We start from the raw sequence: 72,089 nt of genomic DNA on the forward strand, positions 1-72,089 counted from the left end.
TCGTATACGATTTGTATCATTGAAATTTGCCCAGTATAATGCACTTCGTAATTTGACTGGTGTGCCCCTGAGCTGATAAATAGAATATTGGTCTGATCAATGGCTGATATTCAGTCTATTAGTCTCTTGATAAGAGATGTCTCCCTAGAACTTAACCCCATATATATATATATATATATATAGAGAGAGAGAGAGAGTTGGGCTCTATGGGGACAATTATATTTAGAGTCATTAGAGACTTGGGTCTCTACCGTTGGATGATAGACTAATCTAAAGGCCAAGATTAAAAATTTATATATTAATTAAAATCTTTAAAAATAAAACAGCAAGCGGAGGGAATATATCGTATACGAGATTGGCGAGCGTATCTACAGCAGTTAGGGTTTTCAAATTAACCTCTGCAAGATAATCGCGATTCTTGCTGATTTTCACATTCACATACCTTGTTGATTTTCAGAGAGAATGCCGGACAATAACGCAGCTAGGCAGAGAGCAAGTGCAAGCATGAGTCAAGGCATAGAACTCTCACCTTTCTTTAATCAGTTGCATGCTGATATTTGTTATGTGATTGGTATTTGTTATGTGCAAGACAACCCTTTTTAATAAGGCATAGAAAGGTTGATGCTATGTTATGATTTGTCTAGTTTTATGGTGTGCTCACCCACCATCTGTTTGTCAAAAGTCTTCAAAGAAATATATTAAAATCTCTTATTTTTGGGCTTGCAATGTGTTCTCGCAGTCATTTTATCTTCTTCTAATTTTTCTAGTTTGTTTCTTTACTCCTGATAGATTACCTGTTGATTATCCTTCACATTCTCTATAAAGGATTTATTGTTCATACATTGAAAGTTTATTAATACAAAGCTGCTTGACTGGTAGGAATTAGAGGAAGCTCAATGGCACTTGGAATAGTTATAGCATCTTATAATAAAAAAAGACCAGATTTCGAGTCTAAAACACTGCATAGCTTTTGTCTTCGATTTTGCAAACTTTTTAATTAAAGCGCAAGACAAGCTGTAGTATTTTTTTTGTCCTGCATTTAAAGTGCAAGACAAGCTGTAGTATTTTTTTGTATTGAACTTTTTAATCTTGCAAAACCTCCCCTGTTTCTACTAGATTTCATAGGATTGTGTGCGATGATCGTTGCAGGACAAACGTGATTTACGAAGCTTTTAGGGTTCTTCATCCTTGTAATTGGGCCTTTTCAAGAGACAAATGGAAGTTCTAAAAATGAGTGAAGGTGAGAACAATTTCTCTGTACTGCATTGAATTCATTGTAATTTGGTTGTCCACTGTTTTTAAAATTCGTTAATTGTTCTCCCGGTAAATTTCGTACAATATTGCAGTTGAATGTAAGAGAAGCAGAACAACCAATTTGGATTGTTTATTCTGAAGATCGGTGTCATTGCTAAACTATAGAGATTTTGTAGCGCTTTCGGTGGGATTCAATATATCTTAATAGTTGGTGTTGGAGGACGAAATTCAACTATGGTTCTACAGTTGATTTGGAATTGAATTGCAACTGCAGAATAAAAGGGATCCATGAGTTTTAATATGATTACAGATCTCGAAAAATATTTAATCTTAAATATTTGAGATTTGTTCAGGGTGGAGCAAGCAAGGATTGTGTCTCCAAAAATGGTAGGATGAAGAACGAAGTTTGTTAGAAAAAAAATGAATTTGTGTTTGGCAAAGCAAGGATATTGAGGTAGACATGATTGTTCTATGTTGGAACAGAGCAAGGATATTGAGGTAGACATGATTGTTCTATGTTGGTGTTCCTTTTATTATTGTTTGGGGGTAAAATATATATTTGCAAGACAATGCTCTATAATATGGTGGACAATGTCTTGCGTGTTGAGCCATGAGGTGCATTGGTATAGTATGTGATATTTGTTTTAAATAAGTAAACTTTGGTGTCATGCTGTAATGTAAAGTTACTGGTCTTTATATATTATGCTTGAATGAATGCAGGACAACAAGGTAGACATGATTGTTCTATGTTGGTGTTTCCTTTGTTATAGTTTGAAATAAAATATCTAATTGCAAGACAATGCTCTATAATGTGGTTTTGAGATTTTGCAACATTTTTAACTTGGATTTTTTCACAACTCAATAGATTGGCTCACTCTTTCTTATCTTTTGTCTTTTTCCATCTTGCTATTGAACACCAATTTAATTTTAAATTTAATAATACCCTATTGATTTGCTTAAATTTAAAAAAATTCACAATATCGCTTGTAATAATGTTGTGACTCTCAATAACACAGTAGTGTAGAAATCTGAACACTGGATCGAATATTAGTAAAGGACAAGATGAATAATCGATTATTGAAAAAATGAAAGTCATGTAACTGCTGCTAACGCTTTTCTGAAAAAAATTAAAATGATTTAAACAAGAAAACAAAAAATACTAATAACTTATGAAAAAAAATGAGAGATACAAAGATGGGACGAAATGCAGGATAATTGGTCTATCTACATTCCTAAAAAACGGGAAGGAACATCTGCTTGTTAAAGAAAGCACGTGACCTGTTTTAAAAAAAAGATATAAACTGATAAAAAATGATGAGAAGTTGGATTTAAAGTAAATGAATGGTTGTGATCTAGTCTTTTTGGTCTCCAAATAATATGGTCTCCATAGAACTTTCCTCTATATGTATATGTGTGTATATATATATATATATATATATATATATTAATATTATATATTCGGGTTTTTTTTTGATTTCGGGTTTGTATCGAATTCGGATCGGTATACCCAATATATCAAATATCCAAATTTAAATCCAAAAATTTTTCGGGTTTAAAAATTAAATCCATATCCGAATCCAAATCCAAAAAATCGGGTTTGATAAATCCAAAATTTCGGATTTCGGATAAGATTATTTTGTCAATTAAATTGTCAAATTACGTGGCATGGATTCCTTTAGGGGTCTTACCGCCTTAGTTTATTCCCGGCTGTTTCCCTCTTCCCGATGAGTCTTATCTCATCGTCTCATTAGTTGACTTTGACCTTATTGTGAGGTCATATTTAGTATTCAAATTTTGACTCGATTTGGCATTCACCCTGGTCGTTTTACAAAAGCTTATTTAATGCGTGTACACCAACTCCATTTCACAAGGAGGAGACAGATAAAACACAATGGCCAAGCCGCTAAGCATGATCGAATTATTTGTGCGTTTGTCTTTCATTTTCTTGCTCGTACCATGTTTATCTTGTCCTGCTCATCACAAACAATCCCTTCTCCACTTCAAATCCTCCTTGCTCAACAGCTACGAAACCTCAAACTCGACATCCTTTGGTTTGGAGTCTTGGGACTCCATTTTTGACTGTTGTAAGTGGTCTAGAGTTGTTTGCAGTTCTCATTCTCGTGACATAACAGCTCTGCACCTTGGCGATCTACATATGCATGATGAATCCAGACCGGTGGATATACGAATCTTGGACCCCATTTATGGCATTAGATCCTTAAGGTTTCTTAATATCTCCCACACTGGGATACAGGGTGAAATTTCTGGTGAAGGGTTGGCAAATCTCACAAAACTAACTTACCTCGACATGAGTCAGAATAGTCTTAATGGCTCAATCCCAGCACAACTCTTCCAGTTGCGGTTTCTGCAGTCTCTTGATTTGAGTGATAACTCATTAAAGGATGGTTTAAGTAGAGAAATTGGCAAGCTTGGAAATCTAAGGTCATTGAAGTTGGATCGGAATTCTATTGATGGAAATATCCCTGTCCGGATAGGAAACCTCACCAGATTGCAGCAATTTTCTGTCAGCCGGAACAAACTTTTGGGTCCGATTCCAGATTCCATTCTCAATTTGAAAGGATTGGAAAAATTGGACGTGAGTAATAATTATTTGGAGATGCATATTCCGAATGGGATTGGAACCTTGTTTCACATTTCCATTTTGGAATTGAGTGGGAACAGTTTCACTGGATTAATTCCACCATCAATACGGAACTTGAGCAAATTGGAAACCCTTCAGCTGGAAGATAACATGCTTTCAGGAGAAATCCCATCCTGGTTATTTGACATTGAGAGTTTGAAGAATTTGTATCTTGGACGAAACAAATTCATTTGGAATAACAACCTCAAAATAGTTCCCAAGTGTATGCTTTCCCAACTCTCTCTCAAATCATGTAAAATATCTGCAGAGATTCCGGAATGGATTTCCACTCAAAAGCATCTTAATTTACTCGAACTAAGTGACAATCAGCTCACAGGAAACTTCCCACTTTGGATTGCAGAGATGGAAATTGAAAATCTGTTAGGAATCAATAATTTTTGATGATAACATAAACATTTTGTAACATGTCTTACTTAGAATCTTTATCAAATTTCAGTTGTAATTGTTACATTACTTGTCTTTGGGAATTATCAACGGATGGGTAGAATAGGATGGCTAATTGTAAATATCCAATGCCATGTAATTTTATCTAAGTGAAGGATATTCAACTGATGGGATGTAACTGTTCAACTGATAAAGACTGAATGATGTTTCAACTGATGAAAATCAAGCATTCAACTGAAGACAAAGTGTTCAACTGATGATGCTGAGGAATTCAACTGATGAGACTGGAACAGCATTCAACTGATGAAGTCTGTAATTCATTCAACTGATGAACCAAGCTTTCAACTGATGAAGCAAAGAGCAGTTGAAAGTGACTAGAGCTTAAGTCTGACAAATCACATGGATCGAATTACACTAAAATAGACATGGAAGCCTATTTAGGAAAATAAAGAAGAAGCAGAAACATACTTATCTCATGCAGTGCAATCTGGATCAAATCAAGGTGATGGTCAAAGATGAAGACATCTCAGAAAGCATGCATAAGACAAAGTTGTGCAGCATTGTTTTTAGATTAGAGTGCATTTTGTAATCTAGCTAAAAGCTTTGTAAAACTTGGAGTATATAACCAAGTTAGTAGCATCAGTTGAACTTGTTCAATTACTTGAGAGAAAAATCTGAGAGTTAGAACTTGTTGAGTGATGAACCAGCAGCTGTGCGAATTGTAAAACAATCCACAGATTCTTCTATATAAAATCTCACGGGTGGATCATTCAATCCACCCGTATTTTTAATACTTGGTGTTTTTCTGTTTACTGTGTTTTAGTGTATCATTCTTGAATCTTTTAAATTTGTAAAAGATTGTATTCAACCCCCCCCTTCTACAATCTTTCTCATAGTTGGTGTAAAATAACAATTGGTATCAGAGCCAGGTTCCCAACAAACAGGGAAAAAGATCAACACTGCTAGAGAAAGATGGGAAAGAAGGATGCTGGAGTGAAGATTCCTGTTCTTGACAAAGACAACTATTTTCACTGGAAAGTGAGAATGCATCTGCATCTGCTGTCCATTGATGAAAGCTATGTGAACTGCATTGAAAAGGGACCTCATGTTCCCATGAAGGTCTGCACAAGTATGGGAGCTGATGGTGAAGATATGGTAGGTAAGATGATTCCAAAACCTATCCATGAATATTCTCAAGAAGATACTGAAGAAGTGCACAAGGACAAGAAAACCATGAACCTTCTGTTCAATGGTTTGGATCAAGAGATGATTGATAGTGTTATTAGCTGCACAAGTGCCAAAGAAGTTTGGGACACCATCAGGACCATCTGTGAAGGGAATGAGCAAGTGAGAGAGAACAAAATGCAGCTTCTGATTCAACAATATGAGTCATTCCATTTCAAGGCTGGTGAAAGTTTGAGTGATACATTTAACAGATTTCAAAAACTGTTAAATGGTCTAAAGCTCTTTGGAAGAGTATATCAAGTTAAGGATTCAAACTTGAAATTCTTAAGAGCTCTTCCCAAAGAATGGAAACCCATGACAGTCTCTCTCAGAAATACACAAGAGTTTAAAGACTATACTCTAGAGAGACTGTATGGAACCTTAAAGACTTATGAGCTTGAAATGGAGCAAGATGAAGAGATTGAGAAAAGCCAAAAGAAAGGGCATTCATCTGTGGCTCTAGTTGCATCTCTGGAGGATACTGTCAAGGACAAGGGAAAGTCTCAAGTTGAAGAAACTGAGAAGTTGGTCAAAGAGGAGAGCTCAGAGTCAAGCAAAGGAAGAAGAAAGGAGAAAGAAGTAGCTGATTCTGGTGAAGAAAGTGATGGAATTGATGAGCATCTAGCCTTCCTGTCAAGAAGATTCTCCAAACTGAAATTCAAAAAGAATTTCAATTCTGCAAAATCTTTTAAAGGCAATCCCAAGTCTGATAGAAGCATGGTAGACAGATCAAAATTCAAGTGCTTCAACTGTGGGAATGCAGGTCACTTTGCAAATGAGTGCAGAAAGCCTAAAGTTGAGAAGAAGTCAAGTGAAAACATTGACTACAAAAAGAAATATTATGAACTTCTCAAACAAAAGGAAAGAGCATTCATCACAAAGGATGATTGGGCAGCTGGAGATGATTCTGATGAAGAGGAGGAGTTTGTCAATCTAGCTCTAATGGCCAACTCCACAGATCAAGAAGAAAACACTGGAAGCAGTAGTCAGGTATTCACTACAAACCTAGTTGAGTTAACTAAAGATGAATGCAATGCTACTATTAATGAAATGTCTACAGAATTGTATCATTTGCATGTTTCTTTAAAATCTCTCACTAAGGAAAATAGTAGGATTAAGGAAGCTAACACCTTTCTTAGTGATAGAAACAGTGTCTTAGAAGCTCAATTTATTGAGTTTGAGAAGCTGAAAATTGAGTGTCAGACAGCCAAGGATGATCTCTTGGTTGTTCTGAAAAGAGAAGAGATCATAAGAAAGCAGCTTGATAAGGAACAAGAGATTATTGCCAAATGGAAATCAGGTAGGGATGTTTCCACCAATATCATCAACATGCAAGGTAGAGAGACCTTTGTAGAGAATGAGTGGAAGAGGAATAAGAAAGTGCTTGAGATATCTGAGAACAGTTCAAGTGATGAGAATACTGATGATGATCATCAGTTGAAGAGCAAAGTCTCAACTGATGAGAGTCATCAGTTGAACAAAAACTCATCAGTTGACAAGAGTGTTCTCAAGAAGCTTAACAAGAAATATGGTCCTGTTAGAAAGAATTTTGTTAAAGGTGAGAATAGTTCTTCTGAGACCAGTAATAGTGTTAATAACACTCTTAATTCCAGTAACAAGAACAAGAAGAAGTTGGATACTAGTGAGCATAAATCTGAGGAGACTAAAAAGAAGAAAGGAAATAGAAATGGCAAAATAGGAGTTAACAAGCACACCAATTACACTCCCAATGCTAGTGCTCTTAGGAAAACCTGCAGTAAGTGTGGTAGTGTAAATCATTTATCTGCTAATTGTAAAACTGTGATTGCTCCTAATTTGTCTTTGCCTATTCCTATGACATCTGTTCCTCACATGAATTTATCTGCTATGAATATGATGCCTGGTTTATTGCCTCACAATCCTTATTCTCAGCCTAACATGCCATATATGTTCAATCCTTATTTCAATGCCTTTAACATGCCTCAATTTCATTCAAATTTGCATGGAATGAACAATGTATGCATGCCTCAAAGGCCTGTGTTTGAAAACAAAGTTGATATTCCAGTTTCTCAACCAAAACCAAAGATTGAACCTATTCAATCCAAGGAAAAGGTTGAGAAGGTGGAAAAGGCTGCTAAGACTAACAAATCTGGACCCAAAGCAATTTGGGTACCAAAATCAACTTGATCTGTTTGTGAAATGTGTGCAGGGAAACCACAAGAAGAATTTGTGGTACTTGGATAGTGGATGCTCCAGGCACATGACTGGTGATTCCTCCCTGCTCACAAAGTTTGTGGAGAAAGCTGGCCCTAGCATTACCTTTGGAGATGACAGCAAAGGATATACTATGGGATATGGCTTGATTGCAAAAGAGAATGTCATCATTGATGAAGTTGCATTGGTGTCTGGTCTTAAGCACAACTTGCTTAGCATCAGTCAGCTCTGTGACAAAGGTTACAAAGTCAATTTCACTTCTGCAGCCTGTGTTGTCACCAAAGGAGATGACAACAATGTGGTTCTGATTGGACAAAGAAAAGGAAATGTGTATGTAGCTGACTTCAATTCTGTCAAGTCTGAATCTATCACTTGCCTTCTCAGCAAAGCAAGCTCAGATGACAGTTGGCTATGGCATAAGAAATTGTCTCATCTAAATTTCAAAACCTTGAATGAGCTAGTAAAGAAGGACTTGGTAAGAGGTCTACCAAAGCTGGAATTCTCAAAAGATGGACTTTGTGGAGCCTGTCAGCTAGGAAAGCAAAAGAGAAGCTCTTTCAAAAGCAAGACTCTTTCATCAATTGTGAAGCCCCTTCAGCTCTTGCATATGGACTTGTTTGGACCAGTCAACATCATGTCTATTTCAAAGAAGAAATATTGCCTAGTGATTGTTGATGATTTTTCAAAATTCACTTGGACTTTCTTCCTGCATTCTAAGGATGAAGCTGGGAAAATCATCATCAATCATATCAAGGCATTAAATAACAATCCAGATGTCAAAGTTGGAAGGATAAGAAGTGACAATGGGACAGAATTCAAAAATTCTGTGATGAAAGAATTTTGTGAAGGAGAAGGAATTATTCATGAGTTCTCTGCACCAAGAACTCCACAACAAAATGGTGTTGTTGAGAGGAAGAATAGAACTCTTATTGAGGCTGCTAGAACCATGATTAATGAAGCTAAACTTCCAACCTATTTTTGGGCTGAAGCTGTGAACACTGCTTGCTTCACTCAAAACATTTCACTAATTACCAAACCTCATAATCTAACTCCCTTTCAACTCTTCAAAGGAAAGAAGCCAACAATTAGCTTTCTTCATGTGTTTGGATGCAAGTGTTATGTTCTAAGAAATCAAGGTGAAAATCTTGGAAAATTTGAGGCCAAGGCAGATGAGGCTATTTTTGTTGGATACTCTGATGGAAAATCATTTAGAGTATATAATCTGAGAACCAACATTGTTATGGAATCAATCCATGTGGTTTTTGATGATAAGAAAATTCAAGGATTCTCAGATGAAGGATTTCATGATAATCTCAGATTTGAAAATGAAGGTGAAGGTGATCTGTATGACAGTGATGATGATGATGACATTATTCAAAATATTGGAATTAATCCTAGAATTAATATTCCAACTGATGACTCTCTAGTGCAAGAAACAACTGCAAATGGAAATTCAACTGAAGCATCAGTTGAAACTACATTGGAGGGATCAGTTGAAACACCTCTAGGATCATCAGTTGAAAGAATGTCTCAAAGTTTCAATCAGTCTAGAAATAATGAGATGTCAAACTTAGGGGGAGCTTTCCAACATGGAATCCTGAACTTCAACAATGAAGCCACATCATCAAGACAATCACTTCCACCACAAAGAAAATGGACAAGGGATCACCCTTTTGAGCTAATTATTGGAGATGCAAATGCATCTGTACAAACAAGAAGAGCAACTCAAGATGAGTGTTTGTACAGTGCATTCCTTTCACAGGATGAACCAAAAGTCATAGAAGATGCTCTCAAAGATGCCGATTGGGTTCTTGCTATGCAAGAAGAATTAAATCAATTTGAGAGAAACAATGTTTGGAAGCTGGTACCTAAGCCTAAAAATAAAACAATTGTAGGAGTAAGGTGGGTATTCAGAAACAAGGTGGATGAGAATGGAGTTGTCACCAGGAACAAGGCCAGACTTGTTGCTAAAGGATACTCTCAATCTGAAGGAATTGATTTTGATGAGACCTTTGCACCAGTTGCAAGACTGGAAGCAATAAGAATGTTCCTAGCTTATGCTGCTCATGCAAACTTTAAAGTTTATCAAATGGATGTCAAGAGTGCTTTTCTAAATGGTGAACTGGAAGAGGAGGTATATGTCAGTCAGCCTCCTGGTTTTGAAGATCCAGAATTTCCAGAGTATGTTTACTTTTTATTAAAAGCACTCTATGGACTAAAGCAAGCACCAAGGGCATGGTATGACACTCTGTCTCAATTCTTGTTAGATAATCATTTTTCCAGAGGAACTGTGGATAAAACACTATTTTACAGAAATGTAAATGGTGCCTTTATTCTGGTTCAAATTTATGTAGATGATATAATTTTTGGTTCTACAGATGAGAAACTTTGCAAGAAGTTTGCTAATCTTATGAAAAGTCAGTATGAAATGAGCATGATGGGAGAGCTCACCTACTTTCTTGGTTTACAAGTTAAACAAGTAAAGGAAGGTATATTCATAAATCAAACTAAGTACATCTATGATCTACTTAAAAAGTTTGATTTATTGGATTGCAAAGAAGCTAAGACTCCTATGCCAACAGCCACCAAATTAGAGTTAAGTCCTAATGAGAAATCTGTGGACATCTCTAATTATAGAGGCATGGTTGGTTCTCTTTTATATTTGACAGCTAGTAGACCAGATATTATGTTTTCTACATGCCTCTGTGCTAGATTTCAATCTAATCCTAAAGAATCACATCTTATTGCTATAAAAAGAATATTCAGATATCTTAAGGGAACACCAAATCTTGGCATTTGGTACCCTAAAGACTCTGGATTTGATCTAATTGGATATTCAGATGCTGATTTTGCAGGATGCAAAATTGATAGAAAAAGTACAACAGGCACCTGTCAATTTCTTGGTGACAGATTGATTTCTTGGTTTAGCAAAAAGCAAAATTCTGTATCAACCTCTACAGCTGAGGCTGAATACATTGCAGCTGGAAGCTGTTGTGCACAATTATTGTGGATGAGAAATCAATTACTTGATTATGGATTAAATCTCTCAAAAATCCCAATATTTTGTGACAACACCAGTGCTATTGCTATAACTGAAAATCCAGTACAACACTCAAGAACCAAGCACATTGACATCAAATACCACTTCATAAGGGAACATGTGATGGCTGGTACTGTTGAAATGCATTTTGTTCCAAGTGAAGAACAAATTGCAGATATCTTCACAAAGCCTCTTGATGAATCCACATTCACAAGGTTGGTAAGTAAATTAGGTATGTTAAATTTCTCCTAATTTAGAGTGAATTTTTCTGTAATTTGGCAGCCAGAATTTGATTAATTTTGATTTATCAAAATTGAATTAATTATAATTCTGGATAAAATCTATAATATTTCAACTGATGAACTAGTGAAATTGTTTCAACTGATGTTTGAAACAATATCCTCCTGCGCTGTTTTTCATTCAACTGATGACACCAGTTGAAGACGCCTTCAACTGATCTTCATCAGTTGAATAGGAAGTTTAAAGAGGCGCTTACTTCATCCGTTGAAAGTATTATCAGATCTGAGCCGTTGAAATTTCTTTTGTCTCTCACCTACTTTATACACACGATCGTGTGTGTAATTTTGTAGAGTTCAATAAGAGTAATTTCTTCTCAACGGTAATTTCTCAGCCAATCACAGCAATTTTCTGAGAAAGTATTTAAGTGTTTTAATTTATTTTCACTCTCTTTTCATCTCACTCTTTCGAATTCTCAAAGCTCTTCCCTCTCTCTGTGCAAAAGCAAACTCTAATTTTTCCTCAAGCTTTCTCTGCAACTACAATGGCACCCATGAAGAAGTATACTGCACCAAGTGGGTTTATCTATGAGAAGAACAACTTTGCGTCATTTGTGGATACTAAAGCTGTGGAGGAGAAGGAGTATCACAGGATGATGGAGTTCATCAAGTCAAGTCAGCTCTCTTATGCTATGACTGAAGCTCCTATCATCTACCATGAGATAGTGGAGGAAATGTGGACCTCTGCAGAGTTTAATAGTGAGGATGAAACTCTAACTTTCTCTGTCAATAATAAGACTCATTCTGTTAATGCTGATGTTATGAAAGCATGCTTTAAGATTCCTGAAGATACTGTTTTATCTTTGCCTAGTGATAATCAGTTGGTTAATTTACTTTATGCCATGAATTATGTTTTGCCAACTGATGCCTTAGGTAAAATAGAAAGAAGGGGTCTTAGAAGAGAATGGAGTTATTTATGTGATGCTTTTATTAAGGCATTTTCTGGTAAGATTAGTAATTTCAATGCTCTCACTTCCCAGATTTTGCAAATGCTTTACATGTACCTGACTAATGAATATTTCAATTTTGGTGGTTTGATGATCCAAGAAATTGGGGAGAAACTAGGTGATAAAACTAGTAGACCTAGGAATATTTATTATGTCAGGTTTCTTATGATGCTAGCTAATCATCTCAACAAAAAGCTGGTTATTACTAACAAGGAAGCCAAGCTTCCTAGTTTTGTGCAGGAAAAGAGAGTCTTTAAAGACCTCTTCAGGATGAATTTGTACCCCTCCTTGGAGGTGGTGTTCCTGCCAATAATGGAGGCTGGAAAGCAAAAAGAGGTACATGGCTTTCCTACTACTCTCTCTCAACCCTCAACTTCTTTGCTTTCTGCTATCAGGGCTGTTGAAGAGGCCCATCAACAGCCTACACAAGTAGCAAAACCCTCTAAAACCAAGTCTTCTAAACCAACCTCAGATGCCTCCCAAAAGGCATCTGTTGTAAAAACTAAGAAACACAAGCCTGAGGGGAGTGTGATTGGAGGAAGTGAGGGGGAGGGAAAGGGTGATCATCAAAGAAACCCTAAGGATAAGGATGGAGAGGTGAGTGCTAACCAGCCTAGCCACTCTGCAGTCTCCCAAAAGACTGTAGATGTTAATATGGATTTAAGCACATCCCTAGCAGCATCCTCCCAAAAGGATGTTGTTATTGAAAACAGTCCTCAGCCAAGGACACAGTCAAAAAGGGGGAGGGACACCACTTCTTCACCTGTTAAAGCCTATGGGAGAAAGAAGAAAAGAAGTGATGAATCAAAGCACTCTGCACACACACAGGAATGTATTCCTGTCATTTCTCAAATTCAGATTGATGTGACTCCAATAAATGTGGAGTCACAGCCCCCTTCTTCAGTAAATCCAATTACCCATATTCATGATCTTACTATTTCTCCAACTCAAACACAATCCCCAACCTCTTCTGTGGATGTGGAATTGATTCACACCACACTTGTAAATTCTCCATCTTTAGATTTCATGGAGAAGTCCCCCTCTGAGATTGATCATCATCACTTTGATGATTTGTTGGATCTTTCTCTTCCAATTCCTTCTTTTGTGAAAGTGTGCTCTGTGGATATACCATTAAAATCAATCACCACAGACTCAACTATCACAGCCTCTAAACCTATTTCTTCATTTTCTTCAACTGATCTCCCTCAGCAGTTGACAAGTGTTTGTCCTTCAACTGATCTGCTTAACAGCTCTCATCAGTTGAATGCATCCTCTACTCATGTTTCAACTGATATCTCTCATCAGTTGACAACTGCTGCTACTTCAATTACTTTACCTTCTTCTACAGCAGTTGATCACATGGTAGCACAAACACTTTTAGGATTGAGTGGAGTGAGCTATGGAGTGGAGAGGCAGCCTAGTGAGCTGGCAAAAGGAGAGGGTGTGGAGAGTCTGGCATTTTCTTCTAGCCAGGAAAAAGGAGAGGATCAGAGTGACCCTTTAGTAAGGGTAAGTGAGGGAGAGGTGAGTTGTGTGGTGAGCCAAGGGGAGCCCTTGATGCAAGAACAGAGAGAAATTGAGAGAAATGCAGGTGTCAGTGAAGGGTTTAGAGAACAAGAATTTCAAGCTGAATACAGATCCATATTGGATGGTGTTTCACTAGACCCTGAGACTTTTACTCATGGAATGTCTTCCATTCAAGATTTTGCCAGATTGGACAATCAAGCAGCTGAGAGGCACCTTAATCTAATTCACACTACATCTTCTATGCTTAGAGCAAAGGAGGCATTTACAGCTCTGCCTGCCAATGCTGGAGATGATTTTCAGTATGATGATAGTGATGAAGACCTCAATGATGCTCTTGAGGAATCCCTTGGTGAACAACCTACAACCTCTCTACCTTCATGGCTCTCCATGCAGTCTGCAAATGCAATGGTTGTTAGCATGGAACTGGAAAGGCAAGCCTCCACCATTCTTCAATCACAACCTGGAAGCTCATCCTCCTCTCAAGCCATCTCTGCCACCATTGCCAGTCAAGCTTTGGAAAACCTCAAGCTTCACAAATATCAATCTCTCCACTTTCAGAAAGAGATAGAGCATCTCAGTTTTCTTATTGGCTCTGTTAAGACTGATCTGACCAAACAAATTGATGAAAAGCTTCCAGCTCAGGTCAAATCAGCTCTTTCTGCAACTGAGCAAAAACAACTACAATTGGAGAAGCAAATGGATGCTCTGGAAGGAAATGTCTATATTTTAAACTCTAGAATGGATGAGATGTTGCAGCATCAAAGAATTCAGACTGGACTTCTTCAACATCTTCTTCTTGCCTCTGGTGTTTCTCTTCCTAGTCCATCCTCTACACTTGCTGCTAACAAAAAGGGGGAGAAAGAATTACCAACTCCTGCAGAATTGATCAGACAAATTCCTCCTCCTTTCCACACTGAAAGGGAAAAGCAAAAGATTGAAAGGATGAAAGAATTGGACTCCATTGCAAAGAGAGTGGCTCAATTGGGCAAGAAACCTTCCACATCTTCTACAGCCACTACAGATCAAATCTCTTTTCCAACTACAACCACAATTCTCAGGGTGATTACACCTGAGATTGTTATTCCCTCCAAGACAGAAAAGGGTGAGCCATCATTTCTGAATGAGTTCAAGCCAATTCTGTTTCCATACAATTGTGGTTACTCCAGGCCTGGAAAAGACTCAAGCTCAATCTACTTTCCTTTAGCCAGGCCTGACAAAAATGAATACAAGCTTCTGGGCCAAGAAATCAAAAGTTATAAAGATTGTGCAGATGTGGCCTTAAAGGCTCATTTTGCCATCATCTACAGAGAAGGCCAGAAGTTGTTTATTGGAACTGGCCATCCTCATTACTCATATGCAAAAGCTGAAGAGGTGGCCAGAGAATGTGAAAAAGAGGAGTTTGAATCCCAACTCCTTTTAAACCAAATAGAGGTGGATGAAAGGTTTGCTATTGAGCTGGAAGAGGAGTTGGCAGCTGAGCTTTTAAATGAGAAAGGATTGCCTCTTGAATCTTCTCCAAAGAAAAAGAGAGTCAAATCTAAAACTAAGATGCCTGAGGCAGCCAAGAGAAGAGAAGAAGTGCCAGAAAAGCCTATCTCAAAGCCTTCTTCTCCAATCAAGGATACCACTGTAGTACATCCAGATGTCAACTTCCATGATGAGCCAATAATGCCAAAGGAGGAGCCAATTGACTTGGAAGATATTCCAATACCAGCTTTTCTTGTCCAAGAATCCTCCAAGCCAAAGAAAAAGGTCAAGTCTGTGGCTAAGAGAATGGCTAACCCTCCTAAACCTCCAAAAGAACCTGAGAATCCTGATGACTATCTGATCATTGCTAACATTGAAGAAATTTCTGAGTTAGAGCTGGAGCTGGATGATCTTCAAGAAGTAAGAGGAATAGAAGCAACTTCAAAGTTACCTGAAAGATTGGTATTCTCTTACAAAAACAAGGGTGATGTCATCTGGCCTCTTCACAGAGTTCTGAATTCTGAGGGATTCAGTTCTCTAACAAAAATATATGGATCTATGAAGAGGACTGGAGGATTTACACCACCTGCAAAGCAAATGGTACTAAAGAGAATCCTTGAGATCAGGAAGGAATGGAACTCAGATGCTAGTCTACAAAGAAGGCTGAAAATTCCCTACACTGGAAAGAAAATTCATCATGAACCTACTCCAGTCATGGAATTTAGGGACAATCAAGGTGTTAGGAGATTTTTCAGACCTAAAGATCAACTCAAGGTTGCTAGCTTGAATACTCTGAAGACTCTCCAATCCAAGCTCAACAGACAAGATAGTGATGAAGAATGGTTCTACAGGATCTTTCAAAAGCAGATTAATATTCTTGAAGAAAAACTTAAGTCCAGAAGAAGAAGATCTTCTAGGAACAAGTAACTGCTCAGTCTAGAGGAGCATAATCATCTGTAATCTTTTCTAACTCTTGTATTTAAATTCTGCATTTTATTTTATTAATGTTTTGTTATCATCAAGTGTAGAATTTATGTCTGCATCTTCTCCAGTCATAAATTGGGGGAGATTGTTAGGAATCAATAATTTTTGATGATAACATAAACATTTTGTAACATGTCTTACTTAGAATCTTTATCAAATTTCAGTTGTAATTGTTACATTACTTGTCTTTGGGAATTATCAACGGATGGGTAGAATAGGATGGCTAATTGTAAATATCCAATGCCATGTAATTTTATCTAAGTGAAGGATATTCAACTGATGGGATGTAACTGTTCAACTGATAAAGACTGAATGATGTTTCAACTGATGAAAATCAAGCATTCAACTGAAGACAAAGTGTTCAACTGATGATGCTGAGGAATTCAACTGATGAGACTGGAACAGCATTCAACTGATGAAGTCTGTAATTCATTCAACTGATGAACCAAGCTTTCAACTGATGAAGCAAAGAGCAGTTGAAAGTGACTAGAGCTTAAGTCTGACAAATCACATGGATCGAATTACACTAAAATAGACATGGAAGCCTATTTAGGAAAATAAAGAAGAAGCAGAAACATACTTATCTCATGCAGTGCAATCTGGATCAAATCAAGGTGATGGTCAAAGATGAAGACATCTCAGAAAGCATGCATAAGACAAAGTTGTGCAGCATTGTTTTTAGATTAGAGTGCATTTTGTAATCTAGCTAAAAGCTTTGTAAAACTTGGAGTATATAACCAAGTTAGTAGCATCAGTTGAACTTGTTCAATTACTTGAGAGAAAAATCTGAGAGTTAGAACTTGTTGAGTGATGAACCAGCAGCTGTGCGAATTGTAAAACAATCCACAGATTCTTCTATATAAAATCTCACGGGTGGATCATTCAATCCACCCGTATTTTTAATACTTGGTGTTTTTCTGTTTACTGTGTTTTAGTGTATCATTCTTGAATCTTTTAAATTTGTAAAAGATTGTATTCAACCCCCCCCTTCTACAATCTTTCTCATAGTTGGTGTAAAATAACAAAATCTACTACTCTGACGGAACAAACTTACGGGCTCAATACCCTTTTCCCTTTTCCCTTTTTCAGAGTCAAAATTTAACCCTTTTGGATCTTTCAAGAAACAATTTCTCAGGGGAGTTGCCACGAAATATCGGTCATGCTTTAAAGATGAAGGTATTAATGCTTTCTGGAAACAATTTTTCGGGGTCAATCCCGAAATCCATCGCAGATCTCCCTACACTAATGCTACTAGACTTGTCAAGAAACAGACTCTCTGGCAACACACTCCCGGTTTTCAAAACTAATTTGTCACCATCATATGTTGATCTCTCCTCAAATGAACTATCCGGTGACATTCCCGCGTCATTTTTCACTGGAACTAGTTTTCTTGCACTAGGGAAAAATAAGTTTTCTGGAAGCTTTCCTAGGAACCTCACTGATGTTTTAAACCTTGAATGTCTTGATCTACATGACAACAATATTACAGGTTATTTTCCAGAATTTATATCTCAATTCTTCAACCTTCAGTTTCTGAGTTTACGTAACAACTCACTACATGGCCCATTGTCGTCCAAGTCATTCTACAACAGAAGTCACCTCCAATTTCTTGATCTCTCAAGTAACAGTCTTGTCGGAAGAATCCCTTCAGAGTTGGGAAATCTACCGGGAATGAGTGGATTCCCTTCAGGATACATTGTAGCCGATGGTAATGGTGAGATAGAAGTGAACTGGATCGAGGCCACACTTTCATTAATCAGTGGTACGTACACCATTACAATCGAGATGAATGACTTAACAGTGAACTGGAAGAATGCTATGCAAGGTCTCTCAAGTCATAGTCGACATAATTATACTTTCCTAGACTTGTCAAACAATAAGTTTTCAGGTGATGTTCCAGATTCATTAGGAAACCTCAAAGGACTGAAGCTACTTAACCTCTCCTACAATGAACTCTCAGGATATATACCACAAAGTTTTGGGGATCTAGAAAGTATAGAGACGTTGGACCTGTCTTACAACAATATCTCTGGTACAATTCCACTATCATTGAAGAAGTTGGATCAACTATCCGTGTTAGATGTGAGTAACAACAAGCTAAGTGGTAAAATCCCGCGGGGTGGACAGATGGACACGATGAATGATCCCAGTTATTTTGCCAACAACAGTGGATTATGTGGGATGCAAATCAGAGTGAATTGTTCGAAAGGCGAGCCAACATCAAATGAAGGACAAGAAGAGGATGATGATGAAAAAGAGCCATTGTTCTTGTGGACAGGAGTGTGGATTGGATTCCCACTTGGCTTGATTTCGTCGGTATTAACAGCATTTCTTGGTGGGTATTTTGTTATACCAACAGCAAAGTACCACTCGATTCACTACAGACAGAGATGAATGCAGGTTTGATATCTAGCACTTGAAGTCCTTGGATCACTATAAATATATAGCACGGTTAATGAAATACATTGTGCAGGTTTCTATTTTTGTTCTAAAATAAAAACATTGAAGGATGTAACTTAGTAATAAAATTATGAATATGAATCTAAGTTCCTTTATGCTAAGAGTTTGCCTGCAGTAAGACAGTACTCATCATGTGTTCGTTGTATGGTGAATCTTCATTCTTGCTCCAATAGTCTCTGAAATATGAAAATATTAATGGAAAGAACTAGGGCTGTACATTCAATCCGCTCAACCGCATCAACCGCAACAACCACCCGCAACCGATCCGTGTATTATGGATAACCGCACAATGTGGGCGGTCGCGGATGGATTTTTTAATAACCATTAATTTGCGGTTTGGTTGCGGATTCATTTTTTTTAAAACCGCAAAAAACCAACCGCAACCGCCAACCGCACATTATATAAATTTAAATATTTTTATTATATATGTTTATATATTTACATATAGATATTCACATAAATAAAAAAAAGTTACTAAATTAGTGAAATTTGGACTCTTTGAGCAAGGCCCAATATAAATTAGTCAATGTGTCCATGACTGTAATTTATTTCATGCTCCAAATGAAAACTTATATCAGAGTGTATGATAGAACTAATAAACTAATCTAAAATATTAATGTCTCCGAGAGAAGTCCTAATAAGATCACAAATTCACAATACAAATATATATGGTGTCTATAGTAAGAATGATAAAAATTTAATTGTTTGGATATTTATTTTTTTGATATTTATCGCTTATTAGGTATAAAAATTATTAAATAAATAATCTTTAATAATGATCCTATACAATTTTGTAAAATCAAATTTTAAAATAAAAATAAGACACTAAACAATCTAGGATCATCACTCTGTCTGTGTTTGCGTTTATCTACACTTGAAAATAATAATATCTTTTGTGTCTTTGTAAAAAAAAAAAATAATAATATCTTTGTGTCCAACTTGGAAAATGTCTCCAAACCACTTGAATGGCAATTCTTCCATCCATTTAAACAACGATAAGGACCTTTGTGAAATTGAAACAGAATGCAATGTCAGCGAAGACTCAGGCTGTGTTCACTTGGATGGAATGTTACGAGTGGAAAATAGAATGAAAAATTATGGAGAAGTTTTAAGAAAAAAGAAGAAAGTATGAGATAATAAATTTCTTGTGAGAAAGATTGTAAAGAAACATGATGTAAAAATGGAATGACCATTCCGTCAAAACATGTGGGTTAGAATTATAGTTAAAATTGAGGTTAATTATCAACTGAATCACTTATTCCAGCCTCATGTATCATCCGCATCACTGTGAAAATTTTGGTCTCACATAAACCACTCGTTAGACTAACAGTAACATTCCGTTAAATGAAATTAAGAAAACTAACGGCAGGTGAGGTGGCTTAACGATAGGTGAGGTGGCTGCTGACTGTGTACTCTCCTTCGCTTCATTCATGGCCGAGTAGATTTAAGTGTGCATCAGGGGCTTAATAACTTTATAGCCTTATAGAGTTATTACTATAAAATCTTTTATTTTATTTTTAATTTATTTACTTTCCAGTTTTATTAATAGAAATTCTTTGTTTTATTTTTTATTTAATTTATTTACTTTCTAGTGTTATTAATAAAAATCTTTTATCTTATTTTTTTGTATTTGATTTATTTACTTTCTAATTTTTTTTGAAATAAATTTATTTTCTATTTTTATTAATAGAAAATATTTCTTTTATTTTTTTGTATTTGATTTATTTATTTTCTAGTTTTATTAATAGAAAATCTTTATTTTATTTTTTCGTATTTGATTTATTTATTTTCTAGTTTCATTAATAGAAAATCTTTTATTTTATTTTTTTTGTATTTGATTTATTTACCATTCTAGTGTTATTAATAGAAAATCTTTTATTTTATTTTTTTGTATCTAATTTATTTACTTTCTAGTTATTAATAGAAAATCTTTTATTTTATTTTTTTTATTTGATTTATTTACTATCTAGTTTTATTAATAGAATTTTTTTTTTGTATTTGATTTATTTACTTTCTAGTAGAATTGAAAGAATCAAGAGTTGGAAATTTTGAATAAAATTTAAAGACAAGCATAAATATTTCAGTTTCAAAAGAAAAAGCAAACTAGTCTGTTCAACATTATGGTTCCCTAGACCAAACATAAACGTACATATTATTGTTTTAAAAGAAAATTGAAATCAGTGGATGTTCCATTGCAAAAGAGCAAACATATTTGTTGCTGCCACTAGACCTGTGATTGCTGTGAAGCTTGAACACTTCCCTGTGATAGCTTTGAGTTCTGAAGATTAAGATAAGGCCTCCTTGTTTTGACTTTAGGCTGCACCACAACTTTTTCCTTGCCTTTACCATACTGTGTTTCTTGATGTTTATGTTGTGAGCATACTTCTGGCTCCTTGATCAGGATTCCCTTCTCCTTTCTCCTTACTGGTAGTTTTGGCCTCTTAACTGGTTGATTTTTTGAAGTTTTGCCTGGCAGTTCTTTTATCACCTCTGCAGTAGTACCATTCTCTTCAACATTACTTGCATTTTTAGATGCACTTTCTTCAACAATTGGTGCATTATTAGGTGCACCTTCTTTGACATTAGGTGCATTTTTTAGAGGACATCTGGTACACCTATGTCCTGGCTGCCTACAAAGGCTGCAATGTTGTTTCTTTCCTGATGGTGCTCTCTGAATTTTTGGTTGGCTGCTTCTACTTCTATTTCCACCTTCCCACTCTTCTCTTCTTCGTTGTTTCTTGGGTCTTCCTCTTAATTTCTTTGGTATGTATGGTGGCAACAATTCCTCTGTAGAGTGACTCTCCCAAAATTCTTCACCTTTCAATGCAGCAAGAGGTTGATTATAAGATGCCAAGTACATTTCTCTAGTATAATACCTGGATACATAAGCCTGTGGATCCTCTCTTCTGCTGTGTATTGCTGCCACCGCATGAGCACACGGTATGCCAGTCAAATCAAACACTCTACAATCACATTTTCTATCAACCAAGTCCACAGTCAAAGTACTACTTCCATTTTTTACCTACATAATAATTGAGAGTACTAATTTTTCACAAAAAACATACGTAAAAAACATAAAATTGAGGAGTCTAAATTTAGATTCATACCACAAATGTTCTCATGCCATCCCAACTAGCCCTCCATTCCCTTGATTGTGTAACTGCAATGTCTAGCTTTTTTTTAATTCTCGGACAAATTTGAAACTCACTGCCTTCCATGGACCCCCTATTTTCTCTGATTCTAACCATCAACTTGTAGTGAATCTCTTGCAACATGTCAAGCAGGGGTAAAAATCTATAAAAAAGAAAGACGGTGCATTAATTTTTTTCATCGAAGCATCTTAGTGCAGCAATTATATTAGTTCAAAACATACCTTTCATTGATAATCCAAGCATTAAAAGACTCTGACATATTATTTTCAACATTATCAGTGCAAGAATGAGTCTCAAAAAAAGCCTTGCACCATGTCTTTGGATCTTTTTGTACAAGTGCTTCGTAAGCAGGCTTAGAGGCTCTCTCCATGGCTTTCATTGCTCTTTGATGTGCAACCTTGTGTGTTGCACAAGATATTGTCCAAAACAAATTTCTAAGATGATTAGCTTTAAACCTACAATTCAATTCAATTATAGTTTTCAAGTTACAACCAGCTAATAAAATGCAAGAAGGTAATTAACTGAAAATTAAATTAGACTAAATTTACCTATTCCTGAAGTTAGTGCATAGATGCCTGCGACAATTTCTGTGTTCAATTTTCGGTAAATATTCTTTCACAGCCAACTCTAGGCCTTGTGTTACAAGAAAAATCAGAAAAATCACACCAATTTCAGTCGACAACACACCAACAAAGAAACTAAATGAAATACATAACAAAACCATACCTTCTGCTGATCGGATATTATTGTGTATCCCTTTCCATCCCCAAGGCTCAGATCATCCCTAAGCAAATCAATAAACCACTTCCAGGTGTCTGCATTTCCACTCTCAACTACAGCATAAGCTACCGGATACATCTGGTTGTTTCCGTCCCTCCCCACAGCAGATAACATTTGTCCTCCACATACTGTCTTAAGGAAACACCCATCCAGTCCCAAAATTGGCCTACAACCTTGCTTCCAACCCTCCTTCAAAGCATGATAGCATATGTGAATTCTTTTGAATTTGTTAGGATCACTTTCATTTAATCTTGTAGTTCTTATGTCAACCCTGTTCTGTGGATTGTTGAGCAGAATTTGGTAGCCAAAATCTCTGACCCTTGAGTAATGTTGCTTCAAACTCTCGAAAACACCTTCTAGTGCAACTTTTCTTACTCTTATAAGTTTTATCCTTGACACTTCTATCTTCAGATCATGTCTAACTGTTTCAACCATTTCTTTAATTTTCCAAGTGGGGTTTTTCCTAATCCTCTCACCATAAATTTCTGTTAAGTGCTTGACAGATGCAAGCTTGTTGTTATATGGTTTTGTACACAAATGCTCATTCACTAGTGTTTTTATCTCCACCGTTTCAGAGTCCTTTATTCTACTACACCAGATGTAGAAAGGACATTTGGTCTCACACACAACTTGTGCCCTGTGTGGATCATTAGTGTTAAATTGAACGGCCCTTCTCTCACTTAATCCATAGTTTGTAACAGCCCTCGTGAATTCTTCCATAGAACCAAATCTCATGCCCGGAGAGAACTTAATCCCATCTGTTATCTTCTTTGGATTATAGAAAGAATGCTTCCTTTTCTTAGAATTTTTCACAGGTGGTGGACCTATGTAACCCTTCTTCACAGCCTCATCCTCACTTGATGACGATAAAGACATTAGTTCATCACTCAAGTAGTCTTCTTCCTCAATATTTTTCTCCCTTTCTTTGATCATTGTTCTCCTTAATTCAAAATTTATTTTGTTAGCCTCAGCTGCTTTTCTAATTCTCCTATTATTAACATTTTTCATTAACTCCCCATCACTGCCATCAGTGTAAAACTCAGACTCATCACTCTCGGAATCTTGGCCCTCTGCAACATAATCTGGATCATCCTCAAAGGAACTATCACCCAACTCCTTTTCACCCATCAATTTCTCTTCCCTAATAACATCTTCTGTTTGCAAGTCTTCAAGATCAAAGTGATCGACAAACAAATTTATGCAACCAAATGGTTTACATATCTCTATCATCTCCTTTATGCCATCATCATTATATAAAACCCTAACATTATTATCAAAGGAATGACCATCATTCTGAAAATATACCAATGAACTACCAGTATCGTATCCAAACGCAACCGAGTAGTGTTCTAAATCAGCAAAACACATTTTCTCCGTATCTTCCACCAACTCATCTACCTTACCCCCCACATATTGTACAATACCATTCGGTGGGTGCACAAAATATCCTCGATGATGCACACGAACATCTATTCGACCCATTCTGTTTATATTAACATAGAAACAACAAAAAATTACAACACACAAGGCAATACAAACACACAAACAGTAACGAGAGCATGCAACCTTAAAATGAACAGTAAATGTCTGTTTAAAGTTCAAAGATCGTACCTTGATGCTAATAATCAACGAAATGATTATGATTGTTGTTGATTATGCTTGATTCGCTCGTACTTGAAATGGGCTAGGGTTTTACGGTGAGAACCGATTCAGTTCTTGGCGCGCGTCTTTGTCTCTAGTTTATGATGTCTCCACCCATTTCTTTTGATCCAGTGTTTTTCTTTTGTTTTCTTTTTTATTTCTTTTAGTTTCTTTTTAGTTTATTTGTTAAGTTTAAGCTTATTTTATTTCTTTGGTCCACATAAGCGCCATGTCACTAGAGCTTAACGGAAAATGTTAACTTTAACATCCATTTTAATTTGATTTAACGGCATGCAATCATTAGTCTAATGAGTGGTTTTCGTAGTGATGCGGATGATACATTAGACTGGAATAAGTGATCCAGTTGATAATTAACCCGTTAAAATAGTGACAATGAAATGATTGAGAGAATGAAAATTATATACATTTTTTCTGATCAACACCATTTTAGAGTTCTACCTCCATTCCATTCATTTCAAGTGAACACAACCTCAGTCTTAGACCGGAAGTATCCTGCCTTGCATTGCAGAGAGAGTAAACTTTCAAATATCTTTACAGATTTACCACTCTTCAACTCAATGTGCTTACATGGCACCTTGCCGACCAATCTATATATAGAAATTGATTCCTTTTGTCATTTCATGCTTCCTTCTTAGCAAGTTCTATACATTTTTGCTGTATTTTGGTGGTTCAAATTTTTATTTTTTTTGACAAAATGCAAATTCATTCCATTAAATTAAAACAAGTCTAGTCGGGACAAATCTCCACCTCACAATGCAATCAGGTTGATAAACAATAAAACGAGCTAAACAAATAGCCGCATTGTTTCTAGACTGCTTAACACGCTGAATCCAAGGATTCTTGAAATTGAAAATGAATACAAAGGCTTCTCGAGTAATCTAGCCTACATCAATCCCGAAAATGGTAGCTTCACAATTGACCTTCACAATAGTTCCATGGCTGTTGCGGTGTTCATGCGACTCAGTTGTAAAAACTAAGCAATGAGGAACAAGAGTCCTCGAATAATATTGAACAACTATAATTTGTGAAAGGTGAGCACATGCGATCGCCACCGTTCTAAGCATACCCCAGCTATCTACATGGAGGGAGCCAGCTATAGACATGCCGAAAGTATTAATAATGCGATAAGCCAGATCTCCAAAAACTCCATCCCAATCATTCTCATTGATGACACCAAAAAACATAACAACCACAAAGATAACAACACAGAATCACCCAAAAATCAGGTACTAAATCAACACACGTCAAATGGCGAGACGGGAAAGCACAACCCGGCCTTTGATTTCAAAAAATCTGATTTATTCAGAAAACAATCAAGTCCAAGTTCAAATCCGAAACAGATCCGAGAATAAAACTCGATTGGAATCTTCGAGGTTAAGCAACACTCGATTTTATTGAAAAACAGTATACTGGTAAATAATAGAGAAGATGGGAGAGCGAAATGATTTGGTGGATAAAGCGGATGAAAGTGAAGAATGGAGAAGTGACCGCTAGTTTTGGGAGTCGACTGTCAAAACCCTAATTTCAGAGATAATTAACTTGGTGGTTCAAATTTATTTGTTACGCAAACCTTTAATCGGGGCTTGACCATGACTTCAGACAACTGCCAGAAATTGACATCTACCCCCAATGTCACTGAAAGGCCAGGAAAAAGAAATGTCATCTAATGCTAACTTATAAAACAAGGCGGGCAAAAAAAATGTATCTAATGCTAACTTATGAAACAGGGCAGGCAAGTCTAATTAGTTTTAGATGAATAGACCCTTGTGCATCAGTTATCCACACTGCAAAGTCTTGTACATTTATCTGTATCCTACTAGGGAAATGTCCAAGTTCTGCAAATTCGCAGGATAAAAGATCAATTTCATTGGGGCAAGTGAATATGGCTGAAAGAGTGAATGCCCGAAATGTAAAAGTCTAGTAACAATTAAACCTACAGTATGTTTGTTTGGAGGTATTCTAATTCATATTTCAATCATCATTGTAGTCCAATTTTATATATAATATTCTGTTCATCAACATGTATTAGGAAAGTGATTGTAATATAATCTAATGTGAATATAATTATCTAAATCGAATATAATAAAATAATATATTTATCCGGGATTATAATCAATTTCAACAAACACCGTCTTGGTGTATAATTAATAAGAATTTTGTTTGTTTTTCATAACAGTGTTTTTTTTAAGTATGAGTAATAGTTAGTGTATGTTTTATAATTTGACAAAAATAGCTTTGCAGGATGTACCCTAGACATATTTAAATTGGTATCGCAATTTACAAAAATATTTTAATGTAATTTTTAAATAAAATTTTCTTATTTTGTAGATTAATTATCTAAAAATATTTTTGAAAAATGAAAATTGTATGAATTATAAAAAAATTAATTAAATTATAACAAAACCTATATCAATAATTATATATTTTTTGTTCGTGTGAATATTGCGTTGTGCAAAATTAGTGTTATTATACTAATATATATATATATTACACTATATCACTAACAATTTTCTTAAATAGGAGTATCTAATAGAGATTAGTTTGAGCATTAATATTGAATAAGATATTAGTGCTTATATTGCTCATCATGTATTATACAGAAAATAGACAAAACTTTTTATTACACAAAATTCTAAGATTTTATACGAAAATTTGGGATTATTGCAAAGTTGACAGGGACAGGGCTGGCTCTTATCTCCACTTCTTTCCCCTGCCTGCTTGGAAAATGTCTTGCAACCAGTTGGGTGGATATCCGTTGGTCTTGGTTCATTTGAACGACGAGAAGGACGTCTGTGAAGTTGAAACCGAATGGACTTGTGGCGACGACTCACTCGTTGACTGGAGGAATCCTCACAGCTGATCCCCGGAGAATTAACTTACTCGACTCAGAGGACTCACTCGAAAATACCTTGCTATGCACACACATACATTTCTCTATTGATAATAACCAGACTTTAAGAAACAAGCAAAGAAAACAATGAGCAAGCCACTGAGCCTCATCATATTATTAGTGCCTTTGATTTTCATGTTAACGCCATGCGTGGTGTCTTGTCCTGCTCATCAGAAACAATCCCTTCTCCACTTTAAATCCTCCTTGCTTAATCTTCACAAAACTTCAAACTCATCGTCTGTTGGTTTGGAGTCGTGGAACTCCAATTCTGATTGTTGTACTTGGAATAGAGTTGTTTGCAGTTTGTATTCACGCGACACAGTGGCGGACCCAGAAAATTTTCTCAGTGGGTTCCTTGTTTTACTTTATTAATATAAATAATAAACATTTATTTAAAATATTAATATTTAAATTATGATATTAATATTAAATGTTAATTTAAAGAACACTGGAAACTAAAAAGTATATATTTAGACAAATATTTTAATAAATATAAGATTTTAAATTATTTCAAACACCAATCGCTTAATAGTTAATAAGATTTCTGAATTATTGAGGTAAATTATGAGTTCGGTAAATATTTTAGTGGTTCCTACTAAATTTTAAATTAATTTTTAACCAAAATTTACTTTATAATTACATTTCGGCGGGAAGTTGAGTGGGTGCCCCGGAACCCATAGCCAAAGCTATGGGTCCGCCCCTGACGCGACATTACAGCTCTGTACCTTGACAGCATCCCTAATCCAAACTACTTTGCTTTAGATTCAAGAATTCTAGACCCCATTTATGGCATTGGATCCTTATTGCTTCTTAATATCTCCAATAGTTGGATAGACGGCGAAATTTCAGGCAAAGGGTTGGCTAATTTCAGCAGACTAATTCATCTTGACATGAGCTACAATTCCTTTTATGGCTCAATTCCACCACAACTTTTCCACCTGAGGTTTTTACAGTTTTTTGACATCTCCTCTAACTACGGCTTCGAAGTGGAAATTTCAGGCAAAGGGTTGGCCAATCTCACCAAATTAGTTCACCTTAAAATGAGCGGCAATAACTTAGATGGCACAATTCCAGCACAACTTTTCCACCTGAGGTTTCTGCAGTTTCTTGATTTGAGTAAAAATTCATTAAAGGGTGGATTAAGTAGTGATGTTGGCAAGCTTGGAAATTTGAGGACATTACTCTTGGAAAGAAATTTTCTTGATGGACATATTCCTCTTCAGATTGGAAATCTAACAAAGTTGCAGCAGTTTTCTATCAATCTCAATGATATTTCAGGTCAGGTTCCAGACTCAATTGGGAATTTGACGGGACTGGAAAGACTAGATTTGGGCAATAATTATTTGCAGTTGCAAATTCCGAGTGCGATTGGACGCTTGTCCAACATTTCCACTATAGTGTTGAGCAACAACACTTTCACTAGTGTAATCCCACCATCTATCCAAAACTTGAGCAAATTGGAAACACTTGGGCTGGAAGATAACATGCTTTCTGGAGAAATCCCCTCCTGTTTATTTGACATTGCGAGTTTGAAGAATTTGTATCTTGGAGGAAACAAGTTCATTTGGAATAACCAAGTCAAAATAGTTCCCAAGTGTATGCTTTCTCAACTCTCTCTCAAATCATGTAAAATGACTGCAGACATTCCGGAATGGATTTCCACTCTAAAGAATCTTAATATGCTCGAACTGAGTGACAATCAGCTCACAGGAAACTTCCCACTTTGGATGGCAGAGATGGAAATTGAAAGTCTACTACTCTCACGGAACAAACTTACGGGCTCAATACCCTTTTCACTTTTTCAGTCTCAAAATTTATCCATTTTGGATCTTTCAAGAAACAATTTCTCAGGGGAGTTGCCACAAAATGTCGGTCATGCTTTAAAGATGAAGGTACTAATGCTTTCTGGAAACTATTTTTCGGGGTCGATTCCGGAATCCATTGTATATATCCCTAACCTACTACTACTAGACTTGTCAAGAAACAGACTCTCTGGCAACACACTCCCGGTTTTCAATCATTATATTTCACCATCATATGTTGATCTCTCCTCTAACGAACTATCCGGTGGCATTCCCGCATCATTTTTCACTGGAATTAGTATTCTTGGAATTAGTATTCTTGCATTAGGGAAAAATAAGTTCTCTGGAAGCTTTCCTAGGAACCTCACTAATATTGTAGACCTTGAATATCTTGATCTACATGACAACAATATTACAGGCGATTTTCCAGATTATTTTATTTCAAAATCCCCCAAGCTTCAGGTTCTGAGTTTACGTAACAACTCACTACATGGCTCATTGCCGTCCAACTCTTTCTACAACAGAAGTGGCCTCCAAATTCTTGATCTCTCAAGTAACAGTCTTGATGGAAGTATCCCTTCAGAGTTGGGAAATCTACCAGGAATGAGTGGATCAATCGATGAAGTATATTCAACAGCCCTTTTATGTGATGAAATAAAGGTGAACTGGATCGAGGCCACAGTTTCAGTATTCAATGGCATTTACACCACTAGAATCGAGATGAATGATTTAACAGTGAACTGGAAGAATGCTATGCAAGGTCTCTCAAGTCATGATCGACATATTTATACTTTACTAGACTTGTCAAACAATAAGTTTTCAGGTGATGTTCCAAATTCATTCGGAAATCTCATAGGGCTGAAGCTGCTCAATCTGTCCTACAATGAACTCTCTGGACATATACCACAAAGTTTTGGAGATCTAGAAAGTATAGAGGCATTGGACCTGTCTAACAACAATATCTCTGGTACAATTCCACAATCATTTGGGAAGTTGGATCAACTATCCGTATTAGATGTGAGTAACAACAAGCTAAGTGGCAAAATCCCACGGGGTGGACAGATGGACACGATGAATGATCCGAGTTATTTTGCCAACAACAGTGGATTATGTGGGATGCAAATCAGAGTGAATTGTTCAAAAGACGAGCCAACACCAAATGAAGGACAAGAAGAGGATGATGATGAAAAAGAGGCATGGTTCTTGTGGACAGGAGTGTGGATTGGATTCCCTCTGGACTTGATTTCGTCGGTATTAACAGCATATCTTGGTGGGTATTTTGTTATACCAACAGCAAAGTACCACTCGATTCACTACAGGCAAAGCGCAAAGATAAATGCAGGTTTGATAACTAGAACTTCAAGTCCTTGGATCACTATAAATATATAGCACGGTTAATGAAATACATTGTGCAGGTTTTCATGTTTGTTCTAAAATAAAAAAATTGCAAGATGTAACTTAATAATAAGATGATGCTAAGAGTTTGCCTGCAGTAGACAGTACTTCTCATCATATGCTCGTTGTGGTTTTTCTTCATTCTTGCTCCCGTAGTAGTAATGTGCTATGTTGCTATTTATATAATAGTCTCTTCGAGATGAGAATTAATTAACTAATCTATAATATTAATGTCTTTGAGAGAGGTCCTATGTAGATCACAAATTCACAATATAAATATATGTGATGTCTATAGTAGGAAATGATAAAAACATATGGTGAAGTGCTTATTGTTTATATGCCAAGTGTAAATTATAAGTTAAAAGTAATTTTTAATTTATGTGTTTGAATAATGTTTTCGTATTTACAACTTATCAAGTATAAAAATTAACATATAAAAAAATATTATAAATTATTTTTTATAGTGATCCTATACATTTTTGTAAAATTAAATTTTAAAAATAAAAATAATCACTAAAAAGAGTTGGGATTTTCAACTTATTAGATTCTGGCTTATACGTCGGAAATTAACTTATAAGTTATTTATACAAACGGTACGAATAAGCTGCTTGTGACTTATAAGCCTGGAAGTTCGAAAGATAAGCCAGGCCAAACAGCCCTTAATAACAGGAGTATACATGTAAAATAATTCTAATATATGACATAAATCTCAGTTGACTTAAACCTTTTTTTTTTCTTTTGCTAAACCTTTTCCTGGGGTATGCCCCTTGTAGAATGTTATCTTTTCTTTTTCTATAAAACTTTAATTTAGCAAAAAAAAAAAAAACAATTTATAAAAGAAGGGAAAAAAAGGAATACACCGTCTAGGGGCATACCCCGCGAAAGAAAATAGCAGAATGCTAGAACTGGACCTAGAAACAAAGCTAGACATCCCAGGCCAACAAAAGCAAGAGGACAGGCCCTCTGCCAGGTCAGACTAGCACCAAATCAACTTAGGTAACAACTAGTCAACACACTAATATAAACGATGGACTACAGAGGGATTGTTTCGAACATAATTTTTAAAACTATTACTCCCTCCGCCCCACCCAATTGTTTACATTGGATTTGGACACGGAGGTTAAGAAATATGTATAAAGTAGTGAAAAAGATGAAAAAAAGTGGGTGAAGTGTTGGGACCCATCGATTTTTAATATATAAAAGAGAGATAGTGGAGTAAAAGTAGTGTGAAAAGGAAGAAAAAGTGATAAAGTGGTGGGACCCATTAACTATTTTGGGAAAGTTTTGTAATGTAAAGAATTGGATGGGACATCCAAAACAGGTAACTGTAAAGAACCTGGTGGGACGGAGGGAGTACAAGAGAACAGCTTTTCTCTAATCATATTCCTCACTTTGCAAAGCATGTGCACAGTAGCAATGGGGGCCTAAAATTGTGGATACGCCTGTTTCTCTCCAACCAAATTTCATAAATAACAATAGAAACAAATAACCAGCCAATGTTACGCTCCATTTGAGTTAGTCTTTCTGAACAAAAAATACCATTTTGCCAATCAGACCAATTTCTCGAAATAGGAACACGACTACCTCGAAGAATTAGATGGGCATACGGACAGTTAGTGAATAGATGAGCAGCATTTTCCTCCGTACATCTGTATAAAACACATCGATCATCAACCCTCCAGCCAAATGCCCTCATCTTGTCCTTGGTGAGAAGCTTATTTTTTAGAGCAAGCCACATGAAAAAACTGCACTTAGGAATCGAGAGGGGGTGCCAAACAGCATGAACCCACAGCAACGAGGTACCAACCGAACGAACAGAGTGAAAAATCAGAGAAGTCGAAACTTTCTTACAGCCCTGCCAAGAAATAACATCCTCAACCCCAAACTGTACATTACCAAGCAACAAACGCAACTGAGAGATACTAAGATGATTAGAGGGGAAGTTAACCCAGGAACCATTAGAAATAAATTCATGGATCTTTTCGTTTACAGATGAGCGCGCCAAAGAAACAATAGAATCACCATAACGAGAAATCAACGATTTTCTTTGAAGCCACGGATCGCACCACATGAAGAAGTTCGAGTGAGCACCAATAGAATACTCAAAGAAATTTAAAGCCTCACGCCGTAAGTTGAGGATTTGCCGAATAGCCGAGGGAGTGTTACAATTTGGCTTGACAGACCAGAAAAATTTTCCACGCAGGAAACAAGTGTGGATCCATCGAATCCAAAGCGATTCGGGGGAAGGCAGAGAGACCCGCCATACCTGAAACAAAATGGAAGCTTTATTCTGAGCATGGAGGCAAAACAGACCCAAGCCTCCCTCATTTTTTGGCAAGCAATAGTCTCGCCAAGAGACCTTATGATGACAATTATCATCCTTCTTCGCAGACCAGAGAAATTTAGCAAACAAGCTTTGAATTTTGAGAAGCACACATTTAGGCAGAAATAAATGGGAGGCCCAGAAATTTTGCATACCAAAGAGAACTGTTTTCAGCAGTTGTAATCTACCAGAGAACCGTAGAAAACCATTAGTCCAGGAGTCAATACGATTACAGATGCTGAATCAAGATTTTACAATCCAGGAGCCTAACTTTAGACGAAATAAGTGGAAGACCCAAGTACTGAAATGGAAGAGTACCAAGCTGAAAACCAGTTAAGTTGAGAGCGTTGAGAATCACCGCTTGGTCTACATTGCTGAAAAAGCTTAGCTTTTGTTGGGGTTGGGACGAAGACCAGAGCATCTAGAAAACATGGTAATGCATTTCATAAATTCAGCAATATAACTGTCATAACCTTTACAGAATATCAATATGTCATCAGCAAACATGAGATGATGAAGATTAAGATCCTTGGTGCGCCAGTGATTCACAAAGTCAGGATTGCTATTAAGACCTCTATTAAGATAAGTAGTTAATACCTCCATACAAATTACAAACAGGTAAGGGGACAATGGGTCGCCATGACGCAGACCCACCCTATTTTTAAAAAATCCTTCAATTCCACCATTGAATTTCAGCGAGGACATGCTAGAAGTAACACAGATTTGGACCCAATTGATGAATAAAAGGGGAAAACCAAACCGTTCCATGGTATTGAATAAGAAACTCCAACTGATATTGTCAAATGCCTTCTGAATATCAAGCTTGAAGACGCATCTAGGAGGGCCAACATCCCTGTGATAACCCCTACAAAGAGCCCGAGCTAACATAATATTGTCACCAATATTCCTCTTAGGAACAAATGCACACTGATTATCCGAAATTATCGACGGGATAATACGTTTTAATCGGGAGGTGAGCATTTTCGAGATGCACTTGTACAGGATGTTGCAACATGAAATAGGCCGAAAATCAGTAACCTTAGAAGCACCAGGAAACTTGAGGACAAGGGATATTGCCGTGGAATTAACAAATCTCGGCATATGCAGATTACTAAAGAAAAACAAGATGGCAGAGACCACATCACGACCAACAACAGACCATGAAGGCAGGTAGAACTCCAGAGAAAACCCATCAGGACCCGGGCTTTTACCTTTACCCATGTGCTTCAAAGTGTCGAAGACCTCCTTGTCAGAGAAGTTCATAATCAGCAAGCTTTTCTGTGAATCCGAAAGGGTTGGTAGAGTAATAGCAGGGTCAATTAAGTCCGTGACCACTTCATGACCCAGTAAGCGCTCGAAGTAACCAACAGCAGCATCAGATATCGACTTATGGGTGTTATGAATGACACCAAACTCGTCCTCAAGAGTCAAAATTTTGTTTGTGTTCCATTTACCACGACAAGTATTGTGAAAATATTTATTGTTACCATCCCCAAGTTGAAGCCATCTTACTCGCGCTTTTTGCTTCAGAAAACATTCCTCCGTATTCAAAGCATCTTTATAAATGGTACAAAGTATGGCTTCCTCTTCAATATAATTCTGAGAGGGCTGAGAAGGCATAGCAGCTTGCCATTGAAGTAATTCCACTTTCGCTTTGCTCACAGCAATATGGAGATCTCTTTTGGACTTGTTCATTTTAATGAGAGCAGTTTTGACACGCTTGAGTTTGGTAGCTAACACAAACCAGGGGTCACCAATCACAGCAGGTCTCCATGCTTCAGCAACTACAGAAAGAAAAGAGGGGTCATCAATAATGTGACGAAATATTTGAAAAGGCTTGTAGATCTTATCAATTACAGAGCCAGTACAAACTACCACCGGGCAATGATCTGACAGGCCCCTTGTAAAAATCGAGCATTAGAATTACGAAAGGAATCCAACCAAGCCGGGTTCACGAGGGCACGATCAAGCTTTTTTTGAATATTCCTTTTATCCCACCAAGTGAGGAATTGGCCAGTATAGTAAAGATCGACAAGAGAAAGGCTGTTGATACAGTCACGAAACTCAGTCATACCCGAGGTAATAGCCGAACTACCACCACAATTCTCATTAATATTTAAACAAACATTAAAACCACCAAGCGCAATCAAAGGGAGACAAGCACTAGAGATATTTATATAATCATGGAACTGGGACAAAGAATGCCATAAGGACCTACGCTGCACAGCAGAGTTTAAAGCATAAATGAAGGAAACCAAAAACTTTTCATTATTGGAGAGACAAGTCACCTCACAAGCCACATGCTGATCTTCAGTTTTTAGAGGGGTGACATTCCACAACACAGGGTTCCAGCCAATCCAGATGTGCCCATTATCATGGTGAGGGTAATTAAAATGCCAACAAAAATCAGGATGAATTGATTCTGAGACAAAAATGGTCGAGGCCTGCTTAACATGAGTTTCGAGGAGAGCGATAATACCAATATTATTATCACGGATGAAATCCTGCGCAAAAGGCACCTTCTTATTAACTCCTCGAATATTGTAAGCACAAAAATTCCCCATGCCTCCCATCGGAAGGCCGTTTCTGACGCTTATGCTGCTTTTTAGACAGAGATTTGGCAAGAGATGTATAAATTGGCATGCTGAGAGAAGAATTACTCGAACCAGAAGCATTGCTCGAACCAGGAGCAGGAACCAAGGGCTGTGGAGGCTTCATAGAAGCATTGTTAGACCTGGATTTATTTTTAGAGGGAACAGTCTGCCATTCATCATCATGAGACTGCTTGGGACAAGCATCCTTCACCTCGTCAGTGCTGGGACTCGGCTTAGACTCGACATCCACACTAGGCTTACTCTCTTTACGAACTCAAGTGCGCATTGTAGATGGACAAGCGCCAATTGAGTGGCCCGGAGTATTACAGCCCTTACAAAAAAGAGGCCGAATTGGATAGGAGAACTGAACCTCAGATTGAATTTTTTGTCCAGAACTCGGGTTAATGGACATAACCTGAATTGATTCAGGTAAATCATCACCCAAAACATGAGTAACACACATTTTTGCAAACGGCAGAACTTCAAGCTTAGAAGTTTGAGCATCAGCGCAACGTGGAGCCCCCACTACACTAGCAAGACGACTCAAACCTTCTTGTTTCCAATAGCAATCTGGAATGTTAGAGATTTTAACCAGAGGGGTATACTTTTGATTTAATCAGTAGAACAAACATTGCCCTATGGCCGAAGAATCAAAGGCCTCCTGTCAACATACCATGTACCCCGAGAAAGCACCTCGTTCATACCAATCTCCGAGCTAAACTTGAAGTGAAATGTAGCATTATCTTTTTGAGCCACACTAATTAGCCCCTTATTACTCCAAATATTTCTTGCAAAAGATAAAACATTAGCATATGAAGCTCGACCTTTAGAAAAACTCCCCACCACACAATATTTAAATTTCTCCACGCCTTTTTTAAAGACCTCATCAGGGAGCGAGACAACAGTTGCATCTTTCATAAGAGGCACATAATCAAACTTAACAGGACTTACCGAATTACCTTTGGCAATGCTGGCCTAAGATCTTGATGCCAAGTCACCACCTGACTTTGCTTACTCACCACCAGGAGAATCAACGGGGGGGGCAAATCAGCACCCAATATGGGGCTAACAGAAGAACCTTCAGGGATTTGCCCTTTCATTTTTTCCTTAAACGGATTAGGAATGGGAGCTTTCTCCAGACTTTTGTCAAACACCCTCTGTGCAATTGGAGGATCCATAGGAAGACCAAACTCATCACGATTTGGCCTTGAAGCCCCAAAATACTCAGTGTTAGATATAATTGATGATTACTAATGTTCTTAAAGTTTGTTTTAGAACAGGAATCATCAGAGTTTAAACTGGAAGCTGATCAGAGTTTAGCAAAGTCTGACAGAGTTTAATAAAGTCTGATCAGAGTTTACATAGTCAAGACTCGTCAGAGTTTACACGTGGAAAGAGCTCAGAAGCGGATATACTTCAAGGAAGGATAGAAGCTGAAGAGTGATTTGCTGACTATGGAAACTAAACAGAAAACTGGAGCAATCTTTGATTGATAGATTTATTAGCTGATTTATAGGATATCAAATCAGAGATTGATTTTGTAACTGTGTCTATATAAACACAGATTAAGGTTACTCTATATGAGTTGAGTTATCGAGTATATTGTTTAGAACCCTAGCAGCTCTTAGTGATACAATCACTGAGAGAGTTTTTGTAACCATCAAAGCTTTGTGAATATAAGAGTTTATTGATTCCAATTACTCATATTGTCTTACTGTGTTACAGATTGTGATCACTATATCATATTATATAGTGAGTTTACAGGACCTAACAAGTGGTATCAAAGCCAGCTCTGTTAAGATTACTACAGTGAGATCTTAAACACAATCATGTCTGAAAAATCACAAGCTTCATCCTTTAGAGTTCCAATCCTTAAGGCATCTGAATATCCAGTCTGGAAAGAAAGAATGATCATATTCTTAGACTCTGTTGATCCAGAATACCTTGACAGGATCTTTGATGGACCACATATGCCCACCAAGCTCTCTGTTGGGATTGCAGATGAACCTCAAAAGATGGTTCCAAAAGAAAAGAAAGATTATACTCCAGAGGACATCTCATCCATCAGTAAAGATGCAAAGGTGAAGCATCTGTTGCATAGTGCCCTTGATAATGCAATGTCTAATAGGGTGATTGGGTGCAAAACTGCTAAACAAATCTGGGATGCTCTGGAAACTAGATGTCAAGGAACTCAGGCTATTAAGAAAAACAGAAAAACAATCCTTACACAGGAGTATGAGCACTTTGACTCAAAATCTGGTGAGTCTCTGACAGATCTGTATGACAGATTTGTCAAACTGTTGAATGACTTATCTCTGGTGGACAAGGAATATGATCTTGAAGACTCAAACCTCAAATTCCTTCTAGCTCTTCCTGAAAAATGGGATTTGAAAGTCACTACAATAAGAGACAATCTTGATCTTGGAGAAATGTCTCTTGATGATGTTTATGGAAGACTGAAGACTCATGAACTTGAGATGGAGCAAAGGAGCAAACGACATGGAGGAAAATCAAAGTCTGTTGCTCTGAAAGTTCAAGAGGAAGCTGCTAAGAGCAAGGGAAAAGCTCATGTCACAAAGTCTGACATTGAGTCATCAAACTCTGATGACTCAAACTCTGATGTTCCCTCAGACTCTGAAGAAAGTGATGATGAGATGATGCAATTAGCAGCATTGATGGTGAAGAGCTTCAAGAAGTTGGCCTACAAAAAGTTCAACAAAGGCAAAAGTTTCTCAAGGAAAGACAGAAACTCTGACAGAGTTTATGACAAGAAGAACTTTAAGAAGAATGAGGGCAAAGAAGGGAAAGCTGGAAAAGCTGACAAGTATACCTGTTTCAACTGTGGTGAAAAGGGACACTTTGCATCTGAATGCAAGAAAGCCAAGAAGGAAAAAGAAAAAGCCTTTATCACCAAGAAAGGAAACTGGACAGATACATCTGATTCTGAAGAAGAAGTCAATTATGCTCTGATGGCAAACACTGACAACAACTCTGAATCTCCTGCTAAGGTACCTCATTCTACTCTTGCCTTTGATACTGAAGATATAACTGAGTTAAGATTGTTTCTTAAAACTTTACATATCAGCTTTAGAGATCAGACTTTAGAGAATGAAAGATTAAAATCTGAAACTCTGAGTGTAAAGAAAAGGAATGATTTTCTAGAAAAAGAATTAGTTCAGATGTTGGAAGTTCAAAAAGAAAGAGATGATGCTGTCATTGTCAAAGATGAATTATCAAAGAGGTATGCATCTCTTCAATCAGAACTTGCTAAGGAAAGGGAGATCATTAAAACATGGACTAATTCAGGCAAAACCACTCAGGATATCTTAGGTAGTGGAAACTGGAAGAAGGGACTAGGTTACACTGATAACTCTGAAGCTGAGTCATCAAAAACAGAGTTTGTTAAAACTCAAAAACCTAAGGTTAAACCTGTCAAATTTGTTGTTGAATCCTCTAAGTCTAAACAGAGTAGACCAAAATCTGATAAGCCCAAACAGGTTAACATAGGACTAATGACTCAGAAACAGCTTAAACATAAGCTTAAAGAGGTAAAGTCTGATGACAAAAACAAGGAGCCTAGGAAAAACAGAAATGGCAAGATTGGTATAGACAAGAGTAATAACTACATGCCTGTTCCAAATGCACCTAGGAAGACATGCCATAACTGTGGTAATACTAATCATCTTGCTAATTTTTGCAGGAAGAACAAGGACATTAACTCTTTACCTACAAAGTCTGGAGTTAGAAAAAGTAGTATTAGATATAAACCACAAGATCCATGTTTTCATTGTGGTAGTTTATGGCATTCTATTTATACTTGCAAAGAATATCATAGTTTGTATTATGATTATTATCAATTGAAACCTTCTTTAAAGGTTAATAAAAACTCTGCAAGTACAAACTCTGTCTCTAGTACAAACTCTGTTGCAAAGTCTGTTAGCTCAAACTCTGATAATAATACCGCTGCAAAAGCTAACAAACTTAATAAGGCCAAGGGATCCAAGCAAGTCTGGGTCCTTAAAACTAACAATTAGTGGTCTTTGTGATTGCAGGGCAACAGGAAGAACATTCTAGTCTTGGACAGTGGATGTTCAGGACACATGACTGGAAATAAAGCCCTGCTATCAGAGTTTGTGGAGAAGGCTGGCCCAAGTGTTTCTTATGGAGATGGCAACATAGGAAGGACTCTGGGATATGGCAACATCAATCTTGGAAATGTCATCATATCAAATGTAGCTCTTGTTCAAGGGCTGAAACACAATTTACTCTCTGTCAGTCAGATCTGTGACAGAGGATATCATGTTGATTTCTATGAAGAACACAGTGAGATAATAAGCAAGTCAACAGGCAAAGTGGCAGCAACTGCTCACAGACATGGGAATATTTATGAAATCCACTTGCCTACAAACTCTGAAGGAAAAGCAATTTGCTTGTCTACAAGGATCTCTGCAGAAGAAAGTTGGAAATGGCATAAGAAGCTCTCACACCTGAATTTCAACTCCATAAATGAGCTTATAAAGAAAAAGCTTGTGAGAGGACTCCCTGCATCACTACTTACATCTGATGGATTGTGTGATTCATGTCAAAAAGCCAAGCAGAGAAAGACATCTTTCAAGAGTAAGACTGAATTCTCAATAAACAAACCATATCATCTTCTACATGTTGATCTATTTGGACCAGTCAATGTACCATCCATTGCAAGGAAGAAATATGCTCTTGTCATTGTTGATGAGTATACCAGATACACTTAGGTATATTTTCTTCACTCTAAAGATGAAACAGCCTTGCATCTGATGGATCATGTGAAACAACTGGATCATGGATCTGAAGACAAAGTGAAGATCATTAGAAGTGATAATGGAACTGAGTTCAGAAATTCAACAATGGAAGAGTTCTGCAAAGAAAGAGGTGTAGTGCAACAATTTTCTGCACCTGGTACACCACAGCAAAATGGTGTAGTTGAGAGGAAAAACAGAACTCTTATAGAAGCTGCCAGAACTATGCTTGATGAGGCTAAATTGCCCACTTATTTCTGGGCAGAAGCTGTTCAAACAGCCTGTTTCACTCAAAATGCAACCTTGATTAATAAGCATGGCAAAACCCCATATGAGATGGTGAAGAAAAAGAAGCCAAATCTGAAGTATTTTCATATATTTGGGTGCAAATGCTTTGTATTGAAGACTCATCCAGAACAGCTTACCAAGTTTGATTTAAAAGCTGATGAAGGTATTTTTGTAGGTTATCCTCTGATAACAAAGGCCTTCAGAGTCTATAATCTGAGAACCAAGGTCATCATGGAATCCATACATGTGTCATTTGATGACAAAAGAATTATGGGCTTAGCAGATATGGATGATCATGAAGAACTGCATTTTGAAAATGAAGAAATATTCTCTGATTCAACAAACTCTGATGAACAGTCAAACTCTAACTGTGAACAAAATACAGCAAACTCTGGTGAAAATTCACAAGTTCATGATGATGAAGCACTTGTTGAGGGGGAGCACCAGAATGTTTCAGATTCTACCCAAGACTCATCAGAGAATGCTGACTCAAACTCATCAGAGAATACTGATTCAAACTCTGATAGCACAAACTTAGGGGGAGCTACAGAGAATAATCTACAGAATCAGGAGAGCATGGATCAAGGGGGAGGATCCAATGATGAAAATGGTCAACTTCCACATGCTAGGAAGTGGACAAAATCTCACACACCTGATTTAATAATTGGCAATCCAGAAGCAGGTGTGCAAACAAGGACAGCTACAGCAAATGAATGTTTACATCATTGCTTTCTGTCACAAACTGAACCTAAGAAAGTGGAGGAAGCTCTTCAAGATGCTGACTGGATTCAGGCTATGCAAGAGGAGCTAAATGAGTTTGAGAGAAACAAAGTATGGACCCTAGTACCAAGACCTAAAGACAGATCCATAGTTGGTGCAAAATGGGTGTTCAGAAACAAAACTGATAGTGAGGGTGTCATTACAAGAAATAAAGCAAGGCTTGTGGCAAAAGGGTATTCACAACAGGAAGGTATTGATTATGATGAGACATTTGCTCCAGTTGCAAGATTGGAGGCAATCAGAATCTTTCTGGCCTATGCTGCTCACAAGAAATTCAAAGTATTTCAGATGGATGTCAAGAGTGCTTTTCTTAATGGAAAACTGGATGAAGAGGTGTATGTTGAACAACCTCCAGGATTTGTGGATCCAAAACATCCAGACTATGTCTACAGGTTGGACAAAGCACTTTATGGACTAAAGCAGGCTCCAAGAGCATGGTATGAAACTCTAGCTCAATTTCTTCTTGAAAGTGGATTTACTAGAGGTACCATAGATAAAACTCTGTTTTATTTGAATCATGGTAATGATCTGCTTTTAGTTCAAATCTATGTTGATGACATTATTTTTGGCTCCACTAATGCTAAACTCTGTCAAAGATTTGCCAAGCTCATGCAGTCTAGGTACCAAATGAGCATGATGGGGGAACTCAGTTATTTTCTGGGTTTACAAGTTAAACAGACTGAAGATGGGATTTTTATAAATCAAGCCAAGTATACCAGAAATCTTTTGAAGAAATTTGGTATGCAAGACAGTTCAGCTGCAACTACTCCTATGGCAACAGCAACAAAACTAGACAAAGACACTGGTGAATCAGTGGATATCACAAACTATAGAGGAATGATTGGATCTTTGCTTTATCTGACTGCAAGTAGACCAGACATTATGTATGCCACATGTCTATGTGCAAGATTTCAGGCAGATCCAAGAGAGCCTCATCTGATTGCAGTAAAGAGGATATTCAGATATCTCAAGGGTACCACATCATTGGGATTATGGTATCCTAAAGAATCAGATTTTAGTCTAATTGGATACTCTGATGCAGATTTTGCAGGTTGCAAAATTGACAGGAAAAGCACAAGTGGGAGTTGTCAATTTCTGGGTGGAAGACTTGTCTCTTGGTATAGCAAGAAACAAAAGTCAATCTCAACATCAACAGCAGAATCAGAGTATATAGCTGCAGGCAGCTGCTGTGCTCAAATTCTTTGGATGAAGAATCAACTGTTGGACTATGGGTTATCCTTTTCTAAAATTCCTATTTATTGTGATAACCAAAGTGCTATTGCTATGACAGGAAATCCAGTTCAACATTCTCTGACAAAGCACATCAGTATAAGATATCATTTTATAAGGGAGCATGTGGAGGAAGGAACCATTGAACTTCACTTTGTTCCTACTGATCAGCAGCTAGCAGATATATTCACCAAACCACTAAGTGAAGCAACCTTTACTAGGCTGGTGAATGAGCTAGGAATGATATCAGGAACTGAGTAAACATACTGGTCAGATCTTTCAAATTTCAATTGTCAATTTACCATATGTATTGCTCACAAATTTGCCTTGACATACTCTGATTGTTAAAATCTGATGACATTCTCTGATGACATACTCTGTGTGTTATACTCTGATGATATTCTCTGATCGTCATTCTCTGACGATAAACTCTGATGTTTGTAAACTCTGAATCTTGATTAATAATCTCATTTTATTTCTCTGAGAAAACAAACCTGTGAAGATACTATGAAGCATGATATGAATTAGTAATCATGAATCTCAGTTCAGTTCTTTAATCTTGATCTCAATTTTGTGCTACTATTTTACACTATATGCATGTTGATATCATTGAGACTCTATTACTTCACATATCTTAATTATAAGTGAGACTGATTAATTTGCATTTTCTCTCAGTAAAATTAGACAGTGATTATAAACTCTGATGCTATATAAATACCCCTGCAAATAAGCATAGTACTCCTTTGAGATCTTAGATGTCTATATGACAGTGATTGGAAAGACCCAAACACTTACTGGTATTAAGTAGTAATTGCCAAGATTTTATAATCTATGGTGACCAGTCACAATCTCTGATTACTGGAGAAATACTGTTGCAAAATAATAATTAAAGGTCGTGATTCATTTACACTGAAAAGCGTCCTTGAAAAAAAAAAAAAAAAGAGGGGGTTGGTTTATTTTATATTTCCCAATCAGAGTATATCTTTTGTCTATGTCTTGAGAGTTTAAATAAATTATTCTTGTCTACCTTATAATTACGAAATTGTGAAATTCTCTAGTCTCTGATTTAATATGTTAAATCACACACATTATGTCACAAGCACATTATTGAGCTATGGATTCTAGGACAAACTCTGATTTATTGATGAATATTCTGGAAATTATGTCTTTATTCTGAGGTACTTAGAAATTTATTTTCTTTGATAAAAGTCTCAGAGTTTAAAATTCGAGAGATTTAATCTTGATTTTTAATATCTTGTACATTACAGGAGTTCAAATATTCAGAGAATATGAAAGGAGTATTTCAAATGGGTGTATTGTTAGTGGGTTTACATCAAAAACATTTTAATAGGAGAACGTGTAATTAGCAGTTACTACTGCACATGTTTTACTGCGCTCATGATTATTACTCTCGTTTCTCTATCCCACTAACATTCAACTACCAGTTACAATCTGACAGGTGTCCAAGTGAACACAGAAGCCAAGCGTGTACAGCTAAACAAAATCTGAAGAGTTTATCATCAGATTTTATTGCTTCTTCTTCACTTTTACACTTAATCTCTACACACAAACTCTTACTCTCTTTTCTCTGAAATTCAAATCTTCTCACACACATTTTCTCAAACACATTTCTCTACTCACAATCTCTGATATAATGGCAACTACTACATTCACCCATGCAGGTGTGGACTTTGTTCCCAACAACTATGCAGCCATCCTTGACACTGCTGAAGCCCCAAGGGATTATCACCCTTTCCAGCGCTTCTTGGCACAGAGTGCTCTAGCCACAGCCCTTACAGCTCCTGCCAGACTCTCTGGAAGTCAGATTATAAATTTTTGGAGGACGGGTCATTATGATAATGGTGGTACAGATGGATCTCCATCCATTGTATTTTCTTACGAAGGAGAGGAGTATGCTGTCACTCCAGCCACAGTCCGTCAAGCTCTTAACCTACCTGAACGTTCAAACTACATCACAAATGGCGAAGCAAATCTGAGAGTCATGATGACTGACTTGGGCTACTATGACTCACTAGACAAATTGGGCCAACTGAAGCGTCCTGGACTAAGGAAGGAGTGGAGTTTCTTCTTTGATTGCATAACCAGGGCTTTCCAGAAGAAATCCACCAACTGGGATGCAATACCCATGGACATGCTACAAATTGGGTATTCTCTGATCTATTCTACTAATTTCGATTATGGTAGATTAGTTATTAGAAATATTGGTGAAAGAATGAATGAAAATCGTAAAGTTATCTATTTTTCTCGATTTTGCCAATTATTGTTCAATGCATCTGTTGGAGAGGTAGCATTTGAAGATGAGATCAGACCTTTTAAGTTGCATAAAAGGGCTTTCAAAGATCTCATCTCTAAAGATGAAAAGAGGCCAGTTCTCAGGCCGTTACAAGTTCCAGCTCAAATTAGAGATAGACTGAACATGCCTCCAGCAGATCAACAATCTACAGTCTCTTCTCAAGCACCCAGAACTTCTGCATCCAAGTCAAAAAGGGCTGCAAAGTCTGATGCAGCCCCTTCTACTGCAAAAAGAACAAGAACCTCTGTTGCTACACATGTTCTGAAACCAAACACTGATGAGCAGACAAACACTGATGAGCCAGTATACTCTGAGGCTCATTTAAACTCTGACCCTCATTTAAACTCTGAGGCTCCAAACTCTGATGTTCCAGTAAACTCTGCAGCTGCTTCTACTCCAAAGCAGAAAAGAAGGAGGCTTGTTGCAGCATATGAATATGATGATCTTGAACCTGCACAAGATGTAAACTCTGAATCTACTCCTACACCAGCCTCTGAACCTGTTCAAGCCAGTCCACAGAAGCCAGCCAGATTCAAAAGAAGGGCTCAAAAGCCTGCAAGAGCAAAAATCCCAGTTACTGAAATCACAGACTTCACAGTTGAGGAAGACCAGACACCATCAACTCCAGTTGCTGAACACTCTCAAGCTCTGATGGTGCTTCCTATCCAAGCTGTTCCTCTAACATCTCCTACAGCATCTACTTCATCTTCTGAAGTAGATGAAGAAATCAAGTGTGATGAACCAATTACAACTGAAGCTGGAGCAAATCTGTCTGATTCTCAAACTCCATTATCTGCTCATGGTCCAATTCCTCAATCTCCAATGAAAATTCCAGAGGATGCCATTGTTCATGATACAGCTCCAGAAAACTACAGGTCTGATGTAGTTGATGATTCTGACAAAGTAGCTATGGAAGCTCTACAGTCTCTTGCTCAGACTGGTGAAGAACCTATCAAATCACAGTCTGAAGCTCAAGAAAAATCTGCTCAAGATACTGTAGAGAAAGTTGCTGATCCTGTTCCTGATGATGACAAAGCAAACTCTGATACTGAGGATGATGACAGTTCAGATACTGACAAAGATGAAAATGATGGAGCCCCTCTGACACAACAAAAGTGGGAATCTACTAGCCAGTACAATGCAAGGCTACAAACTCTGAATACAAACTCTGAGCCACTTCCCAAGGATCTTCAGGTTGATCCACCAAATGAAGTCTGGGATAAACTCTGGCTGAGCCACCAGCATTCCCTGGAGACACCTAAAGCTGAAGAATTCTTAGCTATGGCAGAAAATAAAATTTCAAACTCTGATGTTATGTCAAGCCTCAAAGGCACAATTCTCTATCTGAAGACATTTCATCCTGCTCATGCCCAGACATCTAAATCAATAGATGGTCTAAGAACAGAGGTGGCAAAAGTCAAGGAGACAAATGAACTGGAAAAGAAAAGGACCATGCTTCCTCTGAAAGAAAATGTACAGAAGCTGGTGACTGCCAATGAATCTCTGGACCAAAGGATGACCATGATTGAATCAAATCAAGAAAAGATGTCCAAGCAGCTTGAAGCCATCCAAACTTCACTTTCTCTGATCACATCCATACTAATTCCTGATGAGGATGATGTCAAAAAGGGGGAGAGAGTAGCTAAAGTCAAATGCAAGTCTACTAATTAAACTCTGAAGAGGAAGAAGAAGGATGATGATGATGATGCTGATGATTTCACAAAGCACAAGAGATTTCAAGCAGGGACTGGTAGAAGAGTTTCAAACTCTGACAGTCAGAAACAATCTAAGCAAAGCACAAAGTCTGGTCCAACTCACAACATCACATCTGGATCTAAGCAAAGACCAGTGACTGGATCAGACAAACCCATGACTGATGAAGAGCTTGCTAGATTGGTTTTTGAACAAGAAAATCCAGAAGCCAATTTGGATTTGGAGTTGATTGCTGCAGAGGAAGCTGAGCTGAAAAAGGAACATATTGAAGCCATAAACTCTGGAAAGATCCAAAAGCCTGCAAAGTCAACTACCAAGCCAAAAGAAAAAGGAATACTGATCAAGGAAGCTACTGTTGCTGATCAGAGTTTACCAGTCAAAAAGGTATACTCTGAAGATGAATACACCTCCAAGGGTAAAAGCAAAGTAGATGAACATCTGGAGAAAGGATGGGATAAGAAGAAGTCTACAACCTCTGACAAGGATCAAGTTGTAAAGGAAAAGAAGACAGAAGCTGCAATCTCTGACAAAGCTCATGTTGCAGAACACCAAAAAGAAAGATTAACCTCTGACATAGCTCATGTTAATAAGGATGCAAAGAAGGACACAACCTCTGACAAGGCTCAAGCTGTGTTTAAACCAACAACTACTCCACTGGCTGGATTTGCAAAGCCTACTCTGATGACTGAGATAAGCTTTGAAAAGGGCTCAATTCAACCAATCTCTCATCGTAAGGCAGGAAGAGATAAAGGAGGGCTGGGATCCAAATATGAAAAATTTGATCAGAGTATAGGATCAAGACCAGATGACCCCTCATCTCTTTGTGCTCCCAAGACTGGAGTATTGCAAGACAAAATGGACAAACTTGATTCAGTCCAGTTGGTAAAGAATGACAGAGGAGATAATATCCTTATCTACTTCATGTCTGATGGAACAGTGTTTAGAGTACTTGAAGCAGATCTATATGCTAAACACTGGGAGGAATTGAGATATGTATCATACATATTTCAAGTGAAAAACAAGTCAGGACAACACATCTCCAACCTGCTTAAAGATCAAATCAGAAGAAAGATGGGTATTACAGGGAACAAAAATGCTGGACCTTTCATTCCCAAATACCTCAATCATAAAGGACAGCTGGTTGAGATGAAGAAAAATTCAGCAAAGATTGAAACAATAGGTGGAATCAGAACTCTTGCATTTAATGAAGAGTCTGATAAAGCTTACAATATCAGGCTGGATAGAGACTTGAAGAAGAACAAGATCTATGACCTCAGAGCTGCAATTTATCAAACTGGAGTTTCAGATCCAGAGCTGAGAGAGATCAAGAGACAAATGATTGCAGTGCTTGAAGAAGCTGAGAAAGAACTCCTCAGAGAGTATCTAAAGACAGCAAATGGTGTCTATGCAGCTAAGGAGAAGAGTATCTGTAAGTGTTAAAAGTTTTCTGTTATAATTAGTTAAACTCTGTTGCATTTGACTTATTTGTTTTGACATCATCAATTATCTGTTAACTTGCACATAACTTATTTATGCACAAGTTGGGGGAGATTGTTAGATATAATTGATGATTACTAATGTTCTTAAAGTTTGTTTTAGAACAGGAATCATCAGAGTTTAAACTGGAAGCTGATCAGAGTTTAGCAAAGTCTGACAGAGTTTAATAAAGTCTGATCAGAGTTTACATAGTCAAGACTCGTCAGAGTTTACACGTGGAAAGAGCTCAGAAGCGGATATACTTCAAGGAAGGATAGAAGCTGAAGAGTGATTTGCTGACTATGGAAACTAAACAGAAAACTGGAGCAATCTTTGATTGATAGATTTATTAGCTGATTTATAGGATATCAAATCAGAGATTGATTTTGTAACTGTGTCTATATAAACACAGATTAAGGTTACTCTATATGAGTTGAGTTATCGAGTATATTGTTTAGAACCCTAGCAGCTCTTAGTGATACAATCAATGAGAGAGTTTTTGTAACCATCAAAGCTTTGTGAATATAAGAGTTTATTGATTCCAATTACTCATATTGTCTTACTGTGTTACAGATTGTGATCACTATATCATATTATATAGTGAGTTTACAGGACCTAACACTCAGAGTTAATCTCGACAAGCACCTGTTCTTCACTAAAACCCTTCTTTATGAGAAACGGCAGAACCTCCCCCAACTTCCTCCTGGTAGAGTGGAGAGCATCCCGCTCATGCTTGGATGTCCTAAGAATGACTTGAACAGTAGCCGAAATCGAGGCATCTTGCACAGCCCTTGGCGATCCAACATCCTCACTAGAGTATCCCTCAGCGACATCCTCTATCTCCACACGTTCAACTACAGGGATCCCCCCACCCAACGCAATCTGTTTCACCCAAGACCCATCAAGAAAATCAGCATTAAGATGTTGACCTTCAACATCTTTCCCAGATCCGGACATTATTTCTTGAAAAATATCCCCACGAATGGCAACGGGTGCTCCTGAGAAGAAATGTAACCAGCTTGTTATAGTGATGAAGCAAAAGTAACAAAAACAAGCAACTAAAACAGAATAGAAATCTCAATTTGCATACTAAACTGAAATAAAGATGGAGTACTGGACAAGATAATACTAGAAGGAAAATACAAAAGAAGGATTGCTAAACATCAGATTTTCCAAGATGCTCTCCCATGTGAAAACTCCAGCTTTTAAGCTCCCTGCTGGACACTTGGCTTAATTTTATTGGCTGCTTTTCTTCAACCGTTAGGCACATGATCCCAAGTTGATGCTTCTGTTAATAATCAAAACGACTCCGTATTGTCTGTTCCTTTATATTCCTACTCCTTTGACCTTGACTCTTACCACAATAATATTTAGTTGTTTACAAATGTCTCTCTCTCAAAAAAATCCTTGTCCTCAGGAATCAATGTTCGGGTTGAACTCTGGGTATTGCTGCATGACTGTGCGAGCATCCTCCCATGTTGCATCTTCAGGAATAGCATTTGACCATTGCACAAGTGATTGACCACTGTCGCGTTGCTCCTCTTAATACTCCCCCTCTGCAGCACCTTGACCGGATATGCTAAAAACTGACCTTTATGTCCCAAGTGTGGCAGACTTGTAGTTGCTGTAAAGTGTGACCCAATTTTTTTCTTCAGAAGGCTAATATGGAATACTGGATGGACCTTGCTTCCTTCAGGCAATTTAAATCTATATGCCACCTCTCCTCTCTTTTCTGTCACTTGATACGGCCCAAAATATTTATGCGCTAACTTCATGTTTTTCCTCACGGCCACTGATAATTGTCTGTAGGGTCGTAGTCTTAGAAACACCCAATCTCCTACTTCCAGGGTTGCTTCCCTCCTCTTCTTGTCAGCAAACTGTTTGTATTTATTCTGGCAAACAACAATAGATTCCTTCAAAAACTGGTTCATAGCTTCCCTTTGAACTTGGAATTCTTTGACAACACCAACAACAGAAGTACTAGCAGGTTTCAAGAACATTTGTCGGGGTTGTACGCCATACAAGGCTTCAAACGGAGTCATCTTAATAGCACTGTGATAACTGCAGTTATACCACCATTCCGCTAACGCTAACCACTTAGCCCATTTGTGAGGCCTGTGACTCGTCATGGCTCTCAAGTAGTGCTCCACGCACCTGTTTAATCGTTCCGTTTGTCCATCACTTGAGGGTGGTAGGAGGTGCTAATGTTAAGTTTCATACCAACTAATTTAAACAACTCCTTCCAGAAGTGGCTTGTAAATAGTTTATCTCGGTCAGTTACAATGGAGTTGGGTAGCCCATGCAATTTATAAATGTTATCAAGAAACACCTGAGCTACTGTTGTTGCTGTAAAAGGATGAGCCAATGCAATAAAGTGACCTACTTTTGTCATACGGTCGATAACCACCATAATGTAGTTCTTATCCCCAGATTGAGGTAGTCCCTCAATGAAATCCATAGAGATTTCTTGCCATATTTGTTCCGAAATTGGAAGGGGCTGCAGTAACCCTCCTGGAAATTTGTTACCCGTTTTCAGGCGCTGACAGAGATCACAACTTTTGATATATTCGATTACCTCATCTTTCATCTTAGGCCAAAAGAAAAATTGCGACAATTTCTTAATAGTGGCCTCTTGTCCAGAATGTCCTCCGATAGGTTCATCATGCAGTTCTTTAATCAAGTCTTTCTTGAGAGTTCCGGCATTTCCCACATAAATTCTCCCATTTACTCGGAGGAGGCCTTGAGTGTACTCATATTGCGCGTACGCCGTTTCACCAGTAACAACCCCTTTCGTGATCTCTTGAGTCGATTTATCCCCACAATAACTGTCCAAGACTTCTTGTGTCCATCCCGGTTTCAACTGAGATATTGCAGAAATCTCTCCTGTGTTTACTTCTCCTGGTAATCTAGAGAGCGCGTCTGCGACTCGGTTCTCTGTACCCTTCTTATACACTATCTCATAATCTAACCCCAGTAGTTTAGCCAACCATTTTTGTTGCAGGAGAGTGGACAACCTCTGCTCAAGTAAGTATTTCAGGCACTGGTGGTCAGTTTTTATAACAAAATGATGTCCTTGTAAATATGCATACCATTTTTGAGTGGCAAGTACTATCGATAGCAGTTCTTTTTCATAAGTGGACAGACCTTGATGCTTTGACGATAATCCTTTGCTCATGAATGCTATGGGTCTTCCTCGTTGCATCAAAAGCGCACCTACCCCCAAGGCACTAGCATCTGTTTCTAGAATAAAGGGAATGGTGTAATCTGGTAAAGCTAGCACTGGAGTGGAGATCATGGCTGTTTTGAGTTGTTCAAACGCTTTCGTAGCTTCTACTCCCCATGTAAATGCACCCTTTCTCAGCAAACTTGTCAAGGGTCGACTGATTTCCCCATATCCTTTAACGAACCGTCGATAATACCCTGTCGACCCAAGAAACCCTCTAAGTTGCTTAATACTAGTGGGAATAGGCCAATTCTTCATTGCAGCCACTTTGTCTGGGTCAGTGGACACCCCTTCTGCCGAAATTATGTGTCCCAAGTACTCAAGTTGTTGCTTCCCAATAACGCACTTGCTTTCTTTCGCATATAACTCGTGTTGCTTCATTAATTCTAACACAGCCCTGAGATGCACCTTATGTTCTGATAATGTCTTGTTGTAAACAAGAATATCATCAAAAAAAACTAGAACACTTTTCCTCAAGAAGGCCTGAAACACTGAATTCATAAGTGACTGAAAACTGGCCGGGGCATTTGTGAGCCCAAACGGCATCACCTTGAATTCGTAGAGTCCTTGATGTGTTCTGAAAGTAGTTTTATGTATGTCCTCCGGTGCCACTCTGATCTGGTGATACCCGAATCTTATATCCAGTTTTGTAAACCAGCTTGCACCATTAAGCTCATCCAACAATTCATCTATCAACGGAATTGGATATTTGTTCTTTATTGTTATCTCATTCAACTTCCTGTAATCAACGCAGAGTCTCCAGCTCCCATCCTTCTTTTTCACCAGTATTATAGGCGAAGCATATGGACTGCAACTTTCTTGTATAATGCATGTCTTAAGCATGTCTTTAATCTGCCTCTCGATTTCTGTTTTCTGTATATATGGCACTCGGTAACCTCTCTGATTTACAGGTTGGCTACCTTTGTAAGAGTGGTATTTTGTGGTTGCACCTTCTAACTGGAGGGAGGCCATTTGGTTCGGCAAAAACTCCCTTGAAGTCCTGCACAATTTGTTGTAATTCAGGATGCACAGTGGTGTTTTTCTTTACCGAGCTTTCCTTTTTGCTTGCTGTCATCATACATATGTAACCTTGGGCTAAGCCTTTTGAATTTCTGAGCATTTTAAATAACCATTTTCCATTAATGGCTGATATTTCCCCGGTTTGTTTTTCACCTTGTAAGTCGATCCTTCGACCATCTTTGCATAAGGAGACTTTCAATGAGCAGAAGTCAAAGGTGATTGGATTGTGAATTTTAAGCCACTCAACTCCCAAAATCACGTTAGAACCTCCCAAAGGAAACACTCTTAAATCATGGTTGAATGTGTGACCTTGAATCAGCACTTGTAAATTCTTGCAAATGAAGTCTACCACAACTTTTGACCCATCTGCAACATGGACCAATAATGGGGCGTCTACTTCGGCTACTGCTCCCATTTGTTTTATAATTCCGGCATCAATGAAAGAATGTGTTGAGCCACTATCAATTAATATATTCACCCTCTTGCCCTTGATGCTACCTTGTAGCTGGATGGTGCTGGCTGATTGGTTTCCAGATAACGTATTGATCGATATTTCTCTCGGGTTTGCTGGCTCTTCTAACAATTTCTCCATTTCATCTATAATGTCCTTCACCTCTTCCTCAACCTCTTCACCCATGAGTGCGTATAACTTGGCTTTACAAGCCTGTCCAGGATGATATGGGTCATCACAGTGAAAGCACTAGCCCCTCTCTCTACGTTCTAAGATTTCTTTACTACTCAAAGTAGACATGTACTTTTTAAATTCCTTGGTTCCTTTCCCAGCTGCAACAAACTTAGTACTGGTGGTTTGGGGTTCCAGTGCCATGCTAGTGGTGGAATAATGTTTGGGACTTGAGTATTTGGTGGTATGCACCACCGATTTCTGCATTTTGGATTCCTCTTATTTGGCTAAAAAGATTGCATCCACTAATATTTGTGGTCGAAACATTCCCACTGTCGTCTTAATATGGTCCTTGAGGCCACTTATGAAGCTGGACACAAAGTATTCCTCAGTAAACCCCTTGTTTCTGCCTGCAACTAGTGACCTTAACTCCTCAAATTTATCTTCATAATCGGTCACTGTGGTTAATTGACTGAGTTTGTTGAATAAGTCTTGCACATCTCTGTTTTCCGGATTTTCAAATCGTATAGTAACATCAGTCACAAAGGCCTTCCAACCCACATTAATTATGGTGGAATGGTAGAATCGAAACCAGATGCTTGCTTTGCCTTCAAAATGGAGCCCAGCCAACTTGACTTTTTTAACATCCTCTACTGTTATAAAGTCAAAATATTGCTCTGCCCTTATAACCCATCCTTTGGGGTCATTACCATCGAAGCGAGGAAACTCAATCTTGGGGTTGGGTGGAAATTATGGGAGTGGTTTGGGTTATAGTTGTGGGGACTTGGTGGTACATTATAGTTGGGAAACCCTGTAGTTGGTGTATGATACTGGTATGTATATGGGTTGTAGGGAGGAATCACGATTTGATGGTTCAGGTTAGTGGTTGGGTTTGTTGTGGTAATGTAACTGAACTGAGATTGAGTAATGGGTATGGTTGAGATGTTTGGACCCAGGGAAGAGTTAGAATGGTGAACAAATGCGGGTGTATATGTAAATTGAGGTCTTGAATGAACTCCTGTGACAAACGGAGGAGGAGGTGGTGTGTGTGGAATGGTGTACTGAATGTTGGGTGGTTGTGTGGTAAATGGATGTGAGAAGAGAGTCGAATTATTTACCTCAGATCTTTTTGCAGGACCCATTCCATTAGAGGCATCCTTTATCTCAACATCATTGGAAGCCTCTCTAGATTTGGTGAGTTGCAACCCCAAAATGAGCTGTTTGAGCTCTACAAAGCTGCTGTCCATTTTGTCCATCCTTGCTCCAAAACCCTCCATTCTTTTGTCCATCTTAACATTCATATCTGTGAATTGATGAGTGACTTCAGTCCCGGTTTTTGTCAACTCATCATTCAACTCCGATAACTTCAACTCATGGGCACCCATCCTAGTGTCAAGCTCTCTAAATCGAGTGCCCTCAGCCATGATTTAGCCAAGGAACGGTGGATCTGATACCACTTTGTAACCAGCTTGTTATAGTGAAGAAGCAAAAGTAACAAAAACAAGCAACTAAAACAGAATAGAAATCTCAATTTGCATACTAAACTGAAATAAAGATGGAGTACTGGACAAGATAATACTGGAAGGAAAATACAAAAGAAGGACTGCTATACATCAGATTTTCCAAGATGCTCTCCCATGTGACAACTCCAACTTTTAAGCTCCCTACTGGACACCTGGCTTAATTCTATTGGCTTCTTTTCTCCAACTGTTAGGCACATGATCCCAAGTTGATGCTACTGTTAATAATCAAAACGACTCCGTATTGTCTGTTATTTTATATTCCTACTCCTTTGACCTTGACTCTTACCACAATAATATTTAGCTGGTTACAAGAAAGCGCCATCCTCCAAGCGATTACCATCATGGTCAATAGGACAACGTTCGGAATCAACATTCGAACTCATAGCAACAACCGAAAATCCGAAAATAATAAGTGTTTAAATAGTAGATATAAGAAATTTAGGTAAGAGATGGGGTGGAGAGGAAGAGATTTATGCTCTGTTTGGTTGGTGGGAAAGGAATAAGATCCGGATGGAATAGAATGGCTCATTCAGCCCAGAAAAAAAATCTGTTGTTTGGTTGGGCCAAGGAATGGAATGGCCCATTCTTTGGTTCATTCCTTTCCATCGGTCAAATTTAAAACACTTTCCTGATTAAAACTGATGGATAAGCCCATTCCTTTCTCCCCCAAATTATATCAGTCACGCTCATTTTTCTCTCTCGTCGCAGCTCGTCAATTGCTCTCGTCATCGCGCTCTCCTCGCTGCTGCCCTCATCTCGCTCTCTCTCCATGGCTGCTCTCATTTCAGTCTCCATTATTGCTATCACAAGCTCTTCTTCTTCATAGGCATCATACAGTCGATTCCTCCATTTTAAACCACGGTCGATTTCTCTTACCAGGTAAAATCGATCTAGTTTTGATTTCGCATCTTGTGTGTTCATAGTTGATTTTTGGTTGTTTAGAGATGATTGTTGTTTGTTCATACATATATAAATGCAGCCTAGTTTATTGTATGTATATACGCTTTGCTATTTCGTTTCAAATCAGATTTGAATGAAATTCGAGATGTGTAAACCTGTTTGTGGTTGTTTAGAGATGTGTACAATCTGTCGAAGTTAATGTTCTGAGATTCTGAATAGAATTCGTAGAAGTTAATGTGTATTGCTCGGTATATCTTAAGTTGTGTGTATTTTGTATATATTTATGTACCTGTATGTTTGATAAATATCCTCAAAGGATCAAATCTGATCATATGCAGTATGGCACGGCTTCCACTAACTAGATACAAGTTAGCTGGTGAAATGTAAAGTTGTGAACTCTGTTTTCTCTGATAAACAACCTCTATCTGCTTAAGCCACACATCATTTGTGCATTATTCTTGTAGACTGTACTTTGTAGTTAGCTTTGCTGCTTAATAGGATTTTATTTTTGTAATTTTTTTTGGTGTGAATGCATGACTAGTAGTTTATGTCCTTAAAGCCAAAAAACATGTCTAGCGTCATGTATTATGGTATAAACTATAATCTATGTTGCTACTCTCCAGGCAATTAAACCAAGGATATATGAGATGGGTAAGACATGTTATTTTAGCTACATGATTCTAATCTGGCTTGTTCACTTGTACTTAGCTAACAAAAAGCAACATCTTTTTTTGTGGAGTTAAGCAGGAGATTTTTTTTCATGTACATCTATTTTTGCGAGGCCTTTTAGTTCTGATAAGTTCTGATATTGACTATAGGTTAAATTTTCCGGTAGCACATTTAAAACTACAAGAATGACAAATAGCAGAAGAGGTCAACTAGGATTTACTAATACACACACTAGTCATCTAATTTAATGTCAATATTCTACAAGAAGGTGTTAAATTAGTTAGAGCTGAATTGTGTAAAGGTTACAAATATAGTTTAATGGCCTGCACCTTGTTAAAAGGGTGATCAGAACTTTTAGCGGATAACTCATCTCATTGATTTATATAGTCAGCTGCCCAGAAAAAGGATTCCTAGATAATTTAACTTTGTTGTTTTATCTTAGTATCTAATTTTTATCGTAGGTTCACCCAGGATCATCTAAATGGCAGACTACATCTATGCCATGGTTCACAGAACTCTGTACTATCTTTGGAAAAGATAGAGCAACCGGAAATCTAGCAGAAAATCTTGCTGATGTTGTGGAAGAACTTAATACTGAGGCTGCAGATGAACTATCAGTCCAGGAAGCTCAACCAGTCACACATTCTGACGAGTCGACAAGCATGAAGAAAAGAAAAAGAGGAAATGCAGATGCATTGTTAGAGGCTGTCTATGCTGTTTCAGACAGGCTCGCAAATCAGTTTGAGGCTTCCACTAAACTCCTCATCGCAGCTGAAGAAGATATGCGGGAGAAAAAGAAACAACTCAATCAAGAACTTTCAAAGATTCCAGAACTCGAAGTGCTCCAGAAACTTCAAGTTGCAAAGAGAATAGCCAGTGATGAAGACTTGATGATACTATTTTTTGAAGCACCAGCCGCAGAAAAAACTGTTTTGCTGAATGCTATTCTAAACAAGGAGATTTGAGACCATATTTTGTTTATGTCATTCCTGCACTTTTTATTAACATTTGACACATTTCACCAACTATATTTGGTAACTATTTGGTAACTCCATAAAGCCAGTGTTTAATGCTTTGATAACAGTAGAAAGTTGTTATCTTTCAACTAAATATTTTAGATTTCTTTTTGTATTATTTTGGTGATATTATTTCATTTATAATTTAATTTGCTATTTCACACATGATGTTTATTTTTAAATTTAAAAAAATAATTTTTTTTTGTAAATAAATAATTTATTTTATTAAATCCATTCCATTCCTTTGACTAACCAAACAACTAAAATGAATGGAATGCTTCATTCCATTCCACCCAAAAGAATGAACCAAACAAAAGCCTTGAATGATCATTCCATTCAACCTTCTTTCCATTCTCCCACCATTCCATTCACACCTTCATTCCATTCCTACTAAAATTCATTCATCCCAACCAAACACAACCTTAGTGATCACTGCGAAATTTTTGGTCTCACATAAACCACTCATCAGACTAACAATTACATGCCATTAAATCAAATCAAAATAGATGTTAAATTTAACTTAAGTATCTATGCTTGTCTTTACATTTTATTTAAACTTTGCAGCTCTTGATTCTTTCAATTCCAGTAAAACTCGAAAGTAAATAAATCAAATACAAAAAAAAAGAGATTTTCTATTAATAAAATTAGAAAGTAAATAAATCAAATACAAAAAAAATATGACAAAAATTTTTATATTAATAACACTAGAAAGTAGTATTAAGTTTTTAATTTCAGTACAAGTCTAAAACGCCGGGTACACACACTTATATTTACTGAGGAATGAAGTGAAGTGGAATATATAGTTAGCAAAAGTAGCTGTTATTTTTTCACCTCAACTGCTACCGTAAGCTTTTTTTATTTGATTTACTGGAATGCAATCGTTAGTCTGTCAAAAATTTCGCAAAGATGCGGATGATACATTGAGCCGGAATAAATGATCCGATTGATAATTAACCCCAATATAAATATATATGGTGTCTATAGTAGGAAATGATAAGAAATTTTAAGGTAGCATCATAAATTCCATGAAATATACATGCTAAGAAATCATTTTTCCTGCAAGAGAAGTGCTTATTGTTTATATACGAGAAGTTAATTTTAAGTGAAAATTAATTTTTAATTTATGTGTTTGGATAATTTTTTGATATTTACAACTTATTGAGTATAAAATTATTAATATAATAAAAACATATTATAAATTAGGGGTCCTGTACATTTTTTGTAAAATTAAATTTCAAAAATAAAAATAAGTAACTAAAAAAATTAGAATTTTCAACTTGTCAGATTCACTTATAAGTCAGAAATTTGACTAATAAGTTCTTGACACAAACGGTACGAATAAGCTGTTTTTGATTTATAAGCTCGGAAACTTGAAAAATAAGCAAGAACAAATGGGCCCTAATAACAGGAGTCTTAATACAGGACTGATACAATCAGTGTCCAACTATCCATCAACCATTCTGAATTAAGCTTTACTTGTCGAAATCACAGCCTGGGCTGAAATTCTTGCAACATGAGAGTCATAACTATGCTACCTTCTGCCAGTTGCATATTGCAAGTGCATAATTGTACTGTTCCACTCAAAGTACTTGTCAGCATCTTGATTGCTTGGTCGACCGTCGAGCATTGCAGCTTTTCTTATCTGCAATGAGGGCCAGAGAATTATAGCGGAGATAAGATCTACTGTCAACATTATTTAAATTGTTGTGGGAATGTCCTGTAATATTGTTGTAGGAATGTCCTGTAATATTGTTGTAGGAATGTCCTGTAATGTGTTTTCTTTCCATTCTGCGTATTCTTAGGTCTCATTTGTCAAGTACCTTGTCTTCCACGACAATGAGTCAGTTGGTGAGCTGATGAAATGTTCTTGGGTATTGATTAGTTACTGCTATGCAGAGCATATATGATATAAATCTCAGTTGACTCACACGGCGACTTAAAAAATATTATCCCACTCAATATTATCATCTTAGTTACGTTGTGTTATACATATATATTAGTTACGTTATTAGCAACTCTGTAGTAAAAGACCAAAAGAAACACAACCATGAAGAGAACAGGAAGCCTGAGCAAATTAGTTGTGTCTTTCATTTTCATGCTTCACAAGTGTATATACTCTATTAAAAGAAATTTTATTTATTAATAGAGAGTGTTGATTGTATACGTATGTCCAACTTGTTCTATTAAACGGGGTTTTATTTATCAATAAAGAGTGTTGATTGTTTACGTGTGTACAACTTGGGCGGAACTGGAATGCCTGTGCCACAGGAATTATTAAGAATCTCTTAATCTTTGCTCTGGATATAAATCTTAAGAATCTCCTCTTGGTTTAATTGTTAAGATACCTTTGGTATCTTGTTGTCCGGCACTGATCCCTTTGTAAATTTAGTTCAACTCAGTAACATCGTCAGCTAGCTAAGAACAGGTCTCAAGCAAATAATATAAATATATGTCAATTATTTCTGCATAATGATGTTTGATATGGCTTCAGAGTTTTTACACAGATATCACTATCAGTGATGTTTCAGATTGTTAAAAATTGTCAAGTGTGTTATTACTAGCTTATTAATCTGTAATAAAATTAACAGATTACTAAGATCTAGTCTGTCATTCGTTATTAGAAATCCTCTCCATGTCAACTCAACATAGATGATTTTCTAACAAAGAAAATGAAAACTTATCAGCCATCTATGATATAGAATAACCAGCTCCATTTCACAAGAACAAGACAGATAAAACACAATGGCCAAGCCCCTAAGCATGATCAAACTACTTGTGCAGTTGCCTTTGATTTTCTTGCTCGTGCCTTGCTTATGTTGTCCTGCTTATCAGAAACAATTCCTTCTTCACTTCAAATCCTCCTTGCTGACCAGCTACGACACCTCAAACTCGTCGGTCTTTGGCTTGGAGTCATGGGACTCCATTTCTGACTGTTGTAAGTGGACTAGAGTTGTTTGCAGTTCTCATTCTCGGGACATAACAGCTCTATACCTTGGCGATCTCTATATCCATAATGAATACAACGCGGTGAATGTACAGATATTGGACCCCATTTATGGCATTAGATCCTTAAGGTTTCTTAATGTCTCCAACACTTATATACAAGGCGAAATTTCTGGTGAAGGGTTGGCTAATCTCACAAAACTAATTCACCTCGACATGAGTCGGAATCTTCTTAATGGCTCAATCCCACCACAACTCTTCCAGTTGTGGTTTCTGCAGAGTCTTGATTTGAGTGACAACTCATTAAAGGATGGTTTAAGTAGAGAAATTGGCAAGCTTGAAAATTTAAGGTCATTGAAGTTGGATCGGAATTCTATTGATGGTAATATCCCTGTTCAGATAGGAAATCTCACCAGATTGCAGCAATTTTCTGTCAGCCAGAACAAATTTTTGGGTCCGATTCCAGAGTCAATTCTCAATTTGAAAGGATTGGAAATATTGGACGTGAGTTATAATCATTTAGAGATGCCTATTCCGGATTGGATTGGAACCTTGTTCCACATTTCCATTTTGAAATTGAGTGGGAACAGTTTCACAGGATTAATCCCACCATCAATACGGAACTTGAGCAAATTGGAAACACTTGAGCTGGAAGATAACATGCTTTCAGGAGAAATTCCATCCTGGTTGTTTGACATTGAGAGTTTGAAGAATTTGTATCTTGGAGGAAACAAGTTCATATGGAATAACAACGTCAAAATAGTTCCCAAGTGTATGCTTTCACAACTCTCTCTCAGATCATGTAAAATTTCTGCAGACATTCCAGAATGGATTTCTACTCAAAAGAATCTTAATTTACTCGAACTGAGTGATAATCAGCTCACAGGAAACTTTCCACTTTGGATGGCAGAGATGAAAATTGAAACTCTACTACTCTCACGGAACCAACTAACTGGGTCAATACCCTTTCCCCTTTTTCAGTCTCAAAATTTATCCATATTGGATCTTTCAAGGAACAATTTTTCAGGGGAGTTGCCACAAAATATTGGTCATGCTTTAAAGATGACGGTACTGATGCTCTCTAGAAACAATTTTTCAGGGGCAATCCCGAAGTCCATTGGAGATATCACTTTTCTAATGCTACCAGACTTGTCAAGAAACAGACTCTCTGGCAAAACACTCCCGGTTTTCGGATCTTATTATGCCCCAGCATATGTTGATCTCTCCTCTAATGAACTATCTGGTGACATTCCCGTGTCACTTTTTAGTGGAACTAGTTTTCTTGCACTGGGGAAAAATAAGTTCTCTGGAAGTTTTCCTAGGACCCTCAGTGAGGCTGTAAACCTTGAATATCTTGATCTAGATGACAACAACATTACAGGTTATTTTCCAGATTATTTAATTTCACCATCATCCAGCCTTCAGGTTCTGAGTTTACGTAACAACTCACTACATGGCTCATTGCCGTCCAACTCTTTCTACAACGGAAGTAGACTCCGAATTCTTGATCTCTCAAGTAACAATCTTGATGAAAGTATCCCTTCAGAGTTGGGAAGTCTACCTGGAATGAGTGGAATCCCTTCAGCATTTTTAGTAGGCTATAGAATTGGTGAGCTAACGTTGAATTATATCGAGGCCACAGTTTCATTGTTTAGTGGCATGCACACCATTACAATCGAGATTAATGATTTAACAGTGAACTGGAAGAATGCTCTGCAAGGTCTCTCAAGTCATAATCAACATATTTATACTTTACTAGACTTGTCCAACAATAAGTTTTCAGGTGATGTTCCAGATTCATTAGGAAATCTCAAAGGACTGAAGCTACTCAACCTCTCCTACAATAAACTCTCAGGATATATACCACAAAGTTTTGGAGATCTACAAAGTATAGAGGCTCTTGACTTATCTAACAACAATATCTCTGGTACAATTCCACAATCATTTAGGAAGTTAGATCAACTATCCGTGTTAGATGTGAGTAACAACAAGCTAAGTGGTGAAATCCCGCGGGGTGGACAAATGGACAGGATGAATGATCCGAGTTATTTCGCTAACAACAGTGGACTATGTGGCATGCAGATCAGGGTGAAATGTCCAAAAGATGAGCCAACACCAAATGATGGCCAAGAAGAAGATGATGATGAAAAAGAGGCATGGTTCTTGTGGGCAGGAGTGTGGATTGGATTCCCACTAGGCTTGATTTCGTCGGTATTAACAACATTTCTTGGTGGGTATTTTGTTATAGCAACAAAAAAGTACCACTCGATTCACTACAGGCAGAGATAAATGCAGGTGTGTGATCTAGCACTTCAAGTCCTTGGATCACTATAAATATATAGCACGGTGAATAAAATACATTGTGCAGGTTTTTATCTTTGTTCTAAAATAAAAACATTGCAGCATGTAATAACATTATGAATATGAATCCAAGTAAGTTCCTTTACGCTAAGAGTTTGCCTGCAGTAAGACAGTACTTTTCATCTTGTCTTCATTGTGGTATTTCTTCATCATATCCTTGCTCAATCCATACTGTACTGTGTATTATATTTATATAGTACTCTCCGAAATATGAAAATATTAGTCGAATGAACACTTATATTCTGTTTTGAAATGCGAAGTAATTAACTCATATAATTAATCATCAAAGTCGTTGAATAATATCAAGTAGGTCACTGATGTCCACGGGATATCACTCGACTCACTAAAATAAATTAGTGATATGGGATTTCACTCGACTCACTAAAATTAGTGATATAATTTTTAATTCCTACAATTATTTCATTCCAACTATTTGAACTAGACATCTAACCCACATGTTTTAGAAGGAAGGCTAATTGCAATTCTTAATCATGTTTTTCTCCAATCTTCATCTTAAGAAATTTAGACCCACACATATTTAGTCATTATTATCTCATACTTTCTTCTTTCTTTATAAAACTCCTTTATATTTCATTCCATTCCATTATCTTCTCATTTTATTTCATCCAAGTGAACGTAACCTTAAACTGTATATATATTATTACAAGTCAAGTCAAGTGAACAGCTGCATTTACTATCTTCTATTCTGCTTATTCTTAGGTCTCATTTGTCAAGTACCTTGTCTTTCACGGCAATGAGTCACTTGGTGAGCTGATGAAATGTTCTTGGGTATTGATTAGTTGCTACTATGCAGAGCAAATATGATATAAATAATCTCAGTTGACTCACACGGCGACTTAAGAAACATTATCCCACTCAATATTATCATTTTCTTGGTAATTCATATTTTGTAACTATAAGGAGAAGAGGGAAAAATCGAACACTATGTGCTTCCCTCTGTTATAAGCAACTCTGTAGTAATAGACCAAAAGAAACACAACCATGAAGAGAACAGGAAGCCTGAGCAAATTAGTTGTGTCTTTCATTTTCATTTTCATGTTCATCCCTTGCTTATCTTGTCCTGCTCATCAGAAACAATCCCTTCTGCACTTCAAGTCCTCCTTGCTCAATGCCACCTCTGAATATTCGTTTTTGGGCGTGTTTGATGGCTTGCAGTCTTGGAACTCCACTTCTGATTGTTGTACTTGGAGTAGAGTTGTTTGCGGTTCTCATTCACGTAGCATAATAGCTCTACACCTTGACGATCTCCCTGCTCCGTATCCACCCTCTGATATTATACATTCCAAAATCTTAGAACCCATTTTTGGCATTAGATCCTTGTTGCTTCTTAATATCTCCTATAATTTGATTGAGGGGGAAATTTCAGGCGAAGGATTGGCTAATCTTACCAAACTAGTCCACCTTGACATGCGTTTGAATTTATTTAACGGCACAATTCCAGCACAACTTTTCCAGTTGAAGTTTCTGCAGTTTCTTGATTTGAGTAAAAATTCATTGAAGGGTGGTTTAAGTGAAGTTGGCAAACTTGGAAATTTGAGGACGCTGAAGCTGGAAAAGAATTTGCTTGATGGATATATTCCTGAGCACATTGGAAATCTCACAAGGTTGCAGCAGTTTTCTATCAATTACAACAAATTTGCAGGTCAGATTCCAAATTCAATTGGGAAATTGAAGGAATTGGAAAAAGTAGATTTGAGCAGGAACAGTTTCACTGGTGTAATCCCACCACCAATGCGTAATTTGAGCAAATTAAAAACACTTCTCTTGGAAGATAATATGCTTTCCGGAGAAATTCCTTATGGTGTATTTGAAATAGAGAGTCTCAAGAATTTGAATCTTGGAGGAAACAAATTAGTTTGGAATAACAATGTCAAAATAGCTCCCAAGTGTATGCTTTCTCAACTCTCTCTCAAATCATGTAAAATTTTTGCAGACATTCCGGAATGGATTTCCACTCAAAAGAATCTTGATATTCTTGATCTGAGCAACAGTGGTCTTACTGGAAAATTCCCTCTCTGGCTTGCTGAAATGGATATTAAAAGCATACTCATGTCCCGCAACAAGCTAACTGGTTCAATACCATCTCGCCTTTTTCAATCTTCGAGTTTATCGATTTTGGCTCTTTCAAAAAACAATTTTTCAGGAGAGTTGCCAGAAAATATAGGTGATGCTCATAACATCAAGGTACTTATGCTGTCTGCCACCAATTTTTCAGGGGCCATCCCAAAATCCATTGCGGATATCCCTAAACTAGTTCTATTAGACTTGTCAAGAAACAAATTCTCTGGCAACACATTCCCAGTTTTTGATCCTAATGGCTCACTTTATTATGGCGATTTCTCCTCAAATGAACTTTCAGGTGAAATTCCAGTGTCATTTTGCAAAGACACTGGTATTCTTGCACTAGGGGAAAATAAGTTTTCTGGCAGGCTGCCTAGGGGTCTAACAAATATGAATGAGCTTGAATATCTTGATCTCCATGACAACAACATCACAGGTAATTTGCCAGAATTTCTTTCCCAACTATCCAGCCTTGAAGTTCTTAGTGTACGTAACAACTCTCTACATGGCTCACTACCATCCAAGTTGTTCTCCAACGAAAGTAGCCTCCAAATTCTTGATCTCTCAAGCAACAATCTTGTTGGAAGTATCCCTTCGGAGTTAGGAAATCTAAAGGTAATGAGTGGAGGTTATATTGATTTTATAGCTCGCCAGTATATTAAGAATGAGATGGAGTTGAATTGGGTTGAAAATACGATTGCACCAATCAGTGGCATGTTCACCTTTACAATGGAGATCAATGGCCTTATGGTGAACTGGAAGAAGGCTATACAAGGTCTCTCAGGTAATAAGCGACATATCTACACTTTGCTAGACTTGTCAAATAATAAGTTATCAGGTGATATTCCGGTCTCCTTGGGACTTCTTGTGGGACTGAAGCTACTCAACATATCCAACAACAGGCTCTCGGGAAATATACCACAAAGTTTTGGGGATCTGGAGAGTATACAGGCTCTTGACTTATCTAACAACAATATCTCTGGTACAATTCCACAATCATTTAAGAAATTAAATGAACTGTCTGTGGTAGATGTGAGTAACAACAAGTTAAGTGGAATAATCCCGTGGGGTGGACAAATGGACACGATGAATGATCCAAGTTATTTTGCTAACAACAGTGGATTATGCGGCATGCAAATCAGAGTGACATGTTCAGAAGATGAGCTAAAACCAGAGGCACGCGTAGAGGGTGATGATGGTGAACAAGAATCGTGGTTCTTGTGGGGAGGAGTGTGGATCGGATATCCACTTGGTTTCATTTCTTCAATCTTGATAGCATTTTTTAGTAGGTACTTTGTTATACCAACACAGAAGTACCACTCAATCCACTATAGGTACAGATAAAAGCCAAAATGTTGTCTACTAGTACTTAAAGCAGAGGAAGTTTTTATATTTGTTCTTGAGATTAAAACAGAACAGACTTGTGATTTAATAATTGAATTTTAATAATTTGTCTTTGAAAATTCTAATACTTGCTGATTCTAGATTCTGGAAAATAATTCTGAAGACTTCAATTTATGTGCTATGATCGTTCAAGAGTATTGAAATTTATATAAACCTTTTATCGCGACAAAATTTGGTTGATTGAATTTCTCAGAACAATATAATTGACTTCTTTTGTAATACACAGTCACAGAGTAATGGATTTTGAACTTGGACTTGCATAAATTTTCAAACAATTAATGACTTAGGGGGGAAAAAATAAGAAAGTCATCGATTTAAGAACGAGTTCAGATTGTGCAGCTGAAAACTAAGACTGATCTTGTCCCATAGGTTGGACGATTATGAGCCCTGTCTTCAACGGCACTGGCCTATAACTTTGATTAATTCCTCTAAGCATTTATGTTTTTCGATAGAGTTCATGTGTTTACTTCTTATTAATAGAGCCCACTCCACGTTACGAAAGAAGGAACAGAGGCACAACAATGGCCAAGCTACTAGGCCTGATAATAATACTTGTGCCTTTCATTTGTATGATAATGCCATGCTCATCTTGTCCTGCTCATCAAAAACAATCCCTTCTGCTCTTCAAATCCTCCTTGCTCAATATCTCCAATACCTCAAACTCGTCGGTTATTGGCTTGGAGTCGTGGAACTCCAGTTCTGACTGTTGTACTTGGGATAGAGTTGTTTGTAGTTTGCATTCACGTGACGTTATAGCTCTACACCTTGACCATCTTCCTTCTGCAGTCTTCTTTCTTGCATTTCCCATATTAGACCCCATTTTTTATATCAGATCCTTAATTCTTCTTGATATCTCCTCTAATTCGATGGAAGGGCTAATTCCAATCAAGGGTTTGGCTAATCCCACTAAACTAGTTCACCTTGACATGAGTAACAATGACATTCATGGCTCAATTCCAGCTCAACTTTTTCATCTAAAATATCTGAGCTTTCTTAATATCTCATATAATCAGATATCAGGGGAAATTTCAGGCAATGGCTTGGCCAATCTCACCAGTATAGTTCACCTGGACATGAGTAACAATCACTTTGATGGTTCAATTCCAGCCCAACTTTTCCACTTGAGGCTTCTGCGGTTTCTTAATTTAAGTGATAATTCATTAAAGGGCGGTCTAAGTACTGAAATTGGAAACCTTGGAAATTTGAGGACATTAAAGTTGGATGGGAATTCTCTTTTTGGAAATATTCCTTTACAGATTGGTAATCTGACAAAGTTGCAGTATTTTTCAATAAGCCTGAATGAACTTTCTGGTGGGATTCCAGATTCAATCTTCACTCTGAAGAGACTAGAAGGATTGGATTTAAGTAGTAATTATTTACGGATGCAGATTCCTAGTCATATTGGAAACTTGTCATGCATTTCCACTTTGGCATTAAGCAAGAACAGCTTCACAGGTGCAATCCCAACATCTATACGAAATTTGAGCAAATTAGAAACACTTCAACTGGAAGACAATATGCTTGGTGGAGAAATACCCTCCTGGTTGTTTGACATGGAGAGTCTGAAGAATTTGTTTCTAGGAGGAAACAAGATAAATTGGAATAATATTGTCAAAATAGTTCCAAAGTGCATGCTTTCTAGACTCTCTCTCAGATCAAGTCAAATTTCCGGAGACATTCCTGAATGGATTTCCACTCAAAAGAATCTCGGCATTTTTGAACTGAGTTATAATCAGCTCACAGGAATATTTCCACTTTGGCTTGCTGAGTTGGAAGTTGGAAATCTGCTACTGTCAAATAACGAGCTTAGTGGTGCAATCCCATCTCGCCTTTTTCACTCAGAGTTTATTAGTTTTGGCAAATAATATTGGTGAAGCTAAGGAGATATCAGTTCTTATGCTTTCTGGGAACAATTTATCAGGGCCAGTCCTAGAATCCATTGGAGATATGCATCAACTATTGCTACTGGACTTGTCAAGAAACAATTTATCAGGGCCTGTCCCAGTTTTTGATCCTGATGGTTTTCTGATGTATGTTGATCTCTCTTCTAACAAACTATCAGGTGATGTTCCCTCATCATTTGGAATATCTATGATTGTTCTTGCGCTAGGGAAAAATAAGTTCTCTGGCAACTTGCCTCGGAATCTGACAAATATGAAATATATTTACATGGTTCATTACAATCTAACTAATTCTCCAACCAGAGTGCACTCCGAATTCTTGATCTTTCAAATAACAATCTTGTTGGAAGTATCCCTTTAGACTTGGGAAACGTAGTATCAATGACTGGAATCTTTGATAGATATTATATTTCCATACGTACTAATGGAATACAGCTTAACTCTAGCATTTCCATTTTTATGCACTCTAGAGTTTGGATAAACATGTGCTTCTCTTTACTAATATCAACTCCACTCTACAAAATTAACTAAAACACAACAATGGCCAAGCCACTAAGTTTGATAAAATTTGTGCATTTCATCTGCGTGCTAATGTTCATTGCATGTTTCTCTTGTCCTACTTATCACAAACAGTCCCCTCTTCAATTTAAATTTTAAATCCTCTATACTGAATATGTTCCACGGGTTAGTCTCATTGCCTTTGTCTTGGAGACATGGAACTCCAGTTCTGATTGCTATGATTGGAAAAGAGTTGTTTGCAGTCATTCACGTACGTGAGAGAATAGCACTGCACTTGACAGCATCATCGGGCCTTATTCAGACTTAAACAGTGTGGCAAATCCAAGAATCTCTGACCACATTTACAGCATTAGATCCTCGATGATTCTTAATATCTCCTATAATGATATGAGAGGGGACATCTTAATTAGAAGAAAGTTGATCCAAAATCTGCTTAGTGTTAATTTGTCAACTTACAAAATCGATAGATGATGAGCGACCATGAACACCTACATCATTCTCACAATCTTCAGACTAAACTAACAATATAACATTTCGTTCTGCATGCACTTGCTGCAGACTGCATTGACAAAGTATATTTGTTTTTTTTAAGATAATGGAGGAAATTATTTATCATATATATTATATTATTCATATATTGATATAAATATTGGAGTGCAAGTTGTTTCCATTATAATAAAAAAAACATAATATCAATGCATTTCATTATTGGTACATAGTGTTATTTGTTTCTGATTTTAATTGCAATAAGCATGAGTATTCTATTGTTTGTGCAAGGTAAAAATACATGAGTTTTTTTCTTCTTTATTCTGAAACAAAAAGACTTGTTTGTATTATTCTGAATTCTAAGTGTTAATTGTTTTTTTTTAATATTTATACCTAATTTATTTCGATTTTAGGTGAGTGGCATCCATGAACTCGGAAAAGTTCGTACAAGTGAGAGTGATGCGATCAGAACAAAGAAAAGCAACACGGTGATTGAACTTGATTTCAGAGATGCACAAACTCTAACTCTTGTGTCTCTAGAGTATTTCATTCAATCACAAAAATCAAAATGATACATTGTTTAGACTATACATAGACGCATGATCTTATGGCTTACGGTTCATACAACTAACTAACAACTTGCATAGAGTGAAAAGACCTTGCTACCTCTGAGCTTAACACAGCTCTCTGTGAGCCACGTTCTAGAGCTACATGGACAGTAGCAAATAGGAAACTAATACATCGTACTTCAGGACTACAGTGAAATCTTCACTAAACGAATGATGCATGAGCATGAACTGTGTTTTTTAACATTTCGCATTGCATGAAGTATACTTTATACATGACTTTAGATATTATTTATCGTAGAAAAATAGATAAAATGGAGTGCAATTCATCTCATACAATCTCTTAACATTTAGAAGTTGATTTGTTTTTTTTTAATCTTTATTTCAAGATAATGGAGGAAATTAATTATCATATTTTCAAAATTTTATTAAGGGTCTTTATCTGAAGAAAGATTGGCGCTGGTGTTACCAAAAAACACCGAGGATTATTCAAGAAGTAAACAAAATTTAATATGAATAATGAATGTCTTTTAAAGGCGTATTATGATGATAATGTACATAATTCAACTAGTTAAGCGCTTGTTAACGTAGTAGATTATAGTTTAAGTATGGTAAACCCATTCATTCCAAAACAGAATCTTATATTTGACATGTGTGACAATTATTAAAGAACCTGATTTTATTAAAGAACCTGATTTAGGACTATTAGTAGTAAGTACTTAAGAAATCGACTATCTGGTATGGGTAATATAAGTTCATGATAACCGATAATTTAACATTCAAATGAAAAAAAAGTTTGAAATTATACACATGACTAAAATGATAACATTTCTCAGCCTGTCCATTTTTATGTACTCTCGAGTTTGAAAAAACATGTTATTCCCTCTGTAAATAACCAACTCCGGTTCACAATTAAGTAAAACACAACAATGCCACTAAGTTTGATCAAACAAGTCGTGCCTTTCATCTTCATGTTAATGTTCATTCGATGTTTATCTTGTACTACTCATCACAAACAGTCACTTCTCCAGTTTAAGTTCTCTATACTGAATATGTTCGACGGCTTTTGGCTTGGAGTCATGGAACTCCAGTTCTGATTGCTGTGATTGGAAACGAGTTGTTTGCAGTTCACATTCGCGTGAGATAATAGCTCTGCACCTTGACAGCATCATTGTGCCTTATTTAGACTTCAATAGTGTGGCAAATCCAAGAATCTTTGACCACATTTATAGCATCAGATACCTGATGATCCTTAATATCTCCTTTAATGGTACAGGAGGGGACATTTCAGGAGAAAAGTTTTCTAATCTTACTAGATTAGTGCACCTTGACATGAGTAGAAACAAATTTAATGGCTCCATTCCTGCAGAACTATTCCACTTAAGGTTTCTGCAGGTTCTTGATTTTAGTGGAATTTGGAAAGTTTGCAGGTTTGAGGACATTGAAGTTAAATAAGAATTTTCTTGATGGAAATATTCCGGTACAGATGGGGAATCTCACAAAGTTGCAGCAACTTTCTAAATAAATTTTCAGGACCAATTCTAGATTCAATTCTGAATTTGAAGGGTTTAGAAAGCTTGGATTTGAGGGATAATAATTTACGGATGCAGATACCAAGTGCGATTTTAAGCTTGTTAAACATTTCCACTTTGGCATTGAGCAAAAACAGTTTCTCAGGTGTAATCCCATGATCTCGAAACATGAGCAAGTTTGATACACATACACTTACGCTTGAAGATAATATGCTTTCTGGACAAATACCCTCCTGGCTATTTGAGATAGACAGTTTAAAGAATATATACATTGGAAAAAGAATCTTAAAATAAGATAATCTGGAAAAACAATCTTAAAATAAATCCAAAGTGTATGCTTTCTCAAATGTCTCTAAGATCTTGCAAAATTTAAGGAGACGTTCCAGGATGGATTTCCACAAGAAAGGATCTTGATATTCTCGACCTGAGTAACAATATTCAGCTCACAGGAAGATTCCCGCAATGGCTTGCTAGATGGATGTTGGAAGTTTACTACTGTCAGATAACAACCTTACCGGTTGAATTCCTTCTCGCCTATTTAAATCTTAAATTTATCATTATAGGCTCTCTGAAGAAACGATTTTGATGGAGAGCTGCCAGGATATATAGGTCAAGCTAAGAAACTCAAGAATGCTTTCTGGAAACAAATTTTCTGGGCTCATTCCAAAGTCTGTTGCAGATATTCCTGTACTATTACTCCCTGACTTGTCCAGAAAAAGATTTTCTGGTGACAAATTTCCAGGTTTTAATCCTCTTGGCTTACTTTATTATGTAGATCTTCCATCCTGTGTAATTTACACACTAACAGGTATCCTTGCATTAGGGGAAATAAGTTTTCTGTCAAGCTGCCTAAGGGCCTAACCAATCTAACAAATCTTGAATATCTTGATTTCCTTGACAACAACATTACAGGTAACTTCCCAGAATATATTTTCCAATTATCTGAACTTCAAGTTTTAAGTCTATGTAACAACTCTCTAATTGCTCACAAGCATCAACCTCATTCTCCAACCAAAGTGACCTCCGAATACTTGATCTCTCAAGTAACAATCTTGATGGAAGTATCCCTTCAGAGATGGGAAATCTAAAGGGAATGAGTGTGTTTTCAATGGGCATGGGTACTGTAAATAATGAGAAATGTAGCAGATCTCCATCTCCTCAAGGGCATCAACTTGTCACCTACAAAATCGACAGATGATGAACAACCATGAACACCATTCTGACAATCTCATATCTGTGTATTAATATATTATACTATAGACTAAAGTAGGAAATTTGCAATAACGATTTATGCATGAGCTTGAGTACTAACATTTCGGTTTGCATGCACTTGCTGCTGGGGCAAAGCATACATGAGTAACATGACTTCCAGTATAATATATGTCAATAAAAAGTAATGCTATTGTTTCTATGAAAACACTCATCGGAGTTGATTTAAATTTTACTTATCGGAGTTGATTTAAATTTTTATAATTTTATTCGTAAGATAATGGAGGAACTATATATCATACTTCTTATATTATTTATTATTAAACATATATAATTCCAAAAGTACATGATGCACTTGACAGGATCACTTGCAAGTTGTTATTATGGGTAGTTCCTATAAAGGATTAGACTAATGATGTATAATACTTGAATTCTCGGTGTAGATGCTACATAATTGGTTCTCATCCTTCAGAGACTACGGGTATAATAGGATCATCGGTC

General features: G+C 37.1%; 7 protein-coding genes and 1 long non-coding RNA gene across 8 annotated transcripts; 7 read left to right on the top strand and 1 right to left on the bottom strand.

Annotated features, from left to right (window-relative positions):
* Positions 1-342: 342 nt before the first annotated feature.
* LOC108201968 (uncharacterized) lies at positions 343-2,054 on the top strand. The gene is made up of 3 exons (XR_001802979.2): positions 343-514; positions 1,150-1,240; positions 1,347-2,054. It is a non-coding gene; the product is annotated as an uncharacterized LOC108201968 (long non-coding RNA).
* Positions 2,055-3,145: 1,091 nt separating this feature from the next.
* Positions 3,146-4,297, top strand: LOC108201436 (receptor-like protein 46). Its single transcript, XM_017369719.1, has one exon. The coding sequence runs from the start codon at positions 3,146-3,148 to the stop codon at positions 4,295-4,297; it is 1,152 nt and encodes a 383-aa protein (XP_017225208.1).
* Positions 4,298-17,148: 12,851 nt separating this feature from the next.
* LOC108201435 (receptor-like protein 46) lies at positions 17,149-18,372 on the top strand. The gene has a single exon (XM_017369718.2). It carries the CDS (start codon positions 17,149-17,151, stop codon positions 18,370-18,372), a length of 1,224 nt encoding a protein of 407 aa, XP_017225207.2.
* A 2,185-nt stretch (positions 18,373-20,557) lies between these two features.
* Positions 20,558-23,866, bottom strand: LOC108202065 (uncharacterized). The gene is made up of 4 exons (XM_064084974.1): positions 22,317-23,866; positions 22,139-22,223; positions 21,812-22,045; positions 20,558-21,732 (listed from the first exon to the last, which is right to left on the bottom strand). Exons 1-2 carry the CDS (start codon positions 23,850-23,852, stop codon positions 22,218-22,220), a joined length of 1,542 nt encoding a protein of 513 aa, XP_063941044.1. The 5' UTR covers positions 23,853-23,866; the 3' UTR covers positions 20,558-21,732; positions 21,812-22,045; positions 22,139-22,217.
* A 3,946-nt stretch (positions 23,867-27,812) lies between these two features.
* On the top strand, positions 27,813-30,113 carry LOC108201434 (receptor-like protein 46). Its single transcript, XM_017369717.2, has one exon. The coding sequence runs from the start codon at positions 27,813-27,815 to the stop codon at positions 30,111-30,113; it is 2,301 nt and encodes a 766-aa protein (XP_017225206.2).
* A 25,586-nt stretch (positions 30,114-55,699) lies between these two features.
* Positions 55,700-56,650, top strand: LOC108201433 (uncharacterized). Its single transcript, XM_017369716.2, has one exon. The coding sequence runs from the start codon at positions 56,067-56,069 to the stop codon at positions 56,532-56,534; it is 468 nt and encodes a 155-aa protein (XP_017225205.2). The 5' UTR covers positions 55,700-56,066; the 3' UTR covers positions 56,535-56,650.
* A 2,677-nt stretch (positions 56,651-59,327) lies between these two features.
* Positions 59,328-65,315, top strand: LOC108201430 (receptor-like protein 1). Its single transcript, XM_017369713.2, has 3 exons — positions 59,328-61,739; positions 62,610-62,678; positions 62,982-65,315. Exons 1-3 carry the CDS (start codon positions 59,328-59,330, stop codon positions 65,313-65,315), a joined length of 4,815 nt encoding a protein of 1,604 aa, XP_017225202.2.
* A 581-nt stretch (positions 65,316-65,896) lies between these two features.
* LOC108201429 (receptor-like protein 46) lies at positions 65,897-67,240 on the top strand. Its single transcript, XM_017369712.1, has one exon. It carries the CDS (start codon positions 65,897-65,899, stop codon positions 67,238-67,240), a length of 1,344 nt encoding a protein of 447 aa, XP_017225201.1.
* Positions 67,241-72,089: the final 4,849 nt, after the last annotated feature.

Source organism: Daucus carota, chromosome 9 (assembly GCF_001625215.2).
Source record: "Daucus carota subsp. sativus chromosome 9, DH1 v3.0, whole genome shotgun sequence".
Lineage (NCBI taxonomy): Eukaryota > Viridiplantae > Streptophyta > Magnoliopsida > Apiales > Apiaceae > Daucus > Daucus carota.

Coding starts and splice junctions, on each gene's coding strand:
- LOC108201436 (XM_017369719.1), top strand. CDS start 3,146: ATGGCCAAGCCGCTAAGCATGATCGAATTATTTGTGCGTTTGTCTTTC.
- LOC108201435 (XM_017369718.2), top strand. CDS start 17,149: ATGAAGGTATTAATGCTTTCTGGAAACAATTTTTCGGGGTCAATCCCG.
- LOC108202065 (XM_064084974.1), bottom strand. CDS start 23,852: ATGGGTCGAATAGATGTTCGTGTGCATCATCGAGGATATTTTGTGCAC.
- LOC108201430 (XM_017369713.2), top strand. CDS start 59,328: ATGGCCAAGCCCCTAAGCATGATCAAACTACTTGTGCAGTTGCCTTTG. Junction 61,740..62,609: donor CACTAGGCTTGATTTCGTCG/GTATTAACAACA, acceptor GCTTATTCTTAG/GTCTCATTTGTCAAGTACCT. Junction 62,679..62,981: donor AGCTGATGAAATGTTCTTGG/GTATTGATTAGT, acceptor CCTGCTCATCAG/AAACAATCCCTTCTGCACTT.
- LOC108201429 (XM_017369712.1), top strand. CDS start 65,897: ATGGCCAAGCTACTAGGCCTGATAATAATACTTGTGCCTTTCATTTGT.
- LOC108201433 (XM_017369716.2), top strand. CDS start 56,067: ATGCCATGGTTCACAGAACTCTGTACTATCTTTGGAAAAGATAGAGCA.
- LOC108201434 (XM_017369717.2), top strand. CDS start 27,813: ATGAGCTACAATTCCTTTTATGGCTCAATTCCACCACAACTTTTCCAC.